The sequence below is a fragment of the Notamacropus eugenii genome, chromosome 2, assembly GCF_028372415.1.
Source record: "Notamacropus eugenii isolate mMacEug1 chromosome 2, mMacEug1.pri_v2, whole genome shotgun sequence".
In the NCBI taxonomy this organism is placed as follows: Eukaryota; Metazoa; Chordata; class Mammalia; order Diprotodontia; family Macropodidae; genus Notamacropus; species Notamacropus eugenii.
The window spans coordinates 458,194,436-458,266,524 of NC_092873.1; the positions used below are offsets into that span (position 1 = coordinate 458,194,436).

Here is a 72,089-nt window from a genome sequence, read left to right on the forward strand (position 1 = left end):
AGGAAGGAAGGAAGGAAGGAAGGAAGGAAGGAAGGAAGGAAGGAAAGAAGGAAGGAAGGAAGAAAAAGAAAGAAAGAAAGAAAGAAAGAAAGAAAGAAAGAAAGAAAGAAAGAAAGGAAAAAGAAAAAGAAAGAAAGAAAGAAAAAGTGTGTGTCCTCAGGAAAGAAGGAAACAGTTATTAAGCACCTACTGTGTGTTAGGCACTGTACTAAACTTTACAAGTATTGTCTCATTTGTACCTCACAACAATCCAGGAAGGTTAAGTGCTATTATAATGCCCACTTTTACAGTTGAAGAAACTGAGGGAGGCAGAAGTTGACTGACTTGCCTACGGTTACACTGCTAGCAAATGTCTGAATCTCAATTTGAACTCAGGTCTTCCTGGTACCAGGTCCAGTGCCCTACCCACCATATCACCTAGCTATTCCTGAGCAGTCAGTACAGTGTCTACCATATATAGTAAGTACTTAATGAATGGGAGAGATGGCATAGAGTAAAATTGAATACATACATATATAAATGTGTGTGTATTTGTGTATGTAGGTTTGTACATATGTGTGTGTATTTTATACATATATATTTATATGTATATATGTGTATGTGTGTGTGTGTGTGTGTGTGTGTGTATTCTGCTTTCAAAATATGTTGTGCTAGGCCTCACTCTCAGGAAAATTGAAATGGTAGTGCTCCTACTTTGGTACCATCCTCCATCCATCCAGTACCTACTCTATATACCGGGCATCTAGATGGTGCAGTTGATAGAGCACCAGTGAAGGAGTCAGGAGGACCTGAGTTCAAATCTCACTTCAGACACTTGACACTCACTAGCTGTGTGGCCTTGGGAAAGTCACTTAACCCCAATTGCCTCATCCTGGGTCATCTCCAGTCATCCTGATGGATATCTGGTCTCTGGATTCAGATGGCTCTGGAGAAGAAGTGAGGCTGGTGACCTGTACAGCCCTCCTTCACTCAAAACAAATTCAAGTGTGAGTCATATCATCATTTCTCTGATGGCATGGTCTTCTTTGGCAATGAAGGACAAACACACACACACACACACACACACACACACACACTATATACCATTTCTTCCAGAGCTATGCTTTAGCTGATTTTCATCCTTAGAAAGCTGATTACTCTAAAGTATTCATGGTTACGTGTTACTCCTTCCAGACTATTTGCTTTAACAAGGTACTTGAAGACCAAAAAACATCTTCAAGATATAATCTAGGGGTATGCTGGAGCCAACTCCTATCTAAATCAATCACTGGAGGTGGTTGTTAAATTTTCAGTGTGAGCATTTATAACTCAGAAATCTCTGAACATTACAAATCAGGGTTTGATTATTGTCTTCTTTGTCTAAACCTAAGGAAGTAATGCATTTTAAACTTAAACACTTGTCATAACCATTCTTTCTAAAAGAGTTAGTTGTCAAACATTTACCAGCACACTGTTGCCTAAAGGTACGAATTTCTAAAAGTAGAGTTTAGATATTTTATAGGGTAATAAAATACATACCTGAGGGGTAAGTAAGAGCTTTTCTGTGAGCCTCAAGGCATACCAACTCCTCTATCTCTTCATATAATTAATCCCATTTAATATTTTAATATTTCAAGAACATGTTTTGACCCATACTTCACCGAAAAATGTTATAATGAAGAGGGCTGTGACAAGGACCTAGTGCAAAATCTTTAGTTAAATAGATCTATTGCAAAATGGACTTCTTAGGTTACCTAGTTCAACACCTCACTTTATAGGTAATAAAATTCAGAGCCAATCAGAGCAAATGACTTATCTAAAGTCACAGAAGTGGCCAGGATTCAAACTTAGGTCATACAATGTCAAGTTCCTCACTCTCCATTTCATCAAGATCTAAAGCTGATCATTCACATATTCTACATCTGATAATAAAAGCTAATATAGCAAAATTACACATAAATAGGTGGAGAATATTGTGAAATTGAACATTTTGTCTTTCACTCGTTTGCATGAAAGTGTTTCTCAGAAAGGAATCATTAAAAGTAAAACCTATTTTTGATGCTATTGAAAGCAACATTCCTATCAATATGAACTAACTCCAAAATTTCAGTATCTAATGTTAACTCATATGAGTTCAGTTTCACAAAATAGATTCAGATTGTGAGGAAAGGGGCTTTCTCTAGAATGTATCTGTCTTGGACAAATACTTTGTTTAACCCCACGTCAATTACAATAGGGTTTCCATGACAAATTGTTGAACATGAAAGTGATCAATCATCTTGTTCAGTTTTGGCTTGTGTTGTCAAGAATATTAAACTATGATTATGATTTTACTATTTGGCAAGAGGATGTTATCCCCTAGGAGATCAAGGATGCCTCTATCTTTATAAAAGAAAAGGAAACAGGCTGTCCTGGAACAATCATGGGGGGTGGCAACAGGGAGACACTTTCTCTTAGTTACTATTGGCAAGATTCTTGCCAGAGTCTTCCTTAATAGACTGATCATTCATCTGGGAGATGGTTATCTACACAAGAGCACATGTGGTTTCAGGAAGAACCAAGGAATGGTCGACAGGGTATTTGCTGCCTGACAAACCTGTTCCAATTCGCATCACTAGGACACAAACTTAGGCATGAAAGTGTTGCTGGGTCAAAAAAGGCATCCCTGTGAAGAAGTCATGTATTGACAGTAGTTAATAATAAGCAGACTATTGAAAGCAACAACATTCATACCAATATTAACGAACATCAAAATTTCGATGCTGACTCATATAACTTTAATTTCACAAAATAGATTCAGATTATGAGGAAACAGAGAATTGATTGCAGGCTTTCTCTAGATTATATTTGTATCTTGGGTAAATACTTTACCTATCCTTATGCCAGTTATAACAATTAGGTTTTCATGACTAATTACATAGAACAAAAACTAGGTAATCCTCTTAATCAGTTTTGGCTAGTATTTGCAAGGAAATTTAAGTATGATAATTAAAGTAAAAAGTATACAATATAATGAAAGAAGTAGTACCCAATGTGTCAGGCCAGAGTTCCACCTTAGGATTTATTACTATAAGCTTTATGAACTCAGGAAACTTTCTTTGTTCTTGGCACCTAAGTTTGCCATTCTGTTTATAGAGTGAAAGTAATATCTGCTCTCTGTTATTGAAACAGACCATTGTATGAGAAAACAAGATACATATGAACTGTTTATTTAATGTATTTATTTTAAATTATATCTACTTTAATAATTATTTATTGTTTGTTTATTTCTTTTATAAGCTCAATATGAGTACCAAAAAAAGCTAATGTGATTTTAGTCTATATTGAGAGACATGCTGTATAGGACTAGAAGAGTGTTCATCCCACTATATTTTGCCTATAGTGAACTTTTGAAAGGACATAAACAAGAGTCACACAGGTATGGTCACATAGGACAGGTATGGAGAGGTTTTGATCTGTATCACTGGAGGGAAATTCCAAATCTATAAGTTCACAGATTCTTTTAAAAGATTTTGAGAATGCTATTCAAAACTGGTCATAGAAAAAAAGTATTGTCTATTTCAAGCATAAATTTCTCACTAATGCTAATGAAAATTGAGTTTCTATTCAAATGTGATAAATGACTCCTTTGTCTTGAAATTTTATTCAAAGAATCTTAGATGAAGACTCTTGAAAATCTTAAATTTAGAATAATAAGCATGCTATTTTGGAGAAAGTGTGAAATTTTGTAGTCCAAGAAGTTGAGTTCAGATTCATGATCTACTACATACTATTGTGAAATTTTGAGTATATATCAAGGCTTCAGTTTCATTAGATTTGGCTAGACTCATTTAGTCCTTGAAGGGTTGTCACCTAAAAAAGAGTTCAGGCTTCTTCTGTTTGGTCTCATAGGATAAAACTAGGAGCAAAGGATAAGAAGTTACAAAAACTCATCTAGGGGGAAAATTCAGGAAATTTACATATAGAAACCAAACATAAGTATTATGATACATAATATAGAAATAACATGTATAAAGGATATCAGATAAATTAAATTCATTATGCATTTTATTAAGTACCAGGTTTTTTTGTTTATTTAAATCAGTTATCAAGTAAACCAGGGACTGTGCCAGGTGCTAAGAATACAAAGACAAAAATAAAATAGTCCCTACCCTCAAGAAACCTATTTTTTTTTTTACTTCCTGAACTTCCATTTCACTTCCTAAAAATTAGAACTGTCTGAAATTGGTCTGGGCTGTCTTAGAAATTAGATGAATTTTTCCCTCATTGGAGGTCATCTTTCTCATTGGAGGTCTTTTAGCAAAACTAGTATGAACAACTATTAAGCATATTGCAAGCAGAGTTCTCTTTCCTCATGGGTTACAACAATGATCACAGAGACACGTTACAACTCTAAAACGTAATTCTTTGTTTCCCCAGGCCTGAATTATTTGACCTATTGTCACCTGAATGGAATTGTTACTACAACTCACATTTATTTTTCCTTTTTTTTAGTTAAAAATCTATTTTCCATCCCTCTCACTCATACCCACAACTGTTAAAACAACAACAACAACAACAACACATTTGTAACAAATATTTATAGTCAAGAAAAAACATGTCTATGTTGGCCATGTCCAAAAATAAATGTCATTCTGTACCTTGAGTCCATCACCTCTGTGTTAGGAGTTGAGTAGCATTCTTCACCATCTGAAGTTGTGGTTGATCATTCCATTGATCTAAATCCTTCAAACATGTATAATTCATATATCTAAAACACTTTAAGATCTGCAAAGCATTTTCCTCCCAATGATATATGGCATTGATAGTACAAATGTTATCACCTCCATCTTGCCAATAAAGAAACTCTGAGATTCCTCCATATGGATATTAATAGCTCAAAGAAGTATTCACACTCCAGTCTTCTTATTCCAAGTTTAATACTCATATTTTTTACAGCTTGTTATAGGATTCTTTACTTTTTCTTTATCATAGCCTACTTAATATCACAACATATTGTAACCCAGATGTTATACTATAGACTTCCTGAAGATAAAAAACCATCCTTCATCTTTATACTCTGAGCACGTACCAGAATGCTTTGCACACAATTGGCATTTAACAAATGTGTGTTGCATTGAATGGATATTCCCTGTCAATGTCAAAGTACACTATGTTCTAATTTCTGTGTTACAATTAAGCATTCACCCTTCTTCATCCCTCACTTCCTGCCTCATGTTCTTTTACATCCTTCTTTTTTTTTTTAACAGCTATTAGGATCAGTATGTGCTTTCTGTTCACTTCAGGGGAAAAGGTAGAAGGCAACGACTTGGACTCCAGTCATAGCTGCTTAGATGGATTCTTCAGTTAACTGCTTCAAGTTTCAGGAAGCTGCTTGGAAGACCTCTGTGCCCTAGTTTATGTATTGCCCCCAGGAGGCTAATGATGTATGAAATTAAGTTAACATTTGTCCTTAAATGCTCTTCTAACCCCTTTCTTCCATTTATAAGCAATAATCACTGGCAATAAAAAAGAAAATAAACAAAATTACCTAAAAGATGACTGACATCTTGTTCCTCTAGATATTCCAGAAGACTGGGGGAAAGGAGTTCAAATTCTTGTTGCCTTAATACTCTCTCACAGCAATGAATCATTTCTTGTTTTCTCTACCAATGACGGATGGCCAGATATTTGCCTTAGGGAATTTTATGGCCCCCATATCTCCTAGTTCATGCATTAGGCAAAGCTTTTAGGGGTTATTCAGCAAGACCAATATGGCTGTTTTTCTAATAATTCCTTCCCTCATCACACACTATGTTTGTCCTTTGTTCTTGAAGTGGACCATGACATCAGGAGATGATGACATGCTTGCAGTTGGCTTTGATTTGAGTGAGGGAAGGCTGTGCAACGTCACCAACCTCACTTTCTCCTCCAGAGTCATCTGGGTCCAGTGGCCAAATATTCATCAGGACAACTGAAGATGACACAGCTCATCACACACTAGATCTTGTCAAAAGCTCTATTTAATTTTATGAATATTAAGTGATCAGTAAATAACCATGTTGGGAGGTGATGACAATGAAAAGACCACTGGAAGGAGTCAGAGGACCTAAGTTCAAGTCCTGACTGATGTTTCCTATCTATGTTACCATAGGCAAGTCACTTCATATCCCTAGACCCAAGTTTTCTCAGTAGTAAAACAAAAGGGGTTGATTAGATGGTACATAGTACCTCTTCTAGCTTCAGTTCTATGATCTTATTTAGTCAGATGCCTGAGCAAAGATGGGATGAGTTGAAGTTCAAGGCGCTGAGGTGAAAAGCCTTAAAGAGATACAGATCTAGATTTGGAAGGGACCTCAAAAGGCAACAAGTCTAATTTTATAGATGAAGAAACTGAGACCCAAGAATGTTAAGTGTTGCCTATGTCCACACAGGTAGCAATCATCAGAAGCAAGATTTCTTGCCACTGTACCATGAGAAAAATGAAATGAGTGAATAAATGAATGGATAAATGTGAACCTATTTACTAATTACTTACTCTGTGCCAAACAGAGCTAAATGCTAGGAATGAAAAGGCAAAAGCAGTTACTGTCCCCAGAAAACTTACATTCTAATGGGGGAAATGACACATAGAAGAGTCATGGATAAGGAAGGGTATTATGGTTTGGAAAGTTACAGGGAGATTGAGTGGAATCTGGCTAGAAGAAGGCTGGGGAGTAAAGTGAAGCCTGACTGGACCTCAGTCTAGAGTGATGACTAAAGAGACCACCAATCAGGCATCAAGGTCATGGACTGGGAGTTCCAGGAAGCTCTTCTTCCAGGGCATGGCTTCTGGCTCCAGTAACAAGGTAGATGATGACAAGATGTCTGGGGAGTGAACTGCAATAATGAAACATACTCCAAATTGTGCTTTTTAGAATTACAAATGGGAGGTGGGTGTGAGGAAAATATTCAGAGGTCAAGTCACTGGCTGGGAAAATGCCCAGAAAAGGGAAAAGAAATAAGACTATAGAAGGTTACTTTCTTGGTGAACAGGCATTTCCTCCCTGCCTTTCTGATGAGGAAGAACAATGCTTACCATCAGGCAAAGACACAGAAATCAAGGCTTCTGTGTCCCAGCCCACTCAATGGGCACAGGCCATGGAAGAGCTCAAAAAGAAATTTGAAAATCAAGTTAGAGAGGTGGAGGAAAAGCTGGGAAGAGAAATGAGAGACATGAAGTCAAAGCATGAACAGCAAATCAGCTCCCTGCTAAAGGAGACCCAAAAAAATGTTGACGAAAATAACACCTTGAAAACTAGCCTAACTCAATTGGCAAAAGAGGTTCAAAAAGCCAATGAGGAGAAGAATGCTTTCAAAAGCAGAATTAGCCAAATGGAAAAGGAGATTCAAAAGCTCACTGAAGAAAATAGTTCTTTCAAAATTAGAATGGAACAGATGGAGGCTAATGACTTTATGAGAAACCAAGAAATCACAAAACAAAACCAAAAGAATGAAAAAATGGAAGATAATGTGAAATATCTCATTGGAAAAACAACTGACCTGGAAAATAGAGCCAGGAGAGACAATTTAAAAATTATGGGCCTACCTGAAAGCCATGATCAGAAAAAGAGCCTAGACATCATCTTTCATGAAATTATCAAGGAAAACTGCCCTGAGATTCTAGAACCAGAGGGCAAAATAAATATTCAAGGAATCCACAGAACACCGCCTGAAAGAGATCCAAAAAGAGAAACTCCTAGGAACATTGTGGCCAAATTCCAGAACTCCCAGGTGAAAGAGAAAATATTGCAAGCAGCTAGAAAGAAACAATTCAAGTATTGTGGAAATACAATCAGGATAACACAAGATCTAGCAGCTTCTACATTAAGGGATCGAAGGGCATGGAATAGGATATTCCAGAAGTCAAAGGAACTAGGACTAAAACCAAGAATCACCTACCCAGCAAAACTGAGTATAATACTTCAGGGGAAAAATTGGTCTTTCAATGAAATAGAGGATTTTCAAGCATTCTTGATGAAAAGACCAGAGCTGAAAAGAAAATTTGACTTCCAAACACAAGAATGAAGAGAACCATGAAAAGGTGAACAGCAAAGAGAAGTCATAAGGGACTTACTAAAGTTGAACTGTTTACATTCCTACATGGAAAGACAATATTTGTAACTCTTGAAACATTTCAGTATCTGGGTACTGGGTGGGATTACACACACACACATGCACACACGCACACACACATAGAGACAGAGTGCACAGAGTGAATTGAAGAGGATGGGATCATATCTTAAAAAAAAAATGAAATCAAGCAGTGAGAGAGAAAGATATTGGGAGGAGAAAGGGAGAATTGAATGGGGCAAATTATCTCTCATAAAAGAGGCAAGCAAAAGACTCATTAGTGGAGGGATAAAGAGGGGAGGTGTGAGAAAAACATGAAGTCTACTCTCATCACATTCCACTAAAGGAAAGAATAAAATGCCTACTCATCTTGGTATGAAAACCTATCTTACAATACAGGAAAGTGGAGGATAAGGGGATAAGCAGAGTGGGGGGGGATGATAGAAGGGAGGGCATGGGGAGGAGAGTGCAATTTGAGGTCAACACTCATGGGGAGGGATAGGATCAAAAGAGAATAGAAGTAATGGGGGACAGGATAGGATGGAGGGAAATATAGTTAGTCCTATACAACACAACTATTATGGAAGTCATTTGCAAAACTACACAGATTTGGCCTATATTGAATTGCTTGCCTTCCAAAGGGAAGGGGTGGAGAGGGAGGGAGCTAAAGAAGTTGGAACTCAAAGTGTTAGGATCAACTGTAATGTTCTTACCACTAGGAAATAAGAAATACAGGTAAAGGGGTATAGAAAGCTATCTGGCCCTACAGGACAAAAGAGAAGACAGAGACAAGGGCAGAGAGGGATGATAGAAGAGAGAGCAGATTGGTCATAGGGGCAATTAGAATGCTTGGAGTTTGGGGGGGGGAGGGGAGAAAAGGGGAAAAATTTGCAAGCCAAAATTTTGTGAAAATGAATGTTAAAAGCTAAATAAAAAGAAAAAAAAAAAGAATTACAAATGGGCATTATTGTATCGCTAATGTGATTATAATCTTTAAAATATTCATAGAAAAGGAAGCTTAAACCTGGTCAGAGGAAGAGTGCTTTTCTACAAATTTACCTTCTGCTATGGCTATACCTTATTTTCTTAGCTGCTTTAAATACTGACATAATTATGGCAACCTTTTAGGGGCCAATGAGTTTCTTACTCAGCCTCAGTTCTCTCATTTGTAAAATGGGTATCATAATAATAATATCTAATTCACGGAGTTGTTGTGAGGTTCAAATGAGATAACCTATGTAAAACATTTTATAAACCTTCAAAAGTTATATAAATGATAGCTATTATAATGCTTTGTTATTTTCATATTATTACTTATTTTTATTATTTTGTCATTATATTATTCTCATTAACTATTCCACTCAGAAAAGATAGAATCAAGAATTTCAGAGTTGGAAAGGACCTAAGTGACTATTTAACCTAACCTGTACTGGACCAAGGATCCCTTCTACATCATAACTGACAAGTGACCATCAAGTTTTTGGTTGAAGAGCTAAGTGAAGAGAAATCTACTGCCTTCCAAAGCAACTCATTCCTAGCTTGTTGGGCTTTATCTATAAGCAAATTTTCCCTGTCATCAAGACTACATTTGCTTTTTTCTAATATCCCTTACTTACTCCTACCTCTGCCACCCGTGGACACTCAGAATTATTCTAATTCCTCATGCACGAGAGCCCTTCAAGTATTTGAAGACATCTATCATGCTCAAATTATGAAATGAACTAATGTTTGTAAAATACCTAACGCAGTGCCTGCAACATAGAAGGTGTTTAATATTTCCTTCTTTGCTTCCTTCCTTCCTTGTTATCTTCCTTCCTTCAGCACACCCTCAGATGGCATGATTTAAAACCCTTCACTTTCCTGGGTTTTTTCCTCTTGAAACTCTCCAGTTTTTCAATGTCCTTTCTAAACTGTGCCACCCAGAACTGAGCACAATAGTCCAGATGTGGTCTGACCAAGGTAGAATTCACTAGCATCATCCCTTCCTTTGTCTTGAATGTGGCATCCCTTATTTCAATTCAACCAACACTAATTAAATACCTACTCTATGCAAATTTTCTTGCCTACCATGTCACACTGTTGATGCCTTTTAAGCTTGTAGTCCCCTAGGACCCCTAGATCTTTTCTGACTGAATGATTGTGAAGCCAAATTTCTTTCATTTTAAACCTGTGAAGTTGATTTGTTTTAACCCAAGTGTAAGACATGACATTTATTCCTATTTAATTTTGTCTCCTTAGATCGGGCCCAGCCTCATAAATCTATGTAATATTCATCACAAAAGAGTTTAAAACTTTGTAGGTGGTTAAGGATATCCCAATTCTAGTGCAAAAGCAAACAATACACAGCATATGTAGGGAGATATTAGCTCACCAAAACAAAATGTCAAATATTCCATGTGAGCATCAACAACCAGCATACGATACAAATTAGGGGTTGACTGATTGTTGGTTAAGAAATGAAAAAATGCACATTTACTGAGAAATATTCATTGTTGTTGGATTGTAAAGTATGTTGAAGCTCGAAAAAAGTAAGAGGACTGACAAATTAGGTGGGGGCCAGATTGAAAAGAAAAGGAAGTAATGGAGAAAATGTTAAATAATCCAGATTAAGCTTCAAAATGTGTCAGGAATGTGTGATTTTTCTTTTCCCAGAAAGAGGGAGTTGTTTAACATTTAGCAGCACAGTCCTGAGGATAAATACTTTTAAGTTGCAATGTCCTCATATGTAATGGAGAGCTCCTCTTTTAAGACATAAGTTAGTTTACAGAATTTTTAACTAGGAGGCAATATGTTATGAAGGAGAATACTGGATTAGATTCAAAATACCCAGCTTTTCTGATAGTCTATCTTCCAAACAACGAGCTGTGTGATCTCCTTTGAACATTAATGTAATTATGGCAATGACGTATTTTTGATTTTCAACTGCTGATTAACTCCACAGGAGGAGCTGAATAATCCTTCTGTGGAAATCCACATTAAGTAAACTCTGTTAGACTTTCTCCTAAAGATTTCAATTTTTTACTTATTTCTCAAGACTGAATTTCTAAATATATCATTTGTCTACAGGGAAACTTTTTTTTAAATTACATTCTGCGTTGGACTATATGACATTTCTAAAATGAATAGTTTCTATTCTAACCTTTCCCCCACAAATATGGAATCTCAGTCTCAGAGAAAGGTTTCAGGGAATGTTATCCTAAGTTTTCAGACATGTTGGGAGGTTCTGAATCTGCTTTGGGTTGAGGTCAAATTGCATTAATATTTTGCAGAAAACTGAAATTTACATCAATGGAACCTCCACTCAATTCCTATTCAGCTGTCTCCTTCTGGTATGGAGATGTCCTTGGGTTCTCAAAGCTCTGCCAGTGGATCAAAAACCCTGGCGGACCCCACCAAACTAGATAATAATATGTGCACTAGCTATCTCATAGGACTGTTGGAAGGATCAAATAGAATATTTCATAGAAACCATTTTAAGTTACAGAAAAATCAAGACACTGTATGAAGAGCTATATAAATGTAAGCGATTATTTTATTAGTACCTGACCGATGGCCTGGACCTAATGAAGTTGGGTTACTACATAAATGAGTTACCTTAGAGATGTCTCAGACCGAACTTTATTTCTGAGCAAAGTCCCTAAGAAGGAAATAGTCCTTTGGTAGGCATATTCTGGTTACCTAATACTTAGCCTATGGCTCAACAGATATAAGGACTGTGTCAAACAAAGTTCTGGCGCCCTCTGGGGAGCAATCAAATAGGTAAGGAACATTTCCCAATCATGCTCTTGATGTAAATCTCAGAGTTGGAAGAGACCTCAAAGACTGTACATTCCAATTCATTCCCAGACAAGTATCCCAAGTCCGATGTATCTGACAAGTTCAGATTTGGGTTGGAAAGCTCCAATGAGAAGGGAGCAAACTGTATCCCCAGGTAATCTATTCCACTTTTGGATAGCCTAAATTATTACAAAGCGTTTGCTTACATGAAACTTAAATTTTTGTGTCCCTCTGTGACTTCCATCATTTGCTCCTAAGTCAGCTCCCTTGTACCAAAGAAAACAAATCTAATCCTTTTTTCCACATGACAGCCCTTGAAATACTTGAAGACAGCTATGATGTCACTTGAGTCTTCCCTTCTCCAGGCTCAACATGCCTAGTTCCTTCTGTTTTCTTTGGCTTTCTTTGTTAGATTCAGTTCAAGCTATGCTTTGGAACTCTAGACCCATGTATACTGACATATCCAAATAGGATCTGTGTAAATCTATCTATGTAAATTATCCATAAAGACCTTTGTGTTTGTTGTTTAAAAGGCAAAATAAGTAGACACATTTTCCCTTTTCTATATAGAAGTATATTTGGCTTCAAGCTTTCATATGCCTTAAACTACAAAAATGACTGACTCCTAGGCAATGGAATAGACAAAAATAGGTAGAGGATTATAGAATTAAAGATCTAGAGTTGAAAAGTAATGTAGAGATCACCTAGCCAAATTCTCTCACTTTACAGATAAAGAAACTGAAGCCCAAAGAGGTGGTCACACACAAGTGGCAGAGCTGGACCTGAGCTCAGGTTCTATGACACCAAGTACAGACAACATATTTTCCTCCTTAATTTTTCTATTTACTTTATACTTCAGCCAAACCAGGCTGTTCTCACCCCTTGAATATACACATTCTGCCTCTACTCCCTTTCTCAAGCTATGTTGTTCATAATTGAATTTTTAACCTGAATTCACAAAGATTTTTTTCAACAATCCCATAATACATATTGCACAAGGTTCTAAGTGGTATTGATATTGGTGGATACTTCTGAGATCAGAGTTGGGAACTGAAGAGTTATTACCAATAGGGAGAATCAGAGAAGTCTTCTAGGGGAAAGGTAGCATTTAAACTAGGCTTAAAAGAGGAGTTAAGGATGTATGGACATGTTTCTGTTTGCTCTTATGTGGCACTATCCAAAATAGAATTTAATGTCTGTCCATATCAAATAGACTGATTTAAAAAGCTTAGCTTTATAAATAAATTCATTTAAATCTCTTCCATCCCCTGTAAAAATTGTTATTTTGAAAATATGCTGTATACTAGTGATAACCATAGAATTGTAGAATTGGAAAGATTATTGAGATAATCTAATCCAAACTTTTCATTTTGTAGATGAGGAAATTGAAGCTAGGTTCATGGTTACATGGGTAACTAGTGGCAGGACTAAGGCAAGAACCCAGGTGTCCCAACACACCACCCATAATGCTTTTTAACACACCAAGCTGATTCCTAGAAGGCAGAGAGGAAGAGACAGGTAACCTAGGAAGAGAAAGTAATCATCCTGAGAGGAGGCAATGTTTTCTTTTGTTTTTCTATGGCACTGCCTGGCATATAGTATGTGAGTGTGTGTCTGTGTCTGTGTATACATACATACATACATACATATATATATATATATATATATATATATATATATATATATATATATATATATATATATAAAATGATGGTTTGTTGAAATAATGTCTTTTGTTGGGACCAAACCATTGTTGTTTCTTGCATAGGCTAGGGGTTGAGTGAAGTATAATAAATTGATCCTCTCCACTTTATCACCAACCACAACAATGGTTTGGTCCCAACAAAAGACATTTGAGTGAACTGAGGAAGCAGCTTTCTATTTTTAATAGGACAGAACCTCCTGGATTCAAAACTACAAATGGTTTCCTCGAATAGACAAAGGACTTGTCAGAGATGGGCTGTTTTGCATCCAAAGTCAACAAAAGACATCATTTTGTGGCACGCTAATTTTGTGGGATGATCATCTTACTCTGCACTGCTCATGATGAGTATTAACAAAATGCTCATCATGAATAACATTGCAAATTATATACCACCATCTGTTATAAAAGATGAAAAAAGTAGGTAGAAAAATTCTATGAGGAACTTGATTAAATCCTAAATGAAATCCATGCATACTTTGATATTTGGTGCCTTTGATATGAAAAAGTAGATTCAGAGCAGAATGGCAAAAAGTATATTTGAAAATATGACTCAAGTTTGAGAAATTAATCCAAAGACTTGAAGAATACCCAGAAAGCTCACGTATATGTATATATACGTACATATACTAGCATATGCACATATGTGTGCCTGCATGTATATATGTTTGCACATATTTATGCATGTATATGTCTGCATATATGTGTGTGTGTATTCTTTTTTTTCCCCAAAAGAGAGTTGGAAGGTGCAGAATCATAGACACTGAACCACATCACAAAAAATGAAATTGACTATAATTTAAGAGAGAGGAAATAATGGGTTTCTGATGTGGTAATCATGTCAACCTCAGCTGTCTGTGTATATAGTCAGACCATCAACTATTTAGAATAAAGGTCAAAAGGGATCCAAAATCCAATGGATTTAGTTGCAGTATCTTTTTGTTTTCTGCTTTTGTTTAATATAAGAATCTTAATAGCCACATGTTTCCGTTCTTCCAATAGAATGCCTAATTCCTTGGTTATTGATTAAAAGAATCCCACAAGAAATGTATAATAAAATATACAAGAAATATATACAAAAAATGGGGTGAATCACTCTACTATCACTACACTGGACTGGGTCTTTTAATGTTTTTTCTTTGTTTTATAGGTTGCCATGACCAAAACATTCAACTCCTAGTAACCAACCTACAGTTGATGATGCTTCTTCATTTTTAAGTAGAATGGTCCTTGGACAGGACACAGCCTTATCCCTGGAGCCTTTCCTCTCACAGTCTTTCCAGCCCAATAAATGTCAGAGCTTATGCTCCACTGGTAGTACCTTTATGATCCAAGGGTCACATCCACACCATGATGAAGTATCAGACCGTGAGGACTTCTCAATCCAGCCAAAACCCTACTTATAGTACCCATCCTCCTCACAATGTTTTGTTTTGTTTTTTGAGAACCCTCAAGAACTTCCTTTCATTGATTTCATTTAGCTTTCTGAACATAACTCTCCACAATATCCAATTTACTAAATGTAAGTATGATAAAATTTTAAAAACTCACCATTCCACTAGTTGTTTTGTTGCTGAGTTCTGACTTGAACAAAAGACAACACTGCATATTCAACAGATCAAGGGAAACCAAAGGGAGAAGAGTCCTCACTCAAAGAAAAATTGAAAGGACCCCAAAATGGTCCTGTGGCTTTATTGAAATGCCCCAACAAATACTGACATATATATGGACTTTAATTCTCCCAAGTAGCTCTAAATAAATACAAAAGTCACCAGGATTGCAATGATTCAGGAAGAAATGAGGAAAATAGTAAAACACAAGCTTTCTCATAGTAATGAGAAATAGCTCAAAAGTTCTCTGAGTCAGAAGCTCAGTGAGTATATACCAACAGCAAACCAACAGCTTGTGTGTTTGCCATAGGTGAGACCTTGCATTCCAGAATAGTTACAACATGAGTACTCTGTGCTAGGTTTTCATCTGGACAGCATATATCTGGAAGGATGACCAGGACGGTGAGGGGATACATTCCACATGATGTTCACTGGAGGAAAAGTCTTTTCTTGGAAATAGAGACTTCAGAGTACATCATATCTCAAGGACTCTACTGAGGAAAAAGGATTTCTTGTGTTCTACTTGGCTGAATGACACTGTGCATCCAGTGCTGGACCAGGGTGCAGGAGGACCCATCTTCTAGCATTCCAATCTGGCCTCAATTTCTTTTTTTATATTTATTTTCAGTGTTCTACAATCACTCCCACATAACTCAGATTTTTTTTTCCCCTCTATCCCCCTCCTTCACTCCTACCTCCTCCCTTCTTCCCTGAGATGGCATACAATTTTATATAGGTTCTATATATACATCCCTATTAAATATATTTTCACCACAGTCATGTTGCATAGAAGTATTAAAATGAATGGGAGAAATCATATAACAAACCAAAATGTAATACAAAAGAAAAAGTTTTGCTACATTCTGCAATTGAATTCCACAGTTCTGTCTCTGGATGTGGAAGGCATTTTGCCTTAAAAGACCATTGGGAATTATTTAAGTCCTTGCATTACAATGAAGTTCTAAGTCTACCAGAAAAAAAATCCTTGCACACTGTGGTTGTTGCTGTGTACAAAGTTATCCTGGTTCTTCTCTTTTCACTCAGCATCAGATCATGTAAGTGTTTGCAGGCCTCTCTGAAGTCTTCCTGTTCATCATTTCTTATAGAATAATAGTATTCCATTACATTCATATACCATAATTTATTCAGCCATTCCTCAATAGCCACCACAAAGAGTGCTGCTATAATATTTTTGTAATCCTTTCCCATTTTTATGATCTCTTGGGGATACAGTCCTAGAAGTGATATTGCTGGGTCAAAGGGTATGCACATTTCTGTAGCCCTTTGGGCATAGTTTCAAATTGCTCTGCAGAATGTTTGGATCAGCTCACAGCTCCACCAATAATGGATTAGTATTACAACTCTCACGTATCTTATCCAACATTTATCATCTTCCCATTTTGTCATGTTAGCCAATCTGATAGGTATTATATGGTATCCCAGAGTTGTTTTGATTTGCACCTCCCTGATCAATAGTAATTTAGAGTGTTTTTTTATATGACTATAGATATCTTTAATTTCTTCCTCTGAAATGTGCCTGTTCATATCATTTGAGTATTTATCAATTGGGGAATGACATGTATTCTTGTACATTTGACTCAGTTCTCTATATATTTTAGAAATGAGGCCTTTATCACAGACAGTAATTGCAAAAATTCTTTCCCAGTTTTCTGCTTCCCTCCTAATCTTGGTTGCACTGGGTTTGGTTGTGCAAAAACTTTTCAGTTTAATGTAATCAAAATTTCCATTTTGCACTTCATAATGCTTTCTATCTCTTGTTTAGTCAAAATTCTTCCCTTCTCCATAAATCTGATAAATACACTATTCCTTGCTCCACTAATTTGTTTATAGTATCAATGTTTATACCTAGATCATGTACCCATTTGGACTCTATTCTTGTATATGGTGTCAGGTATTGGTCTATGCCTAGTTTCCACCACACTGTTATCCAGTTTTCCCAGCAATTTGTGTTGAACAGTGAGTTCTCATCCCAGAAGCCGGGGTTCTTATACTTATCAAACAGTAGATTGCTATATTCATTGACCACTGTGTCTTGAGTACCTACCCTATTTCACTGACCTACCCCTCTATTTCTTAGCCATTACCAAGTGGTTTTGATAATTGCTGCTTTATAATACAATTTGACACCTGGTGGAGCTAAGCCACTTTCCCTAGCATTTCTTTTCATTAGGTCAATTGATATTCTGGACCTTTTTTTCTTCCAGATGAATTTTGATATTATTTTTTTCAGTTAGAGAAAATAAGAATCTGACTGTTTGATTGTTATGGCACTAAATAAGGAAATTAATTTAGGTAGAATTGTCATTTTTATTATATTGACTCGGCCTACCCATGAGCAATTGATTTTTCTCCACTTACTTAGATCTGACTTTATTTGTGTGAAAAGTATCTTGTAATTGTGTTCATGTAGTCCCTGTATTTGTTTTGGCAGGTAGACTCCTAAATATTTTATAATATCTACCGTAGCTTTAAATGAGATTTCTCTTTCTATCTCTTGCTGTTGGGCTTTGTTACTAATATATAGAAACACAGAAGATTTGTGTGGGTTTGTTTTATAACCTGCGACTTTGCCAAGGTTGTTTATTATTTCAAGTAGTTTTTTACTTGAATCTCTAAGTATATCATCATATCACCTGCAAAGAGTGATAATTTAGTTTTTTCTTTGCCTGTTCTAATTCCTACAATTTCTTTTTCTTCTCTTATTGCTACAGCTAACATTTCTAGTACCATATTGAATAATACTGGTGATAATGGACATCCTTGTTTCATTCTTGATCTTATTGAAAATGCATCTAGCTTATCTCCATTGCATATAACGCTTACTGAAAGTTTTAGGTAGATACTGCTTATTATTTTATGGAATGTTCTCCAGTGTTTTTTAATAGGAATGGGTGTTGCATTTTGTCAAAAGCTTTTGCTGCATCTATTGAGATATTCATATGGTTTCTGTTAGGTTTGTTGCTGATATGATCAATAATGCTAATAGTTTTCCTAATATTGAACCAGCCCTGCATTCCTGGTATGAATCTGTCAGGCCTAGAGGCCTGTTTGGGCTACCCGAGTCTTTCTTACCTCACCTCCCGAGGTCTTCAGCTGGCCAAGCCGGATGCACATATGAGAGAAAGGACGTTCCAGAGTCGAACAAGGGTTGAGCTTTATTTCAGGGTCTAGTTACAAGTGCAGGGGGGTCTTCCTTAGGAGGAAGAGGGGGAGATTTCCTAAGGAGGCTAAGCTTAAGGGATTGGAAGTAGAAGTACAAGCGGGGAGAGAGGGGGAGGGGAGAGAGGAAAGAAAAGAAGCGGAGCCTACTGTCCTCTTGACTCCTCACATGCTAAGAGAGCTTTCAGGCTTCCTCAATCCTACTTAACCTTCAGCCGCACAGTTTGCATCTAAATACCATGCTGTTAGATAACAATAGTGTGCCCAGATCCGGGACGACCTCGAGGGCAGGGAGACTCCACCCATCACGTATCTCCCGGGGAGAGGCGGAAATACCCGAGCTAGCCGAGCTAGCTCAGTCTGACCTTCTCGAATCCCCGCTGTTCATGGAGGGCCTCGTAAGACTCTAAGATTTAGAAGTCCCACTTTTACCCGCCCGAGACCGTCCACACGGAATTGAGCTTCCAATCCCAACATGAATCCTACATGATCATAATGTATTATTCTCATGATAAGTTACTGTATTCTTTTGCTAAAATCTTATTTAAAATTTTCACATCTATATTCATTAGAGAAATTGGTCTATAATTTTCTTTCTCTGTTTTGGCTCTTCCTGGTTTGGGTATCAAAACCATATTTGTATCATAAAAAGAATTTAGGAGAACTCCTTCTTCCCCAACTTTCTCAAAGAGTCTATATAATACTGGAATTAGCTGTTCTTTATATGTTTGATAGAATTCACTTATAAATCCATCTGACCCTGGAGATTTTTTCCTGGGGAGTTCACTAATGGCTTGTCCAATTTCTTTTTCTGAGATGGGGTTATTTAAGTATTCAACTTCATCTTCTGTTAATCTCAGCAATTTATATTTTTTAAAATAGTCATCCATCTCATTTAGATTGTCGAATATATGGGTACAAAGTTGGGCAAAGAAATTTCTAATTATTGTTTTAATTTCCTCTTCATTGGAGGTGAGTTCACGCCTTTCATTTTTGATATTGGTAATTTGGTTTTCTTTTTTCTTTTTTTTAATAAATTGACCAAGGGTTTATCAATTTTATTGGGTTTTTCATAAAACCAACTCTTAATTTTATTTATTAGTTCAATAATGTTCTTATTTCAATTTTATTAACCTCTCCTTTGGTTTTCAGTATTTCTAATCTGGCATTTGCTTGGAGATTTTCAATTTGTTATTTTTCAAGTTTTTCAGCTGCATGCCCAATTTGTTGATCTCCTCTTTCTCTATTTTACTCATGTAGGCATTCAAACATATAAATCTTCCCCTAAGAACTACTTTCGCAGAATCCCATAAGATTTGGTAGGTTGTCTCATTATTGTCATTCTCTTGAATGAAGTTGCTGATTATTTCCATGATTTGTTGTTTAACCATTTCTTCTTTAGGATTAGATTATTTAGTTTCCAATTAATTTTTTGTCTATCTTTCCATGGCCTTTTATTACATATAATTTTTATTGCATTTGAATTTATTGCATTTGAGAAAGATGTGTTGACTATCTCTGCCTTTCTGCACTGGATTGTGAGGTTTTTATGTCAATTTTTGTATATGTGTCATGTACTGCTGAGAAAAAGGTATATTCCTTTCTATCTCCATTCAGTTTTCTCCAGAGATCTATCATATCTATCTTATCCAGAGTTTTATTCACCTCCTTAACCTCTTTCTTGTTTATTTTAAGGTTAGATATATCAAGTTCAGAGAGGGGGAGCTTGAAGTCCCCCACTAGTATAGTTTTGCTTTCTGTTCTTCCTGTAATTCCCTTAACTTCTCTAAGAATTTGGATGCTATACCACTTGGAGCACGTATGTTTAGTAACGATATTGCTTCATTGTCTGTGGTGCCTTTTAGCAGGATAGTTTCCTTTCTTATCTCTTTTGATTACATCTATTTCTGCTTTTGCTTTGTCTGAGATTAGGATTGCTACTTCTGCTTTTCTTACATCAGCTGAAGCACAATATATTCTGTTCCAACCTTTTACCTTTGCCCTGTGTATATCCCCCCATTTCAAATGTGTTTCTTGTAAACAACATATCATTGGATTATGATTTTTAATCCATTCTGATATCTGTCTCCATTTTATGGGAAAGTTCATCCCATTCACAATTCACTTTCATAGTTATGATTACTATCTGTGTCTTTCTCTCCATTCTCTTTCCCATCGTTTGTGCTTTTAGTTCTCCCTTCTCCTGTCCCCTCCACAATAGAGTTTTAATTTTTGACCACTACCTCCCACAGTCTTCCCTTCCTTCTTTCAGCACCCCCTCTTTTACTCCCCTTTGCCCTTACTGCTTCTTTCCTCCTTTTTAACCTCCCCTCCCCTTTCTTTCCCCCTCCCCCTCCTACTGCCTATAGAGCTAGTTAGATTTATATACTTAATTTTGTTGTTCCCTCCTTGAATCAAATCAGATGAGAGTACCTCTCAAACAATATTCATCTCCCTCCCCTCTTTCCCTCTACTATAATATAATTTTGTACTTCTTCCTGTGCTGTAATTTACCATTTTCTGATTACTGCTTTTCACATCTCCTGATACAACCCCTTCTCATGCTTAAATCAGATTTTTTTTATCATCATATCATTTACTTTATAAATTTCCCTCTATCTATGTATATCCCTTTTATATGTCATAATAGCTGCACAGTTCTCAAGATTAACAAATATCATCCTCCCTCATAGGGAGGTAGACAGTTTGCCCAAATTGAGTAACAAGTTTTCCCTGTTTACCTTTTTATGTCTCTCTTGGATCTGTGTTTGAAGATCAAATTTTCTATTGAGTTCTAGTCTTTCTGTCAGGAAGGTCTGGAAATTGCTTATTTCATTGAATGTCCACCTTCTTGCCTGAAATGTTATGCTGAACTTTGCTGGGTAATTGATCCTTTGTTGTAGTCCCAGCTCCTTTGCCTTATGGAATATCATATTCCAATTCTTTTGATCTTTTAATGTAGAAGCTGCAAGGTCCTATGTGATCCTGACTGTAGCTCCTCAGTGTTTGAATGGCTTCTTTCTGGCTGCCTGTAGTATTTTCTCCTTCACTTGACAGTTCTGGAATTTGGCAACGATATTTCTTGGTGTTTTTAATTTGGGATCCCTTTCTGGAGGTGAACAGTGGATTCTTTTGATGACTGTTTTGCCCTCTAGATCTAGCACTTCTGGGCAGTTTTCCTTGATGGTTTCTTGGAAGATATTGTGCAGGCTCTTTTTATCATCATCGCTTTCTGGTAGGCCAATAGTTCTTAAATTTTCTCTCCTGGATCTATTTTCCAGGTCAGTTGTTTTTCCAATTAGATATTTTACATATTCTTCTATCTTTTCATTCTTTAGATTTTGTTTGACTGATTCTTGATGTCTCATAGAGTCATTAGCTTTTACTTGCTCAATTCTAATTTTTGTCAAATTGTTTTCTTCACTTAACTTTTGCATCTCCTTTTCCATTTCTCCAATTATTCCTTTTAAAGAATTATTTTCCCCAGTTAGTTCTTGTATTTCTTTTTCCATTTGTCCAATTTTCCCAGTTAGGTTTTGTATTCCATTTTCCATTTGTCCAATTTTCCCAGTTAGGTACTTCCTTTTCCATTTGTTCAATTTTACTTTTTAAAGAGCTATTCTCTTCTTCCTTTGCTTTTTACTCATAATGGTGAGGCTTTGTGTGTGTGGCCTCCGGTTCTTTTAGCTAGAAGCTAAAGAACCTGGTGCTGAGCTGGTTGGTGTGAGAAAGTAAAGGCTGGGTGAATTCTGTTTGTGTTTCCCCAGATCAGCCCTGCAGTTAGCTTGTTAAGTGTGGGAGACGGGTGGTCTGGTCATGGGAGATCTCTTTAGCTGAGCCAGCACACAGGCAAGCTCAGGTGTTGGTGATCCCAGCCTGACCTAGTATCTTCCCATTTCCCCTGGAGCACTGAGGCACACCTGGGGACCTGATGTTGGTGGTTGTGAGGCTCCACCCCACTGGGGCTCCAGATCTCTTCCCAGTTCACTGAGTTGGGGCTGTCTGGGACAGCTTGGGTCCTCCACCACAGTAAGAGGAATACTCAGCGATTTTCCTAGCCTCACATGCTATGAGACTGTTCGTCCCTTCTTCTGATCCCACTGATCCAAGATTTTCTGCAGAAATATTTTATGGTTCTTTCAAGGTTAATAAGGGGAGGGGGAGAAAGCATTTACTGATCACTCTGCTATTTTGGCTCCTGGAAGTTCAAGTAAGTGACTTACAGAAGTTTAATCTGCTGGCTGATAGTCTCAGAAGCAGCTGCTGCTGATACCTGGGGCTCAGCGGCTCTTACTCACTCAGATCTGCTGTACTCCTGCCCTGGATTGCCACTCTGCTTTGCTGCTGCTGCCTCCACTTCTCACGATGTTAAAGCTATTCAGTTTGACTTGGCAGATACAGATGAGTGAAACTTGCTCCTTTCATACTGTTGTACCATACTTCTCCAGATCCCAGATCACTGGTTAATCAGAAATATGATCCTTTAACATCAGGTTAAAGGCACCTGAACTTTTGCAATGAGAGAGAAAGCAAGGAAAGGAAATGAGGTACTTAGTTAGTGGCCTGGGATGGGAAATACAAGTGAAGAAATCATTTCGCAATTACTCATTTGCTGACATAAGTATGATGTTACATGGTAGAAGTGATGGATGGCATGCCTACTGAAGTGTCAAGAGACTATAACCTATATTAGATGTGCATGTGATTATTTTTGTCCCTAAAGACAGCCCTCTTTCAATTGTGGGTCGATAGCATCCAACCGCCTTCTGAAAACCGCTGTATTGCTCCCAAAGAACTGTTTGCTAAAGTTTCTGAATCAAGATAAAAAATATCTAGGTGACAAGATCAGTTAGTTCATTTGTGTAAAGCACTTTGGTTTTTTGAAGAGGAACCCCTAGGACAGAGGCTTATTTTAAGGGTTATATGGCTAAGTTCAGTTATTTTCTTTTACCTCTGACTTTGTTCAGAGATCTTGTGTGCCTATATTTCATTATATGATATCATTCAATGTGTTTTACATGTTGCAATTTATAAGCTGAGTAGGATATGTTTTCCATGGGTGTAGTTTGATATTTTATTGACAAGAAGATCTTCCCTCCCTCTACCACATGAAAGACTAGATTCTAGGGAGTGTTCTGTGTGGGGAAAGAATTACCTTGCAAAAGAAATATTACTATGAAAGGGCTTATTACAAAAATGAAAGACAGGGATACTAGTAATTCTTTTGTCCCCATTCTCTCCCCTCTTCTCTTCCCATCATGTTTCCATCAGCTCCTTTCAATTGCAGTTATAGGACTGAAGAAAGAGATTAGCCCTCCCAGGTCAACCTCTCCACCACGTTAACATTAGAATTACTAATGCTGGGTCAGACACATGGTTCACCCAGCCAAGGATTAACAAAGATACTAAGAATGTTCTATAGGAGAGGATAGCTGTCTTCCCTGAAGGGAAAGTTAAAAGTAACCACAGTAGCTGGGAGAGTAGGGGTGCAGTCATATTGTGCAAGGTATTCAGGTTGGAAAGTTACTCAATGTGAGTGACACGAACTCCTTGAGGAAGTTACTATAAGGAAGAGGTAATGAAGCATTGACCAAGTGTCTATGACTTATGAGCAGGTCAGAATTATATGGACATAGGCCACCCCTGCAGAAGAGAGATATTGTATGGGTACAACACAAATCCTTCACTGACACCAACAGAATAAGAAATTTGATTAGAAATCAGTTAATTAACTCTTATCTATTGTCTGTTATGTGTGAGACACTGTACCAAGTGTTAAGGATAGCAAGAAAAGATACTAATAACATAACAATAATAACCAAAAAATAATAATAGCCCCAAGGAGTTCACAGTCTACTGAGTGAGACAACATGCAAATAGCCTTGTACAAACAAGACATTTACAGGATAAATTGGGGTATAGTCTCAGAAGAAAAGAACATATTAGGATTAGGGAGGCCTGGAAAAAGACTTACAGCAGAAGACAAGACTTTAGCTGAGACTTCAGGGAAGCTAGGAGGCTGAGATGAGGAGGGAGATTTACAGACATTTAGGACTGCTAGTTAAAATGTTCAGTTGTCAAATAGATTGTCATATAAGAGCAACAAGGAGGTTGGTGTCACTGGTTCACAGAATATATTGAGGTAAGTGAGAAATAAAAAACTGGAAAAGTAGAAAGGGGCATCAGTTTCTGTTATGATGGAGAATCTGGGGGCATTCAGACCTGGAGAACTGCATGTAGATATGGTATTCTGTAATAGTACTCAATTTAAATGCATTCAGCAGGGTAGTTGTAAATATGGAGGGGCAAGTCTATAGAGCTGCCCAGGAAAAAGAATGGGACAGGTTTCTAGTGTATTGGAGTGGGAAGTAGAGAAATGAGATCAAACCACATGAAGTAATGGGGCAGGGGAGAGGGGAGAAACAGACAGACAGAGACAGAGAGACAAAGACATTCAATTCATTTAATGCCTGTGACAGTCCTGCCACCACAGTCACAGATATAACTTGCCTTCTCTTGGTCAGCATTGATGGCTTTGCCATGCCTGTTGATTGATTAACTGACTGATTTACTTTTGGTTACTGAATTGTTTTGAAGAATAGCCAAGAAAATTAAATATAGAAAAAAACAGTAGTTATTGTTAGGAAGAAAAATAGCAGGGAGACCAGAGAGTTGAGGAAGCTGGCAGTGCAGTGAAGTGGCCTGGAGTCAGGAAGACCTGAGTTCAAATTCAACCTCAAATACTTACTATGTGATCCTAGGTAAGTCACTTAACTTGTGTGATTCAGTTTCCTCAACTGTACAATGGCACCTATCTCACAGGGTTGTATGTAAGGATCAAAAGATACTATTCATAAGAAAAGCACTTAATGCTTTCAAGTGCTTCCTTAAAAAAAAAACTGGCACATATTGAGTGCCATATAAATGCTCATTCTCTTCCCCTTCTCCCTTGTTGAGAGCCAATGGTGGACTTTCATACGTTACATCTGTGGGCTTATCTGGTATACAGAAAGAAGCTTACTAACATTCTTTTTAAATATCATACTTGGCTACAGTACTCAAGTAGTATAGAGCCTTGAAAATGGACAGAGTAATTATGTAAAAGGATCATTTATGTTAACACCATGCTTCCTGTCACCCACTGCCTGATGTTTATGTTAAGGTCAATTTGGACATATTATAGACAAAAAATTCTAGCAGTAATTGCACTAGATGAATATAGGGTACCTGTGACAATAAAAATATCCTCCAGGTGTATTTCTTAAGCAAATCAAAGAACAGGGAAGAGACATGGAAAGGCATCCTTTTTTGGTTTTTCCTCTTTGCCTGGGAAGCAGTAGTGGTGGTAAACTCAAGTAGAAATGGTAGCCACTAATCCTTACAAAAGAATCCTTACAGGAAGCATATTAACTTAGAAAATCATTATCTATGTTCCAGTAGGGGTGGAGAATCTGCAGTTTTGAGGCCACATATGACCCTCTAGGTCTTCAAGTGAGGCCCTTTGAATCTAACTTCACAGAACAATTAAGTTTGGATTCAGTCAAACAGTGGCACTTGAAGACTTAGAGGGCCACATGTGACCTGTAGGTTCCTGTAGGTTCTAGGGTTCCCACCCTTGTTCTATTGTATTTCTATTTATTTTGCTAAATATCTTTTCAGTAACATTTTAATCTGGTTGAGTCACTGTTTGACACTTCCACTCTAAGAATTTCCTTCCAAAAGAAATAGTGAGCTTAAATTTTTTAAACTTGAATTTGGACACATTTGTAGTTTTTAAAAACATTGTTGATTTCTTGTTAAATCATACTAAACCAGCAGTCTGTCACAAATTTGACCTTGTTTTATCTAAATGTTAAACACATTTCCTTCGAGATATTACAGACAAGTTTCACTACAGAATGAACAATCTGAAAATACAAAATTATATTGAGTTGGTAACTTGAAAGAAGTGTCTTCAAGGCACCAGCAATCATCTTCCTAGTAACTTGGGGAAAATTAATATAAGTTCAAAAATAAAATGGAATAGTAAAATTCAACAGAACTCTCAAGAAGAGTTTCAAAATTCATCTTTGTTTTCCTTTAATATCAAGGATCCTTCCTGTAAGTTTTAGGGCTGAATGAAAGAAATAAAGTTCATAATTTTTATAGATTATTGACATACATTAGAGATACATGTTTATACACTTTATACATAAATATATTCTGCATCATTATAAAGTACACAAATATATGTACATTCACATATCCATACATCTACATAAACACACAAATACCAGTCAAAAAAGTATGATTACAGCTGCTACAGTCACAATTTCTGAGATTTCACTGCAATTCTCTGACCTCCCCCCACCCCAATCTTGTAAAACAGTAAAGTGAACCACATAAAACTAGCCATAATGATGCTTTCATGCTCCTGAGTCATCTCATGATCCCTTTCAGCAATGAAGTACTTTTCCATTTTTGCTACATAAAATGTTTCACTATCTTGCCAATGAATTTTGGAAACTTTGGGAGTTTTTTTTTACACCCCCCTCCCTCCCAAGAACTTACCTATCTTCTTATAAAAGTCAAAACTTAATTAACTGTGGTTTTCCTTTGGAAAGACTTCAAATTTTGAGTTCTGATTTGGTAAGAAATCTACTCTTCCCTTCAAGGAATCTTTTCTTTACTATTTTTCATTTTTCTGGTTTTTACTAATATAATAATAGTTCCTATCACAAAAGTAATTCCTGGCCCCTAAATAGGTATTTTTACATGAATTATATGAATTTATTTATTTTTAGTTTTCACCATTCATTTCCATAAATTTTAAATTTTCTCTGCCTCCCACCCCTCCCTCTTCCCCAAGACAGTGTGCAATCTGATACAGGCTCTACATATACATTCTTACTAAACACATTTTTGCATTAGTCATGTTGTATAGAAGAATTAGAATGAATAAGTGGAACCATGAGAAAGAAAAAACCAACCAAAAAAAGATCAAATAGTATGCTTCAATCTGCATTCAGACTCCATATTTCTTTCTCTGGATGTGGATGGTATTTTCCATCATGAGTCTTTTGGAATTGTTTCAGGTCCTTGCATTGCTGAGAAGAGCCAAGTCTAGCAAAGTCAAACATCAAACACTATGGTGGCTATTGTGTCCACTGTTCCCTTGGTTCTGCTCACTCTGCATCAGTTCCTATAAGTCCAGGTTTTTCTGAAGTCCGCCTGTTCATCATTTCTTATAGGAGAAGAGTATTCCATTACATTCATATATGACAACCTGTTCAACCATTCCCCAATTGATGGGCTGCCCCTCGATTTCCAGTTCTTGACCACCATAAAAAGAGTTGCTAGAAATATTTTTATACATGTGGGTCCTTTTCCCATTTTTATGGTCTCTTTGGGATACAATCCTAGAAGTGGTATTTCTAGGTCAAAAAGGGTACGCACATTTTTGTAGCCCTTTGGGCATAGTTCTGAAATGCCCTCCAGAGTGATTGGATCAGCTCACAACTCCACCAACAATGAATTAATGTTTCAATTTTCCCACATCTTCTCCCACATTTATCATCTCCCTGTTTTGTCACATTAGCCAAACTGATAGGTGTGATGTGGTGCCTCAGAGTTGTTTTGATTTGCATTTCTCTAAACGATAGTGACTTAGAACATTTTTTTCATATGACTATAGATAGCTTTAATTTCTTCCTCTGAAAACTACCTGTTCATATCCTTCGACCATTTATCAATTGGGGAATGACTTATATTCTTATAAATTTGATTCAGTTCTCTATATATTTTAGAAATGAGGCCTTTATCAGAAATACAGGTTATAAAAATTCTTTCCCTGTTTTCTGCTTCCCTTCTAATCTTGGTTGCATTGGCTTTGTTTGTGCAAAATCTTTTCAATTTAATGTAATCAAAATTATCATTTTACATTTCATAATGTTCTCTATCTCTTGTTTGGTCATAAATTCCTCCATTTTCCATAAATCTGACAGATAAGCTATTCCTTGCTCTCCTGATTTGCTTATAGTGTCAGTCTTTATACCTAAATTGTGTTCCCATTTGGACTTTATTTTGGCATGCAGTGTAAGATGCTGGTCTGTGCCCAGTTTCTGCCACACTATTTTCCAGTTTTCCCAGAAGATTTTGTCAAATAGGGGCCTTTAGGTTTATCAAACAGTAGATTACTAGTCATTGACGACTGTGTTTTGTATATCTAACCCATTCCATTGGTCTACCTCTCTATTTCTTGATTAATACCAACTAGTTGTGATGATTGCTGCTCTATAATACAATTTCAGATCTGGTATGGGTAGGCTACCTTCCCTAGCAAATCTTTTCATTAATTCCCCTGATATTCTGGACTTTTTGTTCTTCCAGATGAATTTTGTTATTATTTTTTTAAGTTCTAGAAAATAATTTTCTGGTAGTTTGATTGGTATGGCACTAAATAAATAAATTAATTTAGGTAGAATTGTCATTTTTATTACATGAGCTCAGCCTACCCACGAGCAACTGATGCTTTTCCAATTGTTTAGATCTGACTTTATCTACATGAAAAGTGTTTTGTAATTATGTTCATATAGTTCCTGGGTTTGTTTTGGTATAAAAAGATATTTTTATTAAAAGGTTTTTGAGTAGCAACAAAAGGGGGGGGGGGAGAGCAGGGACAAAGAGAGTATGGTTAAGTGCCACTAGATTTACATGCTTTGAGGTCAGTACTGTGTCTTATTCATCTTTGAGTAAATTCATTTTCCTGTAATTTGACTTTAACGCACTATTTAAGGAGCTACTGCTACCTAACAAAGTATTTAGCTTCTTGGGTCACCTGAAAATTCTATTGGAATTTAATTCTTAAGAGATCCCATATACAAAAGAATTCCTTGAAAATTTTCAGTAGAGATAACATACCATGGCTATGTCTCAAGTCTTTGGCACTATGTGTGATCAAGATAAGACCTGAAGGTTTCAGGTCCAAAGGTGTTGTATATGTGTGTGAAAAACCTGCCATGCAAAACTAAGTATTTTCCAGTATTAAATGAGATGTTGGCCTCTGGACTAATTGACTAGTATTACACTCTGCCAAAAGAGCTTTCCTACTTCATAGGAAGTTAGATCTAGATTATACTAGATTATTTATTATATTTCCATCAGCAGTTATTACACTGGATTTCCATCATGACCTGGGGTTCAAATTCTATCTTGGGCCTCTAGTAAAAAGCCAAATAATTACAGCTCTCTCTCTCTCTCTCTCTCTCTCTCTCTCTCTCTCTCTCTCTCTCTCTCTCTCTCTCTCTCTTTCTCTCCCTTTCTGTCTCTCTCTCTCTCTGTGTCTCTCTTTCTCTCCCTTTCTGTCTCTCTCTCTCTCTGTCTCTCTCTTTGCACTTCTTTAATCTCATATAGTCATAATACATGCACATATGTGTAGCAAAAGACAGGGGAGGACAGAGAAATGGAGGGAAGAGGAGGAGAGGAGAGGAGAGGAGAGAAGAGGAGAAAAGACTGCAGGAACTGTGATTTCATTGGTACAAGGAATTCTTCCATGAAGAAATTCCCTCTACCAATGCTGATCAGCACTTCTCTTCTATAGTCTGATAGTCTTCTGGACCTAGAACACTGAGAAGTTGGCCAGACTTGGCCAGAATCACATAGCATGAAGCCCTACATAATAAAGTTTACTGATGATATATGACAGGAACTTATCCATTACTTTTATTGTCACCCGCAATTAACTAGAATGATTTATGTTTCATTTATATAAATATTTACAAATTGTTACAAGTGGGAAAAGTTTGATTTCTTTGCACAGCACATACACATATACATGTGTGTACATATATATATATATATGATATACATACTTCTTTCTGAAAGTATTCTGGTTTAAAATATTATAACACTGTGAAAATGAACCCTGCTTGAGTGCTTGTGCTTGGACCCCACTTCCAAGAGCACATTTCTCCCTAGTCTCAAAACACTGACAGTTCTCCCCAGCTCATGGACACTATGACTAGCAATAAGTCATGAGTGGGTCACAGTAAGGCAAACTATCTTTCCCTATTACAAAAACAAGCTGACGTCTGCAGAATTTTCCTTGTAAAAACAGGACTATCTGGTACCAGCAGAATTCTCCAGTACTGATTCCCACGGTTATCCTGTACAATCCATGGGTCAACCTATAGATAACTCTCAAAGCTATCTTGCTACAGACAGACCAAAAACACACCCCTTAGGAACGACCACCACCCCTTTTCCAATAGTGAATGAGTTCTGTAACCAAGGTATATTATCACCCAATTAGCCTATTTGCCAGATAATCCACTATTTTTCCTATAAAAGCTTCGGCATCATTCCTGTTAAGCTGCAAGTTCCCTAAGGAGCTCTGCTAGCCAACATGACTTCAAGAATGCTCGAGTCCCTGAATTCATTCCAGACGACCCTGTCCTGTACTTTGGTCCTTGATGGGTCCCAGAACTTCTCATCCCGCATCACTACCATCCAAATCCATTAACCGGCTGCCAAAAATAGAGTACATAATGTAGGCGATACATTTATATGCTACATCTTTGGCAGATGGCCTTTTGCAGAAAGATGGATTACAGACAGGTAGGGTCTCACATACTAGGCAATTCCCGAGGGAAAGGGCAACCTCCCCCACCCAGCTCTAAACTGTCTCCTCGCAGGGAGTCCCCAGCAACCCTCCAGGCTGCGGTCCCGGGCTGCGGGCTGCGGTCCCGGGCGGCGGGCTGCGGTCCCAGGCACTTGGACAGCTCTCCAGAACATCTGCAGGCGGACATGCGAGACTACGCCCGAATAAGCTTTAGAGTCCCCTCGGGAGCCCCTTCACTCCACGGTCACAGCGCTCTGGGTCGCCCGCCGATGGCTGTGCGTAGCTTTTCCCGGTTCCCGCTGGCAGAGGCCAGGTTTGCCTCCAGGAGGCAAAGAGAAAAGTCATTTGGGGAGGGGGGAAGGCAGTCTCGAAGTCCGGGGCGATGGGGAGTGGATTACTGTGGTTTTGAAGTGAGGAGTGGAACGTGCAAACACCCCCACCGCCCCCCACCCACCTACCTATGAGGGAGCTAAGGGAGATGCTTTCGCAACTGGCGGAAGCCGAGTCATCGCATCACGTGGGGAGCCAGGGTTGCCTTAAAACCGAGACGCAGTCGGCACCCCACTAGTTCCAGAGCAAGAGCCAGAGCAGGAGTAACTGAAAGAGAGAGGACTTTCCCCGCTGGCCATCGCTCCGCCCTCTGCCCTGACGATGAAAAGGATCCTGCGCTTGCTAGCCTTCGCGTCTGTAGCGCTGACTCTCAGTCACTCAGGTGAGTGCCCGAGATGCTCCCTGGGCATCCCGGGGAGCAGGGTGAGTACAGGTTGCCGCTGTCCCTCCCCCGTTCTCGGGTCCCTGAAGCTTTGGGGCTGGAACGCATCGTACGTCTCATTGATTTGTACCTGCCAGGTAGCCAAAATGTTACCATGTAACGAAGTGTCTCAGCTGTTTGACTAGGTCCCATGAATAGGGGCAGGGCATTTTCCTTTTTAAAGAGTTCCAGCTTACCGGACCCAACCAAATTCGCTTGAGTCCCGTTAAGATGCTAATGAGCAGAGGAAAAAAAGGAAAGAATTTATATGTAAGAACTGAGGAATGAATTTCCCTCTCTCCTCCCCCCGCACCCGTCGCCAGAGTGGATGTTATTATAGATACAGATATTGATCTAAGAATAACTTAGCTGTTCTCTGTTTAAAGTGGCGCAAATTGCCATTTTCCCTTCAACTACCTCTGTATGTTTGTAATTGTGAGATTCACCTGTAATATGCTGTAGGGAATAAGGTAAAGATGAGGCTGTTGAAAGTATTGTTCATTTATTCATCCTCTTTTCATTTTAGCAAACCCTTGCTGTTCACATCCATGTCAAAACCGAGGTGTGTGTATGACCACAGGAATCGATCGATACCAGTGTGACTGTACCAGGACAGGATTCTATGGAGAAAATTGTACAACTCGTAAGTTATCCTCTTAAGTTTCATATTTTGGAAATCATTCATAGAGACAGGAACCTAAAATATTCAATTGTCCCTTTTTTTCCCCACTGTCACAGCTACATTTCTGACAAAGCTAAAACTGATGCTGAAACCCACTCCAGACACAGTTCACTACATTCTCACCCACTTCAAGGCAGTGTGGAATATAATCAACAATATCCCTTTTTTGCGGAACTTTGTGATGAGATATGTGTTGACATGTAAGTAATCTAGCTTTTCTTTAAGAACTCAGACAACCACAAAGAAAACTGAAATATTATGGATTAGTAAATAAAGTTTCCAAAAATATACTTCCTAATTTTAAAAGCAAAAATGACTGGAACCCATAAGTCAGTTGAGCAGTGAATGGTTTTATTCTCATTTGTTTTGTAAAAAGTACAGCTTCCTTTATTTTAAACCCTATATTAAAAGGTACATTTTAACATTTGCTACTAGAAGTAGTGATTCAAACTTTTGACCTAAAATTGTCACAGGTTTTAACATTTTGTGATAGTTTTCTTTTTCTGAATTAGATTAATACTGCTATTTCTGTAGATAAAACAAAAAAAGCCATGTGTTTTAAAATACTGCTTGTAGAAATGTCTAAGACATAGTTTCTCTTTAAATTTCAGCAAGATCACATCTGATTGAAAGCCCACCAACGTATAATGTTCACTATGGTTACAAAAGTTGGGAAGCCTTTTCTAACCTCTCTTACTACACTAGAGCTCTTCCCCCAGTGGCAGATGACTGCCCAACTCCAATGGGTGTGAAAGGTAAGACAAGACCCTCTGAGTCCATGAATTTGCTATCATGAATTTAGAGATTTTTATTTGAGCTAGACAATTAGACTTTGGAATACTATGAAGAGATTAGTCAATTCACAATTAGTCAATTAGTATTCTTACTAAAATGTAGGTTGATAACAGATTATCATTTGGCATAAACCATTCCATCCTATTAAGTTTCAGTGTAACTGAAAAATAACAAGTTTTGGAAAATTCCACTTTTGTGAATATTCCATTTAACTCTTCTTAGTTGGAATTCTTGTCTGATTTTAATGGGACTGATTAAAAGAATGAATGCAGTTTGAAAATTATGCTATAATCTTCTATCCAAAGTTTAATCTCCAAAAAGAAAATGGTATCATAGGAAACATAACTTAAGTCTGCTTCCTCAAAAATGTGGGATTATATAAACTAAGTTTCTTCATTTTATAGGTAAAAAACAGCTTCCTGAATCCAAAGTGGTTGTGGAAAAATTTCTTCTGAGAAGGAAGTTTATTCCTGATCCCCAAGGCACAAATATGATGTTTGCATTTTTCGCCCAACATTTCACTCACCAGTTCTTTAAGACAGACCATCACAGAGGCCCAGGCTTCACAAAAGCACTAGGACATGGGGTAAGTTCAGAGGACAAAGAGTTAAAATAACAGCAAATCACAGTAATTTGATGAAAAAAAAAATGTGATCTCAGTTTCAAGGGCGTATAAAGTTTATATAAACTGTGTTTCATGCATGTGGCCATTATCATAATTGCTCCATCTCTCCCTTTGATGTCCATCTTTGTGGAATTTTTCTATTTTTCACACTTTGGGGCACAGTCATGCAATCACCATCTACAACATGCCCAAAAAAGGGTTTTCAGCTTTTGCTTAGAAAAGCTCACTTTAGGGGGATACACCTTTTTCCATCCCCCACCAAAGCAGCCCTTTCCATTTTTGGCTAGCTTTGATTGTTAGGTTTCATTTGGGATTTTTCTTTATATCAATCCTAAATTTGCCACTCTGTAACTTTTACTGGTGGCTTCTACATCTGCCCATAGCACTCACTTCCTCTGGCTTATCCTTGAAGACTTTGTATCTTCAATTTAAAATATCTGTCCTTCCCAAAACTTGCCTTCAAGTGCATTCAGTACCCCAATTCTTATCCTTTAAAATAGCTATTCTATTTGAAATGTGGATACAGCTATAAATGACCTCATTAAGAAGTTCTCTTTGACAGTATTAGTAGAGTCATTCTAAAAGTTTGTCATTGGCATTTTTCTTTTACTTATTTAACAGATTCTATGTAATTATGAAATAATAAGTTCATAAATCTTTGAGAAATAAAAACTACTAAGCACATTTGACCTAAGTTTCTGCTATCACTAGTGAAACATTTTTACTTGTATCATTATAGAAGGTAGTTATTAAAAATGAATTTCTTATGAGAAAAGTGATCATTGAATTTTTAAAATACACATTTTCTAATGGGTAATAATTTAAATGGCTATATAACAACTTTAACAATCATGAAAATATATTAATAACACTCCCAATACTGACATATTATAAGCAAGAAGCAATCCCTTAAGCAGCAACAAATTTAATTTTACCCCTAATTATTCTTGTAGGTTGATTTACATCATATTTATGGAGAAAATTTGGAAAGACAACATAAACTACGACTTTTCAAGGATGGAAAATTGAAATATCAGGTATGTTTTGGTTAGAGAATAAAATTTAGATATTAATAATCAGAGTTATATTAGCACTATTATATCATTAATCTTTTAAAATGATACTTCCTAGTAGCCTTAATAATTTTCCCTGTATAAATTATATATATGCATATATATGTATACACACATATAAAATCTTAAACTTTAAATACTCATTTTCTTCCTAACCTTTTGCTCTTTGTTTCTTTCTTCCTTTTAGGTAATTGATGGAGAAGTATATCCACCCTTAGTGAAAGATACACAGGTAGAAATGATTTACCCACCTCATGTCCCTGAGCATCTGAGATTTGCTGTTGGGCAAGAAGTATTTGGCCTGGTTCCAGGTTTGATGATGTATGCTACAATATGGCTTCGGGAGCATAACCGAGTGTGTGACATCCTTAAACAGGAGCATCCTGAATGGCATGATGAACAGTTGTTTCAGACTAGCAGGCTGATTCTGATTGGTAAGTCATATTTTTGCATTATAGCATCTTAGATGAGTAATGATTGATATCAGCTTCATTACCTGTAAAGAAAAGCTTTGTTATATTCAGCTTATTTTGAAAAATTAAGGGGTAGGCTACAAGAGATTATTATGTTCCATATGAATTCAAATGGAATAGACACACTGAGAATTTTTCTCTTATGATAATACATTCTTCTCATTCATGAAATATTTTTCTCAATCCAGACATGATTTTGCTGGTATAGGAAAGAACCAAATGAGAAAGTTCCTCCTATCAATGTGTCTTCTACATTGGAAGGAACTTCTACCAATGAGCCGCTCTTCAACTTTTGCCTGTATTATAGAGAGTCACCTCAGACACTGAGATGTTAAGTGATTTTGCCCAGGATCATATTGTCAGTTTGTGTCAGAGGCTGTAACTGAACCCAGATCTTCTATAGCCAGCTACCTAACCCCTCTATTTCATTGTCTCTCACTGCATTAAATAAAAGAGTCGATTTTATTTTGCTCAGTAAAAGGGGATAAGGCATTTCAAATGGAGGAGATGGGAAAAAACATTATGAAAACCATCCTAAAACTTTCTCCTAAGATTAAGGATCTTTGATATTTTCTGAGAGAGAGACAGAGACACTTACTCTTAGTATTTTGACTTCATCCTTTTGGTTTAATTTTGTTTTATGTAAATAGGTGAGACTATTAAGATTGTGATTGAAGATTATGTCCAACACTTGAGTGGTTATCACTTCAAACTGAAGTTTGACCCAGAACTGCTATTCAGTGAGCGCTTCCAGTACCAAAACCGAATTGCTGCTGAGTTTAACACCCTCTATCACTGGCATCCTCTGCTCCCCGACACCTTCCAAATCAAGGACAAAGAATACAGTTATCAGCAGTTCCTCTACAACAACTCTATATTAGTGGAACATGGAATTTCCCATATGGTGGAATCATTCTCCAGGCAAATTGCTGGCCGGGTAAGGAACTAATTCAAAACTTTTGTATATTTCAAGATCCCTAATGCACATATAGCTTTATTCTTACATCCCATTATTTAGGGGACAACAATAAGTAATTACATTTGCTATGTGATTACTCTGCTTTTCCTAAAATCAGAGGAAAAGTTCTAAAAGAGTTTAGTCTCAAAAAAGGCTAAAATGAACTGAAAATCACAACTACCTAAATTTGCATACCTTAGCAAAGATTTCAGTTTTTAAAAAGAACATTTTAATCTCACTACACATTACCAATTTAAACACTGATTTCATTTCTATAAGTATAAAACATCTAAATTCATTCTTAGCTGCCCCTGTAAGATTAAAGCAAAACTCCTACTGAAATTTTCCTGTTTTTTTTCTGAGAAAAAGAAAATAACACAACTTTTATTCAAGGACTGTGCATAATGAATATTCTCAAAACAAAACTGTATTGTAATTTACTTAATATTTTAATTTATATTGTTACTTTTTTTCAACAGGTTGCTGGAGGCAAGAATGTTCCATCTGCAGTGATGAAAGTTGCCATGGCTTCAATTGATCAGAGCAGACAAATGAAATACCAATCTCTTAATGAATACCGAAAACGCTTCATGCTCAAGCCCTTTAGTTCATTTGAAGAACTGACAGGTAAAAAGAAAGTGGTGGAATGTTAAGTGACAAAAATTGTGGAGACAGACATATAAAATGTTAGTCTGTGAGGCTTTCCATGTGTTGAATCAGTCTTTTTCATCATTACAGGAGAGAAAGAAATGGCTGCTGAGCTAAAAGCTCTCTATGGTGATATTGACGCTATGGAGTTGTATCCTGCTCTTCTAGTAGAAAAACCTCGCCCAGGTGCCATCTTTGGAGAGACCATGGTAGAACTTGGAGCACCCTTCTCACTCAAAGGACTCATGGGTAACCCAATCTGTTCCCCTGAGTACTGGAAGCCTAGTACTTTTGGTGGAGACAGAGGTTTTGAAATTATCAATACAGCCTCAATCCAGTCACTAATCTGCAATAATGTAAAGGGGTGCCCCTTCACAGCATTCAATGTTCAAGACTCCCAACTCACCAAGACAGCAACTATTAATGCCAGCTCATCAAACTCTGGATTAGATGACATCAATCCCGCAGTAATGCTAAAAGAACGTTCAGCTGAACTATAGACACCTACTGAATATATTTATTTATTTAAGTAAAGTATTTCTTTAAGTTATCTATTTATGAGTATCTGTCTGAAGCTCCCCATGTTACTTGATATCTTCTGTAACAGAAGGTAGTAAGTACTCCGCTGTTGGAGAAATAATTCATATAAGTGGGAGCTTTATTTGTGTTGATGTTTTAAAGACAACTATTCCCTTCTTAAGTTTGAGCAACTTTTTTGTTGCTTTTGATAAATTAGATTGTGTTACAACAAGAAAAAATGTAAAGTATTTATTTGGTCATTGTTATTGCTATTATAATATTGAAAAGCTCTGTGAGTAATGACACTACCTTCTTAAAAGATCATATGTATGTAGCACCTTACTCTTTGAAACTAGAAGTACTGTAATGTGTTTTCAAAGTATAAATTTGCATCACATGGAAGCATTACAAAATGTAATGAACTGAAAATATTTAGGCAACCAAATCATAGGCTCATGGATGTAGAGCAGGGAGGGACCTCAGGATTCATCTAATTCAGTTCCCTCATTTTATGGAGGAGGAAACTGAGGCCTCAGGTCAGTCACACACTGAGTAACAGAGCCAGGGTTTGAATTCAGATCCTATAACTCTAAGGTTAGCATGTTTTCTAGTGCACCATGCCACTAGACTACCACAAAGATAACTGAATTGGAAACTTTTGAAATTTCTTGGCTAACATAACTCATATTTCTTCATAGTGTAAATCAAGGTGCAATCTCAGGTATCTGAAGGTGCATAATGAAATTTTGAATTGTTTTCACTACATTATACTGCCAATAGTCATTTAAAAATATCAGATGAATCTATTTGAAACTATGGTAGTAGCTTCCTTTGGAAATATCAGAATGGTAAGGCCAACCAGAGAATCATTTCTGAAGTCACTGGTAGAGCAACTTGCCTTAAAATAGCATCTTTTATCTAAAAATACTCCAATCATTTTTATATTACTACCAGAAAAAAAAGGTACACCAGCAATACATGGGAAAATTTCCTATAGTTTGTTTTAGAGTAAGTTCCTGCAAGACAGGGATATTATTTCTTCTAATGGTTGTATATAATAGGCAGCACAGCATCATGTGCTTCAGAGTGGTCCAGAGATATTTTTTCAAGGATGCAGTTACAAAACTGGATTTAGGTAGAAAACTGAGAATCTTATTGTTACATTTTTACAAAAACTTTGTTTTCTCAGATTGGCTTATAGTAGTAGTCAGGAGTCCATGTTCCATACAGGTCAGCCTTCTTAAGAGAAATATATTTGATATTCACAAATTCATTATATCTTCTTAATTACTTCCATATCTTTTTGACTTACATATCAGCAGGGACAACTTTCAATGTCCCTACCATCTGCCATGTTTGCTTCTTCTTTGTTCAGTTTTTCATTGAACAAAGATTTTATTGAGTGCCTGCTATTTGCAAGATGTAGGGCTTGTGTAATCTTCCTTCCTGTTGCCATATTGCTAAAGTAACTTTCCTCTCGTGTCTTCCTCATCTAATTTTACATTCCCAGTGTCTTGTTTGGTCTAAATTTTCTCTTTATTCTTTCACTCCTTCTTTTCTTCTTTCTTTTCCTTCTTTATGCTTTTATCTTCAGGAATTTACTTCAGTAAAGTCAGAAACAATTCCCATGGCAGATTGCTTCTCAGCTTAGCTTGAGATGGTGAGAGCTGGGAGGGGGGAATCAGAACTGGGTCATATGGTGGAAGGAGAATTTTAAAGCAATAAAATGTCCTAGCAATACTATAAGTATAAGGACACAGAATTGTCTTTATGCCAAACCTTTACACCAGGACCAGTGATAACTGGGAAAAGGCCAGTAAATCAAAGGAAAAGAACTATATAAGAAGAGACAATCAAAGTAACCAACTCAGACTGTATTTTCAAAGTACTGAATTCACCTCTAGTGAAATGTCTCCCTTCTGTCTACATTTCACTAGTAGGTAATACTGTATTTTACTTATGTAATGTTAATGTTTGTTTCAGTTAAAAGTTATTTTCTGTTAAAATTTATGGATTCTTTAAAAATTGCTAAAGTATGATTTTAATTGCATTTAGTTTTATTTTTAAATTTCATTCTTAAATGTGATTTTAATGCTTTTTTCGGTCCAGAATTTCTTTTTTGAGAATACATATCTGAAAAAAATGATTCAATTTACATACATGTTTTCAGGAAAGATCATCTGTTATGTAAATGAGGTTCACCTTGATTAGGGTAGCTAAGATTGGAGTATATAACTGACTAAAGGAAAGAAACAGTAGCAGTTAAGCACCACAAAAACAAGATCTACACCTCTTTCAGTAAATGCTGTAATGTGTAATTGTGAATGCTTAGTGCTAATATTTTTCAAAACAAATTCTGGTAACAGCTAGAATTAGTGTTTGTGATAATAAGTAAAACAATATTCTTTATGTCTTTGGGGAACTGGGAAAGTAGGGAACAACTTTCACAGAAGGGGAAAAACTCAGGGGTTTTATAAGGGTTTTGTTTAGGATTATTTTTTTTGGGTTTTGTTGATGTTTTAAACTAGAAATAGGCAAATTTAGCAATGACTTGTAGAATTGCCTTTTTCAAGAAACTTGACTGTTAAACTGTTTTTATACCAACTTCCTGACTGGAGTTGGTACTTTGGAGATATGCATCAATTGTTTCTGTGAATTAAAAAAATGTATATTTAAATTAACTTATTTGAAAAAAACTTTGAAATGTGTCTTTATTTTTATATTATTTAAAAAATTTTAAATGTGTTTCATAAATTAAAAAAAAATCATAAATACCTCTTTGTATCTCTGATGTTATTTAACACAGACTGGAGAAAACATCCTATTGTAAGTAGGATTAACACCTTTTACAACATGAAAAATCTCATGCTACACTAAAAAATAATTCAATCTCTGCAGTGCTAGTTACCTGTGAAATAATTGGACAGCTCTTGGTCACATATAGACTTGATCATTTCATTAGTCTCATACTCTTTGTTCATACTCAGAAAGGACCTTGTAGAATCCTTTCTGAACTAAATATTATACTGACATAGGAGCAGCTCCTCAGAACTATCTTCCTCTTTACCCTCGCCATTTTCCAAGTAGCTAAGTCAATTCAATTTGATTTGACTTATCTTGATTTGCTTCAGATGAAAAGACAAAAATGAAGATACTCTCTGCCCTTGAATACCTCACCTTCTCCTGAAAGAACCAAGGAAAGATTACAGAAAGATAGGCACCTAAAATAATGTGTTGAAACTGAGCTCATCTTTTTCCTAGCCCATTCACTTCTCCCAAATGAGCATCCTTTCCCAGTTGCCTTATTACTGTCAAGGCTACCAACATGTTTTCCATATTTTTCTTTTATACATACTCAAATGAATCTGTCTTTTTGATTGGAAAGTTCCTTTCAATGCTGATTGCAAATCATCCTTACTTGGCCATCTTGAGAGACTTTTGTACCTGTCCTCACATAAATTCACCATGTACATCTAATATGATGGAAGTCTTCTCTGTTCCACTTGACTTAAGAGGATGTTACTTTGGCTGTCTATGTATGATCCTTCACCTTTGTCATGTAACTGCCTTTCCTATTTTAGCCCTCATCCAGTCTATTCCACCAATTTGTACTCAATTTGTACATCCCAGAGGGGTGACTACCCAGGTTTTTAGGAGTATCCCTATATATGGCTACTCCTGCTAATGCAACACATAGGCCCCCATCAATGTGCTTCTAATATAGCATGCTGGTAGGCTTAATCAGCTTAATAAAGGTGTTTTATTAAGATGGCATAATAATATATTAAAAATGATGCAAACATTCCTACCAAAAGCCTGGGACTCACCCTTTCGCAAATACACACAGTATCCATGGGAAGCGTGGGCTCAAACTTAAAGTGTTTTGTCAGAGAAATACACCTGGAGGATATACATGTGAAAAAGGGTGGCCCACTACTTCTGGTACTGATATACCTGGAAGTCCTTTTTTTCATAAAGGTACTCACATACCTCCCTGTAGGCACAACATCTCTATTGGATGGACTTCTAAATTGGACTCCCATGTTGGACTCTGTTATTAAGTCCACAGGCATCATTGTTCCCTGTTCACAGAAGTCACACTCTTTGAAGCTGCTTTATCATTTAAATGATTATCTCTCTGTATACCTATCTGTGTCCCAAAGTGTGTCTCTGTTCTCAACCATATGCATTATGTCCCGTTGGTCCAAGAGCCCTAAGGACATAGTGGATGGAGTGGGGAAGGAGAGAAAAGAGCAACCCCTCACACATTCACACACACACACACACACACACACACACACACACACACACACACACACACACATCTAGTAATTCCTGTTCAAGACCTGATTGATTCTTCTGCCACTTCTGGGCTACCATATTGGAACCTTAAATTCTTATACTTATCATATTAAAAAAAAATCATTGTTTTTAAAAATAGCCTAAAGAAGGCAACTAATTATCTCAGCAAACACTTTTTTCTTCCTTAACTTAAGGCATTTATACCTGATAAAGGAATATGGGCATTGACAAATATTATTTATACATTAAAACTTCATCATATAACACTACATTGTTATGGAGTTCTAGGAAAATTCTTTGGCACCTACTCTGCACTATGTGATTATATTCTGGTACTGTTGATTGATTGATGTTATGGTTGCATTAATCTGAAGTGAGAGGAAAAACTTACATTTTCTTATATTTACTTAATGGCATCTTTGTCTGCCCATTGCCCTTGGAGACTATTATTTTCCTGGTCTTAACGAAATGCAGTAAAACCAGTAGAATGCTGGTGTTTGAAAGGGGGAGGTAGTCTTTGTTTTCTTGTAAAGATTGGAATCACCTCAAGGAGTCTTGCAATTATCAGAAAACAATAGACTCTGCTTTCCTCTTTTCCAACTCTGGGCCCAACTTTCAATTACTGATCAATCAACAAGCATTTACTAAGTATCTTTATATGTCAGGCGGTGGAGACACACAAAAAAATGAAATAATTGCTACTCACAAGGAGCTTAAATTCCAGTGGAGATATATGAAAATATATAGAATAAATATAAATGGAATAAACACAAGATAATAAGAAAGAGCGGGCACTAACAGTTGAGGATTAGGAAAAATTTCATGTAGAAGTTGGTGCTAGATCTGTATCTTAAAGAAGGAAAAATAGTCAATGAGATGGTGATGAGAAAGTACATTCTAGGCAAGTGGGACAGGCACTGCAAAGGCATAGACGGTGAGATGGAGTGCTCTGTGTAAGCAATACAGAGAAGGTCAGCTTAACCAAGCTGTATAAATACAGAGAAGCAACATCCAATGAAGCTGGAAAGACAGACTAGGGCCAAGATGTCAAGGGCTTCAAAAACTAAACAGACGTGTTTGTATTTTATTTTAGAGTTTGCTGAGTAGGGGGAGAACAGTCACTTTGGCAGCTTTATGGAAGAGAGATAGACGTGGCAGGAGAAGTAAATCAGGAAAACAAATTAGGTTGTTGAAATAATCTAGGCAAGAGGTTATGAGAGCTTGAACTATGGTGGCAGTTTTATGAGTAGAGAGAAGTGATCAAATGTGAAAAATGTTTTGAAGGTAGAAATAGCCAGTCTTGGCAACTGACCAGATATATAGAGAAAGTGAGAGGGAAGGGTCAAGTGTGATAAAGAGGTGATGAGTGTAACAGCTAATCTAAGGGTACCCCTGATAGAAATACGAAAGTTTGGAATCAGGATGGGGTTGGGAAAGAAAAGGGAATGAATTCTGTTCCGGACATGTTGAGTTTGAGACTTCTCTGGGACATCCATTGGAAATGTCTGACAGGCAGTTGGTGAAGTGGGACTAAATCTCAGATTGGATACCTAAATCTATATGTCTTCAGTATAGAGATGATCACTGAACCTATGGAAACTGAGAGTCTCTAAAAACAGAAAGTAAAAGGGCCCAGGCCAGAGGTTTGAGCAATATTCCCAGTGAGGAGGTATGACATGGCTGATGAATCATGAAAGGAGACTAAGAACAAGTTGAAGGAGAACCAAGAGAGAACAGTGAAGTAAAATTCCAAAAAGGAGGAAGTGCACCAGAGAAGAGTTTATTCAACAATTGTCAAATATAGCAGAGAGATCTAGAATGACGAAAAGACAATTAGCTTTGGCAATTAGGAAATCATTTGCCCTTATAAAAATCACATTATCAATCACATACTATATTCAGATACTAAGCTAGATGCTAGGAATACATTCAGAGGTCAATTTTGAACTCACAAAGACAAGTCTTTCTGATTCTAAGCACAGTAATCTAACCACTGTGCCACCTAACTACCAGTTTCCTCATCTGAGCTGGCGCACCACTCTAGTAACTTTGCCAAGAAAACCCCAAATGGGATCACAAGGAGTTGAATACACTGAAATGACTGAACAATAACAGCAACAAATTAAATACCAAATTAGAAATACTGAAAACCAAAGGGGAGATAAATAAAATCGAAATTAAGAAAACTACTGAACTAATAAATACAACTAAGAGCTAGTTTTATAAAAAATAAAATAAAATAGTTAAGCCTTTAATTTGATTTAAAAAAAAGAAAAAATAAAATCATATTACCAGTATCAAAAATGAAAAGGATGAATTCACCACCAATGAAGAGAAAATTAGCAGCAAGAGATGGAAAGAGAAATTCCATTTAAAGTTACTGTAGACATTATAAAATATTTGAGAGTCTACCTGCCAAGACAAACCCAGGAACTATATGCATACAATTACAACATTTTTCACACAAAAAAAGTCAGATCTAAATAATTGGAAAAATATCAGTTGCTCATAGATGGGCTGAGTTCACACAATAAAAATGACAATTCTACCTAAATTAATTTATTTATTCAGTGCCATGTCATTCAAACTACCAAAAATGATTTTCTAGAGCTAGAAAACATAATAACAAAATTCATCTGGAAGAATAAAAGGCCCAGAATATCAAGGGAATTAATGAAAAGAACTGCTAGGGAAGGTGACTTAGCCATGCCCGAAATTGAATTGTATTATAAAGCAGCAATCATCAAAACTACTTGATACTGGCTAATAAACAGAGGGATAGATCAATGGAATAGATTAGGTATACAAGACACAGTAGTCAATGACAATAGTAATCCACTATTTGATAAACCCAAAGACTCCAGCTTCTACAACAACTGCTGAGAAAACTGGAAAAAAGCATGGCAGAAACTGAGCATAGACCAACATTTTACACTGTATACCAAAATAAAGTCCAAATGGGTACACAATTTAGATATAAAGGCTGATAGTATAAGCAAACTAAGAGAGCAAGGAACAGTTTACCTGTCAAATTTATGGAGAGTGGAGGACTTTATGAACAAACAAAAACTAGAGAACATTATGAAATGCAAAATGGATAATTTTGATTACATTAAATTGAAAAGGTTTTGTACAAAGTCGATGCATCTAAGATTAAAAGGCAAGTAGAAAAGAATTTTTCCAACCACTGTCTCTGATAAAGGTTTCATTTCTAAAATGTATAGAGAACTGAGTCAAATTTATAAGAATACAAGTCATTCCCCAGTTGATAAATGGTCAAAGAATATGAACAGGCAGTTTTCAGAGGAAGAAATTAAAGCTATCTCTAGTCCTATGAAAAATGCTCTAAATCACTATTGATTAGAGAAACGTAAATGAAAACAACTCTGAGGTACCATATCAGACCTATCAGATTGCCTGACATTACAAAACAGGAAAATAATAAATGCTGGAGAAGATGTGGGAAAATTGAAATATTAATGTATTGTTTTTGGAGTTGTGAACTGATCCAACCACTTGGGAGAGCAATTTGGAACTATATCCAAAGGGTTATAAAAATGTGCCTACCCTTTGACCCAGAAATATCACTGGTAAAGTTATATCCCAAAGAGATCATACAACTGGGAAAAGGGCCTGCATCTACAAAAATATTCATAACAGCTCTTTTTGTGGTGGTCAAGAGCTAGAAATTGAGGGGAGGCCCATTAGTTGGGGAATAGCTGAACAAGTTGTAGTATGTGAATAATATAGTGAATAAAAGAATACTACTGTGTTATAAGAAATGATGAACAGGTGGACTTTAGAAAAACCTGGAGGCTTGTATGAACTGAGGCTGAATGAAATCAGCAGAACCAGGAGAACATCGTTCGCAGTAACAGTTGCAATGTGTGATTTGTTGGACTAATCAGACTAACTTTGATAGACTTTTCTGTTCTTAGCAATGCAAGGATCCAAGACAACTCCAAAGAACTCATGATGGAAAATGCTGTCCACATCCAGAAAAAGAACTATGGAGTCTGAATGTAGATTGTAGTATATTATTTGTTCTCTCTCTTTTTCCTTTTTTTGTTTGTTTCTTCTTTCTCTTGGTTTCTCCTATAGGTTCTAATTGTTCTTTACAGCATTACTAATGTGAAAATGTTTCATTATGAATGTATCTGTAGAGCCTATATCAAATTACATTTCATCTTGGGGTGAAGGGAGGGAGAAATGGGGAGAAAATTTGGAACTCAAAATCTTATGGAAGTGAATATTGAAAACTAAAGATAAATTAATTAATTTTAAAAAACGACAAAATGTTGAGGTGTGCTATTGAGTTGGGATATAAATCAGAGTGAACCTAGTTCTCTCAGTACACTAAATTGTAAAACTAAATACTTAATTTTGGGACCCACTTGAATGGAGTTTATTTTTATAATTTGCTTAGTTTATAGTCAATCCTTCGTCATTCAAAACAAAGTCAAGTGCAAGTCATGTCATTATTTCTCTGATGGCATGGTCTTCTTCAGCAACAAAGGAGGAACACACACACACATAGTTTATAGTAGAGTTGTTCAGAAAATAGCTGTTCTTCAAACTTCATAGCAATAGAAAGTAATTTTGTTAAGAGCAGGGAACGTTTAGTTTTGCTTCTGTATACTCGATCCCTACCACAGTATTTAGCCCATAGTAGATACTTAATCAAAGTTTATTGACTGCTTGGTTGATTGATTGATACTAAACAGGCATATTTCTTATATGTTCAAATACAAGGAACAAGAATAATTGCCTTCCCTCCTCCCTCTCCTAGTGTCCTTACCCCTACATAATTCCAAATAATCATTCCAAATAGTTATAGACCATTAAATTAAAACAAGATGTAATGATTCCAAACCCAACATTCTCTCAGCTGTACCATAGTGACATGCAGAGCACTAAAAGACTGATGGAAAGGGGAGAAAAGCTCTTGAGGAACACAACCTGAGAGGAACCTGCTCATTAACTGATTCATTACATGCCTAAGTGAAACTAAAGGTCTGGGCTGTATCTCGTGCCTCAGCATACCCAAATTAGGTGTAGACCATTCCAACTGACAATCACTTGCCCTATCATGCAAGTTCTGATTTTGGCAATTCCTGATGTAAAAGCAGTGAAATATTCCCCCCCACCCACTCCCCTCCAGTCATTACTCAGAATTTGAATACTATGACAACACATTCAGAAAACACTGGGCGTGGAGCAATTTTACATACTTTACATGCTCTAGAAAGAGGCTTTACATTTAAACAGTACCATGGGAGCAGCATAGCAATAAGACCAGAGGGCAGGGATTCTTCCCCTTATAGCAGAGGCAAGATGAGGATGATGCAAATGACAAGAATTTTCCATTCCATCATCTGCATACCAGGTATTAATGTAAATTTCATGTAGTATGAGAACCAGGCACTTTTTTTTAGACTTTATATGGTAATAAAATTTACCCTTGTGTGCTGAGTGGATCCTGAAATATCTTCAAGATTATCTAAGCTTCAGACAGTTTGTAATTATTACCCCCCTCAAAACCCAATTCATCTTTTATCTTCATTATTATTAGTAGTACTACAATTATTATCTTTTTATCCCATTGATAGGGTTCAGATAGAAACAGTCCCAGGACAAGTTGCTATTCAGATATGGTTCTTTTAGATAGAATCTTCTGTGTACCATTGCACAAGTAGATAAAACAAACAGTAGATTATTGTTTGGTTATTATTATCTCATTCTAATTTTTTTCAATGGATTCCAGATTTTTTTAAATGGTCCTAAGACAAATTACTATCTTACTCTTATTTTATTATAGTTAATGTACTATGGATTAATGCACAGGTGAATAAAATAATTGCATTTTATAAAAACATTAAATGGTAAGCATGACCTCCTTATGCTTGCTAAAATGTTCCTAAGTACAATTTCAGGAGCATATCATGTTGATAATATGGAACTCATTCTGCTCACATATTACTTTGTTTTTCTCTGCTGTCTCTCTATATTGAGAACTTTTTATTCTATGTAGTTTAAAGAGTATGAGTTATTTTATATGGTGATTTCCATCAACAATGTCATTCTTAAGCTTTTATGTATCGGTATCAAGTCTAGGTGATTGTGAGCAACAGTTCAATAAATTGTAATTGTCATTTTGACTATTTATCTGCATCCAGAAAAAGAACTGATAAATGGAAATATGTATAGTATGGATTCACATATATATTCATATATATATGTGTCTAATGGTAGTTATCTCTAGGGCAGGGGGGAGGGAAAAAAAGAAAGTTACATGATAACTTCATTATATATTTAAAAGAAACACAAATTGAACATAATAGATTTACATTTTCATATGCAATCCTTTTTTATATTCTATTTTGTTATGGAAAAGCTTGTTTTTTCTTAAGTTCAGAATTTTAATTTTTTAAAACAACAGTATGAAATAGGTGCTATTATTATTATACTCATTTTATAGTCGAGGAAATTGAGATAAAAATTAAGTGACTTGCCCCAAATTATACAAAGTACTTGTACAAACTAAGGACTGAAGTTTCCACTTTTTCAGAATCAGTTTGAAAGAAAGGATTTTATTAGTTGGTTGGCTTACCTAGCAGAATTTTCAACCACATGAATGAAATAAATCTTTAAATTCATGATCCCTAAAGTTTCTACCATAGATATTCATGAAAAATTACATTTTCTTGACTAAACTGCTAAAATGGAAGAAGAAAGTAGAGACTGACTTCCTTTAAAATGTTCAGATCCTAGAAGTACTTCACCAAGATGGAAATGAGATACAACATTCTCTGTCAATTTCTTTGAAAAGAGAAATCTGCAAACACTTGGAAGCACTTGACAATTATTTTGAAAGTTCTTTCTATATTAAGGGCATTAAAGTTGGATCATGTATTATGGTATGAACTGTTTTGAAGATGTTTACCTAACCAAAGATGAACTCATTCATCTTAGGATAGAAAACTTGTTACTATTAGAATTTACTCAAAAAAAAAAATTTACTTGAACTCTGCTGTTCTTTAACAGATGCCTATACTTCCCTTGTAAATAAAGTTATGGAAGCTTTAATTCCATTTGCAGTAAATTATCTTTGTTATTTGAGATTTATAGCCATCATAACAAAAAATTGAAATAAACTAGACATCTAATATGACATGCAAGTTGCCTTTGCAAGGACCACCTTGCAATTTGATGTTCACATTCAAGCTAAGCACCAACTGCTTTCATATTGTGTCTTTTTAAAAAAATTAAAATTAAATAAAATTTTTAAATTAACTTTTTAACTATATTTTAAATGTATTATCTTGCAACTGAATTAACTAGTAAAGAAGCACATATGATATAACAAATTTTGTATTTTGATAATTGTATAGCAATATAATTATTTCCTTTATAATTTTATACATTTTATCTTATTAATTGAAAATCATTATTCTTAAAGGGAGTCTGTAGGTTTCATCAGATTGCCAAATGGGTCCATGACACAAAAAAACACTAATAACTCATGTGTCAATGAGCTCCTTCTTGGTATGTATTGTAGCCTGATCACACCTTCCATGTGCTTCACTAGGTGTTGTGAGGATCAATTGAATATAGCAACTACTCTTCCTAACCTATGTGACAAGTATAGTGAGTGAAGACAAGCAGCCCAGGAGAGGGTACCAAGAAAAGTGATGTCTTCATGAGAAAGCTAGGTTTCTGAAAGCAACAGAAAATGGAAAGAATATAAGAGGGAGAAAAATAGGATGAAAGGAAGCTTGCTAACTATAGAGAAGGCACAGTTTAAAGAAGGAATAGATTAGAGTAGAAACTGGGAAGACCTAGGGGCAAACTGGATAGGTGTGGAATGTGGGCATAGGTAGCAAGGGAAGATGAGGACACAGACAGGCAGCCGACTGCCCTAGAAAAGATGGTCTGATTGTGGGAGCTTTCATGGGGAAGGAAGGGGAAATGAATAGCCTATGATCTCGTCCCTAGGCCCTGTATTTGATCTACTTTCTCTGTTAATTTCTAAAGGAGCATAAACTATCAAGGTACTTATCATAAAGTACTTGAAGACAACAATTCCCAGGCAACCATGGGAATTAAGGATCTCCCCTCTAAAGTTGATAGATGGTAGCAAAGCCATAACTACCCTACCCTAATTACAACTCTGTATAAGAGTGACCAATTCATGCAGGTTAAAGTGGAACGAATGCAATACTTTTAATTCATAGGATTTTAACCTATGTGGATTGATGTCTGAGGAGTCATATACTTCTGCTTTTATAACAGATCATTTACACTTCAGTTCTAAGTCACCAAGGCTTGTTCATTCTACCTCCACAATATCTCTTGTATTCATCCCCTTATTTCCATGTACATGACTCACCACCTAATTTCTTGACCTTTTGATCTCTTGTATGGATTACTCCAGGGATGGGGAACCTGCAGCCTCAATGACACATGTGGCCCTCTAGGTCCTCAAGTGTGGCCCTTTGACTGAATCCAAACTTCACAGAACAGGTCCCCTTAATAAAAGGATTTGTTCTGTAAAACTTGAACTCAGTCAAAAGGCCACACCTAGAAGACTACATGTGCCCTGGAGGCTGCAGGATCCCCACCCCTGAACTACTCTAATAGCTTCCTAATTGGATTCCTAGCTTCTAGTCTCTCCCTTCTCCCACTGATCCTCCACTTAGCAACCAAATTAATCTTAAATTGAAAGGTTTGCCCCATTACCTCTAGGATTATATACAACTACTCAAATTGCCATCACAATCTGAATCCAGTTTACCTCTCCAAATTTACTGCATATCACTCCTCTTCCTTCAAAGTTCAACTCATCTACTGTCTCCTACCCAAAGCCTTTCCTGATTTTCTTCATCTGCCAGCACCTCCTCACTTCCCAATCTCTTTGTATTGTTATCCATTTTATGTGGATATATATTTGGATATGTGTGTGTGCATAATATATGCACATACATACGTATATGTGTGTGTGTGGATTTATATTTGTGTATGTACCTGTTGCCTTCCCTAACTAGCCTATAAATTCCTTAAGGGTTGGAACTATACTTGATTTTGGTCTTTGTATACTCGGTGCCTTCTCAGTGCCTACAGTACCTGGCACATAATAGGCACTTAACAAATGCTTGTTTTGGGTTTTTTTTTGATTGATTGAATGAAAATTATGTTGTTCAAATCAGCGATATACTGTATATGTCATCACTTTCTCAATTTTGCTTTACTCCCTGGATCATTCACTCAATTAAGCAGGAGTGTGATCTTTCCTTTCCACACTGACTAGCTTAGACACTAGATGTTGTTTTCTAATCCTACTAATCAATTACGGAAATACCATTCAGTCATTTATAATTAAAGTGCAATTTCTAATTTGCACACTCAGGAGTGATACGTAGAGTCAAGTTTTATGACTCATGAATGTGATGGGGATTCCACTTCCCTGCAGCAAAATACTATTTCATAAGCTTAATCACCATCTTTTTTTATGGAGTTCAAATATCATTTTAAAAAAACTATTTCATAACTTATATGTAAACCATGTAAATAACCTTTCAGGGCTTAAGCGGTGGTCATTACAGTAGTCTCTCTCTGTCCAGTTATTTAACATAACCACACATTTAGCCTTAAGCTTTGACTATTCCTTCATCAATCAGTCTTTTGTTAATTTGTGGAGACTTTCCACTATATCTTTAAAAAAGAAGATACCATTGAGAGGCCAGATTGTTTTGTTTACTTTCTCTAGTATTTCTCAGCAACGGATTTCCTTCATTTCCTAAATCCCTTTTGTGCTTTTCAATCAGGTCTTTCCAGGATAACAATCCCTACATTTTCTGGTGATGTGGCTCAGTTACCAATTATACCTGTGTGCTTGTTTCCAAAATATTGCTCGTTGTGACTTGCAGGTCTCTCAGAGGTTCATTACACTAAATTATACTTTAAAACACAACATTTGCCTTTCCTGTAGGCATGAGTTTACAGTGCCCTGCCCTTCCAACCCATTTAATAGAGTTTGGGAGGGCTGGGTAGCAAGGCATATATTTATTTTCTTAGGATCACTGCTACAGCTGTAGAACTATTAGCTAGCTAGTTCTAATACTCCCCAAGAGGCATTTTATTATACATAGGCAGGTAGATAGATACAGATAGATGAATATATAGATAGATAAATAAACAGAGAAATGAATATGTAGATGGATAAGCAAGTGGATAATGGATAAATAGATGAATAAAGACATCATTTGCTCTAAAAAAAAATTTCTTTCAAGTCATAGGAGAAGTTGTAACCTGCCGCCTGAAATGATATGATGCCTAGAAACAGACTGAAAACTAAACAGTGACTGTAAACACAAGTGATATTATTAATTTCATCAGCAAAAGTACACCTTAAACTAAGAACATGCACCTGTGTTCCTTTTTGTACTTGCTGTCCTGCTCCCGCTAGGGGACTCTAGGACTACCTAGTGCCAGTTCAAAGGAGGGATACCTAGAAAAGAAAAACCACATAAAATCACCATTGGACAGGTCACATCAGTTGCCTTTTGAAAGAACCAATCAAACTGAAAGATTGTCTAGACTAATAGGCATTTTCAGTTTTTTTCTTGTGTGATGGGTCCCACTCGCAATCTGAAGTCTATGAACCTCTTCTCAAAATTGTATTTTTCAATTCATAAAAATAAAAAAAACATAAGACTATGAAGTAAATCAATTAAAATGTATTTACCAAAATGGGGGAGGGCTTCACATATCCAAGGTTAATTAGCAGAAAAAGCACTAGATTCAAAAGTCACAACATCTGATTCTGTCACTCAGTAGCCAGGTGACTTTAAACAAATTTCACCTTCCTGAGGCACAGTTTCCTCATACATAAACTGAACAGGACTACCTTACAAGGTTATCATGGAGTTCTCATGATGGACTTTAAACAAATTTCACCTTCCTGAGGCACAGTTTCCTCATACATAAACTGAACAGGACTACCTTACAAGGTTATCATGGAGTTCTCATGATGGAATGTGTTGAATCATCATAAGTGATCACCATCTTCATCATGGTCCCAAAAAACTGGGAACTTTTTCTAAAACCTTATATTAAACTAGTGTTGTGCAATGCTTTTGTGTATACTTGTTCTTGATCCTGGAATTTCCTTTGCAGAAGCACACATGGTTTTTGTTTAAAAGTCTATTCAAAGTGATACTTCTTCAAATGCAACACTCCCAACAGTTAATCTACATTATTTATTGAATACCCATGGTGTGCAGAATTCTTCCCCCAACTTCAATACTGGGTAGAATTATATTTGTCCTCAACAACAGAGAGGACTAGTGTGGTGATTTGACCATTGGAGCCCCAAGTCAATGGACTCCATTACTCCTTGACTGCTCTTCCCATATGAGTAGTGCCTACTTTTCCCTGCAATGAATTCCTGGAAATTGCACCATAAGCAAAGTGAATTTTTCCAAAAAAATAATGCTATAATCAGGAGAATGCCTTACCGATGAAGGAGACAACATCAAACAAATCATAACCATGACCAACAATTTGTCATTGCAAATGAAGCTGCAAAAACTTCACAGGAAAGATGACAGCAAGAACTGACTTCATAAATAAGTCCTAGAGAGTTGCCTGAGGCACATATATGTAAAATGACTTGCCCAGAGTTAACATGGCTGGTAAGTGATCAGAGGTAGAAATTGAATCTACGTCTTCTTGACTCCATGCCCAGTGTTCTACCAATATATCAAAACAACTGTAAGGCTATAGTTATTATAAATGGCTCAAAAATGGGAATAAATATAACATAATATATAGCACATAGATAATATAAATATAATATATACATGTATTTTTATTATACAAGGATTTCTCTTCGTATGTTTCTTATTTGTTGTTCACCTAATGGGGATAATAATAGTACCTATATCTCAGGGCTGTTTTGAGGATCAAATGAGATAATATTTGTAAAATGTTTCGCATAGTGTTTGGCACATATTAGGTGCTTAATAAATGCTTCCTTTCTTTTTTCATTCATCCTTCTTCATTCCTTCCTTCCTTCCTTTCCTCCACATCTGGAACGTTCATCTTTCTACATAAGAAATTTTCCAATATTTCTCTACCCCTTCTTGTTAGCATTTTCTACTTTATTAAATTACTTTATACTTACTTTGTATTCTTAGTAGAAGACTTGAGGACAAAAAAAAATATTTTGCTTTGGCCTTTGAGTCTCCACTGTTTTGTACATAGTAAGCTTTAATAAATACTGATTCACTTCATTGAACTGAATAAGAAAGGAAAGATTAGAAATAAAGCCTAGATACGAATTAAATAACATTGAATGAGTAAAGGGATGAAATAGAATCAGGGATGCAGAGCTTCAGAAGGTTTCATTCTGAAGTTTTCAATGGATTTTCTGATTTATAGCTCAAAATATTTTCTTTGCAATTCAATAAGACGAACAAAGAACTAATATGCCAGTATCTGGAATATGTGATCCATCTCATAGTAATTTTTAAAAATAACTTAAAAGTTTTTTCTTGTCTTCTAGATTCTGCTCCTCCTTGAGCCTGGAGGGAGAGGTGTATGTCTCACAAAGTATATGTAATTAGTCAAGACTGAATACAAACCCACACCTTTCTCTTGTCTCTTTTTTCTCCTCATATGAGATATTCATAGAGGGTTCATAGAATAGTGAATAAAGTGCAAGGTTTAGACCCAGAAAAACCTGAATTCAAATCCGACTTCTGACACTTACTGACTAAGTGACTCAGGTCAAGTCACTTATCCTTGCTGGGCCCCAAACAACTCCCCAGGATTTTTTTATGAAGCCATATATTAGATTGAGGTGTCGAGGTGTTTTTCTACACTATAAAAGCACAGATCTTTTGTGCATACTGTCATCAACTTCTGTTAACCAATAGGTAAAAACAAATCAATGATGACTGTTTCCATTTAATTCATGTTCTTTGTAGTAGGCTTATTTTCTGGACTAATTATTTCTGTTAATATGTATTGTTTTTGTTTTGTTCTCTTTTCTTGCTAATTTCATAGTAAAAGGCATTTTTGCATAAGGGCATCTTGTTTCCATTTCAAAAAATAACATTTCCTTTTTCAGGTGTATCACTAAATTCTCTGAGACTTAATTTTTTCTGCCTTTTAAAGGTCAATAATAATACTATCATGGCCCTATTAATATTTAATAGATGTTATAAAAAAGGGTCATCATACAAGAGTTCTACAAGAAGTTTCCAAAGTTTGTTCTGCTGTGAAGTCTCAGGCACACCTCATCCAAACCCATTACATACATGTCCTTGAAGATAATTAAAGCAGATTCCATAAGTTTTACTGGTAGCTTGAAATTGTAATTTTGACACTATAAATTCTTAAATATGTTTTGTACACACTAAAGTATAATACTTTAAATTTGTCTCTTCCATTAACAATTATTCTAGGGTCAGGATAAGTTCTTCACCTCCTTCACCACCTACTCCTGACTGTTACATCTCTGTGTCCCACAGAAGTTCAGTGTCATTATGTTGTACCCTGGTTTCCCAGAGTCCTCATTGTATAATGCCACCCAGGCTTACCCTTCCAATAAGCAGATCAGTATAAGAATCATGGGAGTAACAGTACTCCCCAGACCACCTGTCATGCTTCCAACAAGCCCTCATAGCCACCATCTGAAACAACAAATCCTGTGGGAAAAGGGCTAACTATCCCCATCAACTGCCAGCTAACTGCTTCTCACAGGGAAAGCAAGCAGATCTGCCTAGCTAAAGTAGTGGCGCATCTTGAGAAAGAGAAAAAAATAATACTGTGTGAGACAAGTCAAACCATCACCTCCACCATCATGATCACTATCTCCCTTCAAACCTTGATGAAAATAGCCTTTGAAATAGCAATGCTTCCACTACATACCCATTGCATTCTGGGAGGCAACCCCTGTGCAGATTCAGTTTGGCACTTCACCAACCTTAAAGTGCTATATAAATATTGGTGTTATTATTGTTTTTGCTTTCATCGTTGCCATTTGATGATGCCAAGGACTTCGATGGCAAGAGCTTTCTTTCCTGGGTCTTTAGCAGCCATTGGTTATAGCACCAACAATCTGGATTCAAATATACACATCAAATCATGTCTTTTGAAACATAATACAACCCTCTCCCTCTGGAAACTCTTGATTCCTTTGTCTTTTGTGACACTGTTCCTTTCCAGTTCTCCTCTTACCTGTTTGGATGATCCATCTTAGTCTCCTTTGCTTGGTCAATCATCTGTGTTCTGCCACCTAAGCTTGTCCACCAAGATTCGATACTGAACCCTCTACTCCTCTCACTAGGCTCACTCTTAATTATTTTATGAATTCACTTGGGTTGAGATATCTATATGTTGATAATTTATAAATCTATGCATATAGATATAATTTCTCTCCTGAATTTCAGACAGATTGCATCATTCCCAGGAATACTGCAGTCTCTTAAATGAGACCCATGATTATTTAAAAGAGTCTAATCTAACTATGTAAACTGGAAAAATCAAATGAATCCAGTATCACTACTGCTTACTGATCATTTCCACCTGGATGTCCTACAGGGAGCATAAACTCAACATGTCTAAAACAGAATTCAGTATCTTCCCTCTAAAGCTTGCCTAACCTCCAGACTTCCTTATTTCTGTCAAAGGTACCACCATCGTTGTAGTCACCATGGTTCTGAACTTTCATTCCTTTCTCCCTCATCTTATATATATAATCAATTCCCAAATCAATAAACATTTATTAGACATTAACTATGTCCTAAGCACTGGGATAAAAAGCTATTTGATTGTACATTTACAACTCCTTTCATATTTATCACTTTCTCTCTATACATAGTGACACTTTTCTAATAAAAAATCTCATCACCTCTTGCCTAGAATTTGTAATACCCTCCAGGTATTCATGTTGCCAGTTATTCTCTTCTATCTATCCTCCACAAAACTGTCAAGGGAATCCTCCTCAGATACAGTTTCTTATCATCAGTAAAACCTGCATGTACTCACATGCACATGCACACGTGTGCACACACACACATACACACAAACACACATACATCAATGCCATCACAAATGTGGACAATTGTTTTCAAATCATAGAATCCATGGAACAGTGTAATGATTACTGGGGAGAGTTGCCATTGCTTTTTCAAAATGATGAAAACATGAATTTGAGGTTGTGTCATTGAGTCATATGTTCAATTATTGGTCAAATTCCACATTTTTCCAGAATTGTAAAGGACATAACAAAGAAATGTATATTTTAAAATTGTAAAGAATGTAACAAAGAAATGCATACTTTAAAAATGTGGGGCAATCACCTGGCAACTGTGAAGGATAATATACTCCATTAAGGTACATTTGATGTGGAGAGAATGAACTGAAAATCTCTATCACATTGGGCTGACCCCTTGGCATGGACTTTTGGAAGGGTATGCTCATGAATCACCCAAGGTGGGCAATCATGGACTGGTTATGATCTGTCTTTTTGGAAGAATTCCTCAATTAATAGGATAAATTTCAAAATAAAACATCAACAGAAGAAAAATCCCAGCTTTTGATGTGTTTAGAAGAGGTCTGAACCAGCTCCTCAGTGGTTCTGTTTTTGTTTACCAAAGGAACCCTATAGCCCTCCTTCAGTATTTCTGTGTAGTCCTAAAACGGTCTCCCAGACCTAGATGATCTAAAAATGTAATCATATGATTATATATTTAGAGGTAAAGGAGTCCATAGATGCCATCCAATCTAAAACCTTCATTTTACAAATGAAAACACTGTGTCCTAAATAAGTTAAGTGACTTGCCCAAGTTCATACAGGAAGTATCTGAAACAGGATTTTAACCTAGGTAGGGCAATTAAGGGTAACTCAAGTTCTCTTCCAAAAATTGAGATTAATATGAAAATAGTTATCAAAAATTGGGGAATTTCTGGATTCGGAAATTTTCTGATCTCATTTTAAGATAACTGTCACATTTATATGAACTGACCAGGAACACCAAATGTTTCTCAAAATAGCTTTGTTATTTGGTCTGAGAGTTCTGGATAGCATAAATGAAAAGTCAAACAGAGTCCACATTCTTGGCTCTAGTTCTTACAAGCCAAGATGGCATTAATCAACAGTGGGCATTTTCCATCCACATGGGCATGACTTCAGGATAAGGGAACTCTTTTCCTAGATCATCTGATGTGTCAAACACAGAACAAAGCCTTATATGAAAGCGATACTAAGAGGACGCAGTAATCCCTGTAAATGGATGAAATATGAGATCAGATGAAGACCTTATGGTACAATTAAGGAGAGAAACATCAATCAAGGTAATCATCACCACTGCAAAGTACTAAGACATCAACTATTTCAAAGGTCCAGGATATCCGAGCTGGAAGTAGGGTTCTGATTGCTTCTTTTTTCTAGTATTTTATGCCTTTTTAAGTAATCTTTCCAGGTAGATCTTTAAGAATTGTAGTTCAGTGAGAAAGGTGTTCAGTTTGGAGTTATAGAATCTGGGTTCAAATCCAGACTCTACCACTTGCTACCCATGTGGCATTGGTAAAGTAACAATCTTTCTTGTCTTCAGTTTCCTTACTAGTAAATCAAATAGGGTTAGCACTTATCATCTTTAAAGTCCCTTTCAGATCTCATTATAGCATCCTAAGAAAAGATCAAATTGTGGCCGAGTTCTGAAGTTTTACAGAACACTAGAAAAATTCATTCATATATAATATACATACATACATATATATGTACACATATGTATATTTTTGAAGGCTCTTCACAGTTTCATATTATCATAATGGGGCAAGTTGATAGGTTTTTTGAGTAAGAAAAAATGGTGATTCATTGTCATTTTATAATAGCTTAGTCATCAGTCAATCCTGTCTTTAAATGATGTGGGTAGGGTTTAATTAGCCCAAAGGGAAAGGACAGATTGTGTTTACTGTGTACCTCTGGGAAGGGTTGAAAAGCTTTCATTCTTCCTTTGAAAATGTCTCTTATAGGGGGCTGGAGTCAAGATGGCAGAGAAAAGGCAGGGACTCTCCTGAACTCTCCCCAAAACCCCTCCAAATACCTATAAATAATGTCATTTAAAAAATCCTGGTGCAGGAGAACCAACAAAAGGATGGGGTTAAATAATTTTCATCCAAAGACAACTTAGAAGATCAGCAGGAAAGGTCTGTTACACTGGGCGACAATGGAGCACAGTCCAGCATAGGCCTCCAGGCCCAGCAAAGCAAGAACAGCCCTTAAGAGCCATTGACTCAGTCACAGCAGCAGCTGCTGCTTCTGGAGCTCTCAATCCATAGACCAGAACAGGGGTGAACAACTGATTAGAAGGGTATTATATGGGTCTCTTTGCTAGCACTGGGGTAGGACTCTGTGGCTTTACCCGTACTCAGATCTGAGTCACAGTCCTGAGTGGTATCCCCAAAGCAAGGAGGAGAACTAACATGCTAGAGCTTGCAGCCCCAGTGCAGCAGGGGCCCTTGTCACAGTTCTAGGGTAGAAAAGAATACCTGTGGTCATTCACAGACCAGAACACAGGACAGGAGGATAATAAACATAGCTCTCCTTAGATCATACCACCTTGGAAGAACTGAAAACTTACAGGTCCCTAGAATTATTTCTGAAAACAGCTGCACAGCTGTAACCCTTGAAATTTGGGACAGTTCACCCTCCATCCTAGAAGCAGAGTGCCACATTATTTTTTTCATTTTTAATGTTTTTTTAATTATTTTTAGTTTTCAACATTCATTTCCACAAGATTTTGCATTCCAAATTTTCTCCCCATCCCTTCCCCTCAGTTTTGCTGAGTAGGTGATTCTTGGTTTTAATCCTAGTTCCTTTGACTTCTGGAATATAATATTCCAAGCCCTTTGATCACGTAATATAGAAGCTGCTAGATCTTGTGTTATCCTGATTGCATTTCCACACTACTTGAATTGTTTCTTTCTAGCTGCTTACAATATTTTCTCCTTGACCTGGGAACTCTGGAATTTGGCTACAATGTTCCTAAGAGTTTCTCTTTTCAAATCTCTTTCAGGAGGTGATTGGTGGATTCTTTCAATATTTATTTTGCCCTCTGGTTCTGGACTATCAGGGCAGTTTTCCTTTATAATTTCATGAAAGATGATGTCTAGTTTCTTTTTTTGATCATGGCTTTCGGGTAGCCCCATAATTTTGAAATTGTCTCTCCTGGATCTATTTTTCAGATCAGTTGTTTTTCCAGTGAGATATTTCACATTCTCTTCAATGTTTTCATTCTTTTGGATTGGTTTTGTAATTTCTTGGTTTCTCATAAAGTCATTAGCTTCCACCTGCTCCATTCTAATTTCTAAAGAACTATTTTCTTCCATGAACTTTTGAGCCTCCTTTTCCATTGGCTAATTCTGCTTTCTAAAGCGTTGTTCTCTTCATTGGCTTTTTGAATCTCTTTTGCCAATTGAGTTAGGCTGTTTTTAAAGGTGTTATTTTCTTCAGCATGTTTTGGAACTCCTTTAGCAAGTTGCTGACTGGTTTTTTGCGTTTTTCTTCCATTGCTCTCATTTCTCTTCCCAATTTTTCCTCCATCTTTCTTACTTGATTTTCAAAATCCTTTTTGAGCTCTTCCATGGCCTGAGACCACAGCATATTTATTTTGGAGGTTTTGGATGCAGAAGCCTTAATTTTTAGGTCTTCCTCTAATGGTATGTGTTATTCCTCATCCAAAAGGGTGGAAGAAAATACCTGTTCACCAAGAAGGTAGCTTTCTTATAGTCTTATTTTTTTCCTTTTTTGGGGCATTTTCCCAGCCAGTTACTCAACTTTTGAGTCCTTTGTCAAGAGGAGGGTGTACTCTGGAGGCCTGTAAGTTCTCAGTTCCTCCAAGGTGGAACAATCAAGGGAGAGAAGTTTACTCCTTTCCTGGCCTGCACTCTGATCTAGGAGCAACCACAAGCACTCTGTTCTGCCCAGGATCTGCCTGCAGGGTTCTCTCTCCAGAGCCTCCACCAACTCCACTGCCAGCACTCTTCCTCAACCCAGGAGAGCCACTCAGGGTTGAGATACAGATCAGCAGCTCAATTCCCCCAGGGTCTTTAGGCAGAAGGCTCCAAAAAATGGATGCTGCCACTGCAGGGGCTACTGCTGATGGGTCCAGATCACGTTTCTTTCTCACCCAAGTGAAAGAGCTTTCTCACTGACCTTTGAAGCTGTCTTTGGCATTTGTGGGTTGAGCAATCTGGGAATGGCTGAGGCTTGTGGCACCCTGAAGCCCGTTCCAGGTCCTGCCTCTGCCATGCCACATGGCCCCATGCTGGTCTGCACTCTGCTCCATGTCTGGTGTGATAGACCTTTCCTGCTGGCCTTCCAGGCTGTATTGAACTGGAAACCTCTTTCACTCTGTCATTTTGTGGCTTCTGCTGCTCTAGAATTTGTTTAGCATCATTTGTACAGGTATTTTATGGGCCATGGTAGGGGAGCTTTTACAGGTCTGTGTTTCTACTCTGCCATCTTGCTCCACTCCTTTCAGAGCACCACTTTAACAAAGAGTTAAAAGTCAAGAAATTGACTGGGAAAATGAACAAAGAGTAGAAAAAAATTCTGACCATAGAACGTTACTATGGTGACAAGGAAGATCAAAGCACACACTCAGAAGGAGAGAATAAATCAGAGCTCCTACACTGAAAGCCTCAAGAAAAATATAAACTGGACAGGCCACAGAAGAGCTCAAAAAGGATTTTGAAAATCAAGTGAGAGAGGAAAAATTAGGAAGAGAAATGAAAGTGATGCAAGAAAATCATGAAAAGTGAGTTAGCACCTTGGTCAAGGAGACTCTCCACAAAAAGACTGAAGAAAATAGCACCTTAAAAAACAGACTAGGCCAAATTGTAAAAGAGGTACAAAAAACCAATGAGGAGAAAAGCACTTTAAAAAGCAGAATTGGCCAAATGGAAGAGGCACAAATATTCATGAAAGAGAAAAATTCCTTAAAATGTAGACATGGCAAAATGGAAAAGAAAATACAAAAGCTGGCTAAAAAAATAATTCTTTAAAAATTAGAATTGAGGAAATGAAAGCTAATGACTTTATGAGATGTCATAAAACAACAAAAACAAAACAAAAAGAATGAATAAATAGAAGACAATGTGAAATATCTCATTGGAAAAACAACTCACCTGGAAAGTAGATCCAGGAGAGATGATTTGAAAATTACTGGACTACCTGAGAGCCATGATCAAATAAAAAAGCCTAGACATCATCTTTCAAGAAATTATCAAAGAAAACTGCCCTGAAATTCTAGAACCAGAGGGTAAAGTGAAAATTGAAAGAATCTACCAATCACCTCCTGAAAGAGATCTCCAAATGAAAACTTCTAGGAATATTATAATCAAATTCCCGAGCTACTAGAGTCAAGGAAATAATATTACAAGTATTCAGAAAGAAACAATTAAGACATGGAACCACAGTCAGGATAACACAAGATTTAGCAACTTCTACATTAAAGGAGCAGGTTTAACATATGATATTCTGGAGGGCAAAGGAGCTAGGATTACAACCAATAATCACCTACTCAGCAAAAGTGAGCATAATCCTTCAGAGAAAAAAAATAGACATTGAATTAAATAGAGAACTTTCAAGCATTCATGATGAAAAGATCAAAGCTGAATAGAAAATTTGACTTGCAAATACAAGACTCCCCCAAGGACTCCACTATGATGGTTCTGTTGTCCAACCACCCTTCAGGACTTGGAAGCAGGCTCATTAGAGCCACATTTGAAAGTTCAGGGTCAGGGGACATACCCCCAAGAGTACTTTACTTGGACATTTCTCTTTGGGATTGAGGAAGGAAGAGCTGGTTGTACTCAGAAACATGAAAAGGAAATCATAAGGGATTTAATAATTTTAAATTATTAAAGGTTAAATTTTTTACATTCCAACATAGGAAGATGATATTTGTAACTCATAAAGACTTTCTCATTATTAGGGTAGTTAGAGTATATATATATAGGCAGAAGGCATAGGTGTGAATTGAATATGAAGGGGTGATATCTAAAAAATAAACTTAAGGGGTGAGAAATGTACATGGAAAAAGAGAAAGGGAAATGTAGAATTGGGTAAAATATCTCACATAAAAAAGTCAAGAAAAAACTTTTACAGTGGAGAGGATGGGAGGGTGAGTGAACCTTACTCTCATCAAAATTGGCCCCAAAAGGGAATAACAAACACACTCAGTTGTGTACAGAAATCTTTCTTACCATACAGAAAAGTGGGAGAGGAAGAGGACAAAGAAAGGCGGAAGGGTGATAGAAGGGATGGCAGATTGGAGGAGGGGGTAGTCGGAAGCAAAACACTTTTGAGAAGAGACAGGGTGAGAGGAGAGAGAGTAGACTAAATGGGGGAAATAAGAGGGAGGGGAATACAATTAGCAATAGAAACAGTGAAACAATTTTAAAACAAGCTGCTCTGATAAACACCTCATTTTTTCAAATATACGAAGAATAGAGTCAAATTTATAAAAATGAGCCATTTCCCCATTGATAGATGATCAAAAGATTGAACAATTCTCAGATGAAATAATTGAAGTCATCAGAAATCAGATTACAATTCTTATACCCTAATGCAGAGAATCTCACCTCCCCACTATCCCACCTCTCCATTGTCTGGGAGGCGGGTTTACAATCTAAGTGCAAAAAACTAGACAAATCCCGGGAAATTTTCACCTATCCCAGCACAATTTACCTCATTTAATACCTAACTTAACTGCTGATGTGGCTTTAGAAAGGAGAGGAGGGGGAGAAGGGGTAACTGGTAGCGTTGATGTGGCAACAGTACAACAAACAAAGGGGAGATTTGAGTAACTTCCAAGTTTTGGCTACAGCCCACAGCACTTTCACAAAGAAGGGGGGGGTGGTGGCAACTGACCGCCTACAGGCCCTGGATACCTGAAACTCAGGTATTCAGGAAGAGAGGCCTTGTGGAAAAGAAATTATTTAGAAAATATAATATTCCCCATATTTTTATTATGAAAAGTCTTCACAATCTCCTCATCTCACTCATAGGTCTATGTCAAAGACATTCAAGAAAAAGGAGAAAGGACCTATTTGTACAAAAATATTTGTAGCAGCTCTCTTTACTATTTTTTTCCAATTATATGTAAAGATAGTTTCCAACACTGACCTTTATAAGATTTTGAGTTCCAAATTTTTTTCTCCCTCCCTCCCCTCCTGCCTTCCCAGGATGACAAGCAATCTGATACAGGCTATACATGTACAATCATATTAATCATATTTCCACATTAGTCATGTTGTAAAAGAAGAATCAGAACAAAAGGGAAAAATGAAAAAGAAAATAGTATGCTTTGATCTGCATTCAGACTTCATAGTTCTTTCCCTGGATATGGATAACATTTTCCATCAGGAATCTTTTGGAATTGTCTTAGATCATTGCGTTCTCGAGCTGTCTATCAAGTTGATCATTGCACAGTGTTGCTGTTCCTGTGTACCATGTTCTTCTGGTTCTGCTCACTTCACTCAGCATTAGTTCATTCAAGTCATTATAGGTTTTTCTGAAATTTGCCTGCTCATAATTTCTTATAACATAATATTAATCTGTTACATTCATATAGCACGACTTGTTCAGTCATTCATTATCCAACTGATAGGCATCGCCTCCATTTCTAACACTTTGCCACTACAAAAAGAGTTGCTATAAATATCTGCGTTTGAGTTAGATTTGAACTCAGGAAAATGAGTCTTCCTGACTCCAGATCTGGTACTGTATTCTGAGGGCAAGCAAAGTAGGATCTTTGAGCTGTTTTTGTTTATCCCAAGAAGTATTCCCTCTGAATAATGTGATTAAGAAAGATCTTTCCCACACATTGTTGGGCCTGGGAAGATTTGTAGGAAGGTCCACACCTTTTGTTAATGAGGCACTGGTTCTCAAGGGATGTGATGCCCTCTGGCTCTAAAAAGTGTATAAAAACTCTGAGAAACAGGGATTTTATTTTGGGGCTTATTGAATGGAAGTGTTTGTTTGGCCAGATGGGGACTCTGGGAAGCCCCTAAAGAGCACCCGCCACCTCCCTGACTTTGAAAACCCAGATGTCAGGGCTTCCCTCTCTGGTAACTATGGTCAGACAGTTGGACCTGTCTGTTGATTTGTGATATATGGATTGATTATGGTCAGACAGAGGAAGCCATGTCTATTGATCTTTGATTTCTCCACATTTTCTCTGAAGTTCAGGGTACTAACTCCCCTGAACTAGGTGAATAATATATATGCTTGATTAAAGGAATGATATATGTGTTTTATTAAAGTGATCATTAACCCCTCAAAAGCTGCCTTTCCTTTTATGAATGAAGATGTAAAAACCTGTGATAGCAGGCCCCATTGTGTATGTTGGGGTGCTTACTGATACATTATGGAGACAAGGATGGGGTCTGAATAAATGAAAAGCAAAGTATGGGGGTTGGAATAATTGTCTGTTGTTTCCCAGTTGTGGAGCTGTGGTGACTCTGATTCTATGGAGCCCTAGGAGGTGGCAGTGGCCAGAGTGGATTAGTTCAGCTCCAGACTGTGCTAGGGGAGTGAAGGCCCTGAAAGTGCTTTGTATTCAGAAACCAGACCAAAACACTGAGAATTTGGAATGGAGCCCTGGAACCTGAGTGGAAAACTGTCTTTGTACTGACCCAGCAGAAGGGGAGAACAGCCTGTGTGCTAATCTTAGTGAGGTGAAAGGAATGGGAACAGAGAGCTGTCAGTGAGCAAACCCAGGCTGGAGCTGGGAGAGATTGACTCCTGCTGGAGGATAAGAACCCAGGAGCTTGGAATTCAACCCTGGGGTAAGATTGGGACTGTGCAGCAAGGTACTGACTCTGCTTTTTTGCAGCATTCTCCTGGGACAATTTGGGACCCAAGAGGTAGAGTTGCCTATGATGGATGGGGGGAAGTGAAGTGCCCTCTACTCCCCCCCCCCCCCCCCCACGCCAAGGACTCCACTCTGATGGTTTTATTATCCAGCCACCCCTCAGGACTAGAAAGCAGGCTCATTAGAGCCTACGCCTGAGAGTGGGGTGGGAGGGGGCCCAGGAGGAGAGAACACGCCCCGAAGAGGACTTTGCTTGGGCATTTGTCTTTGGGACTGAGGAAGGAGGAGCTGACTCCTCTCTCCTCAAAAAATGATGTTATGTTGTGCATATACCTTTGTGTTTGTTTAAAGCCATTTGGCCACCCTGATACTGAGTTGCTATGTTATGTATTCTACAAATGTGAATTATGTTGTTTTTACTTAAGAAATGTTAATGTCTATCTGTTCCAGGATCCATGACCATTTAGATTGTAAGGCCAAGAATCCTGGAAGGGTGAAATATAAGGTCAAGCAAAGTAGGATCTTTTTGCTGTTTTTGTTTATCCCAAGAAGTATAATGCCTCTGAATAATGTGATTAAGGAGAATCTTTCCTGCTCATTTACGGACCTAGGAAGACTTGTAGGAAGGTCCATACCTTTCGTTAATGAGTCACTGGTTCTCAAGGGATATGATGCCCTCTGACTCTAAAAAAGTGTATAAAGATTCTGAGGTGTGACTTTATTTTGGGGCTTATTGTCTGGAATTGTTTGTTTGGCCAGATGGGGACTCTGGGAAGCCACTAAGGAGCGCCCCCTAGTTTTGAAAACTCCAGTTGTCAGTGTCTCCTTCTCTGGTAACTATGGTCAGACATTTGGACCTGTCTGTTGATTTCTAATGTGTGTATTTTGTTTGTTTGTTTTATGGATTATAATCTCCCTTTTTAAATTATTTTAGTTATTTTCAGTTTTCTACAATCACTTCCATATATCTTATATTTTTCCCCTCCTCTCCCTCTTTCCCCCCTCCTTCCCCAACATGCAATCTTATATAGGTTCTACACATACATTCCTATTAAATACATTTTCACCTTAGTCATGTTGCATAGAAGAATTAAAATGAATGGGAGAAACCATAAAACAAAACAAAACAAAACAAAACATTACACAAGAGAAAATGGTCTGTTTCATTCTGCTACCCAATTCCATAGTTCTTTCTCTGGATGTGGAAGGTGTTTTGCCTCAAAAGTCCATTGGGAATTTTTTAGGTCCTTGCATTGCAATGAAGGACTAAGTCTACTAGAAAAATTCCTCGCACACTGTGGTTGTTGCTGTGTACAAAGTTCTCCTGGGAGAATCAATTCATATAAGTCCTTCCAGGCTTCTCCGAAGTCTTCCTGCTCATCTTGTCTTATAGCACAATAGTATTCCATTACACTCATATACCACAACTTTTTCAGCCATTCCCCAATTGATGGGCATCCCCTTGATTTCCAGTTTTTGGTCACCACAAAGAAAGCTGCTATAAATATTTTTGTACATGTGGGGCCCTTTCCCATTTTTATGATCTCTTTGGGATACAGTCCTAGAAGCACTATTGTTGGGTCGAAGGGTATGCACATTTTTATAGCCCTTTGGGAATAGTTTCAAATTGTTCTCCAGAATGGTTGGATCAGTTCACAGCTCCACCACAGTTCCAACTCTCTTACATCTTCTCCAACATTTATCATCTTCTATTTTGCCATGGTAGCCAATTTGATAGGTATAATGTGGTACCTCAGAGTTGTTTTGATTTGCATCTCTCTAATCAATAGTGATTTAGAGCATTTTTTCATATGACTATAGACAACTTAATTTCTTCTTCTGAAAACTGCCTGTTCGTATCCTTTGACCATTTATCAATTGGGGAACGACTTGTATTCTTGTAAATTTGACTCATTTCTCTATATATTTTAGAAATGAGGCCTTAATCACAGACCCTAGTTGTAAAATGTGATATATGTATTGATTATGGTCAGAAAGAGGAAGCCATGTCTGTTGATCTTTGATTTCTCTGTATTTTCTCTGAAGTTCAGGGTGCTGACTCCTCTGAGCTAGGTGAATGATATATGTGCTTGATTAAAGGAATGACATATGTGCTTGATTAAAGTGATTGTTAGCCCCTCATTGCCTTTCCTTTTATGAATGCAGATCTAAGAACCTGTGATAGCAGGCCCCCCCCCCCCCCCCGTGTATGTTGGGGTGCTTGCTGCTATATCTATCTATTGCCTCACATTGTTACCCCATGCAATCGACAGCATGAAGTTACAGACAGGAAATTAGACAAGACAAAATCAATAGTTCATTTGGTACATAACCACAAACCCTGTCTATTTAAAAACAGAAAATCATTGATATCAGTTAGTCAGTCATATTTAATTCATTTAAGAAATATATATTTACAGAGGTAGTAGAGTAAGAACAATTGACACAAATGTTTTCCCTCAGATATTCATGACAACACTTCCAAAAGATTCCAGGGGAAAGCCGGCACGAATTTCAAGAATACATGTAATAACTCATGGCTTCTAGCAGTCCTTTTTCCCTGTAGGTATGGTGTAGACTTATAGAGCCTTGAATCTGTATCCAGTCTGTCCTTAGCTCCTAGTGCAGATACTTTATTAGCTGTTCTAGCAATTCTGCTAAAATGACAATTGGGAAGCCCCAAATCCTCTGGACCCTCAAACCTCATAGGCTTCTTCCAAGTAATATGTGCATGGGATAAAGTGGAGGGGATAAAAGCCTAGGCCATACTTAAATCATTCTCCTCTCCCAATAAGAAATTTCTTCTCAGGGATTTGCTTGGAGTGCTCTCCTCTGGATCACCACTTAGTCCAAAATTCTCAATTCAGAATTGACTTAATATTTTATAAATGATTCACAAGGAATAACCAGTCAATCTGAATATACTTCCTATACAACGTCACTATTTGATCAAACATCTTTGATGAATGTGTTTGATGAGATGTGTTCCCACCTGTTTAGGGTAGCAAGCCAAAACAGTATAACCCCTTACTTTAAGTGGGATGAGATTAACTTTATCAATGTACTCTATAGATTTCCAATCTTACACAAACATATTTCTGCTTCCTTCAATGTAAAACCCAGGTTGTATGATATGACATCTGCTTCTCTTTGGCTGTTGGGAAGACACTTTCAACATACCATAACTCAGCTACTAGACTCAACAAATAACAGGGATAAAGGCATATTAAGAGGATTATGCATGTCTGGTTTGAAATCTTACGAGGCTGTCTTTGCACAACATTTTGACGTAATACTGAACTCGAAAATTAAATAACGGTCAAGGAGTTGTTTTTTTTTATGTCAATTACTTTGCATTTCATAAGCCCTTACCAGTTTAAAATGCATTTTAAGTCACTTAACCACTTCCTTAGTAGTATGACTATATGCTTCCTTTACAGTAACTTTTTATCCGGAAAGAGGCATCATTTATCATGTGGCCATCAGCGTTATTATTTAATGTTTCTTGACATGCCATTTCATAGTCATGACATGAAAACAAACCAAAGGACAAAATCAATACCATATAAGAAAAAAAGAATAATGATGAAAAGACAACATTCCACTCAATCACATTAACTACAATCTGACTTTTTCAAATTCCAGATGTGTTTGACTTTAGACCCAGAGCTCTCTCTGTACCATCTACTGCATCCATGCAAAAACCCTTTCACGCCTATGCAAGTTGCTTTTGGGAGGTGCCAGAAAGCCTCAACTCAGCTTTCTGCATTTATCTTTGAGCGCTGATGCAGCTGTATCTACTATTGTATCAAGAAAAGAAAAGTAGTAGATTGATGCCTGATGACTTAATTCTTACTCTTTCCTCAATGTGCTCATTTGTAAAGAGGAATTAATCATAGCACCTACCTCACAAAGTTTCTGTGACAATCAAATGAGATTATGTGTGTGTATAAGACTTTATAAACTTTAATATGACCATATAAATGCTAACAATTATATTACCATTATTTACTTTGTAGATGATTTATTTTCACTTGTGCTTCCTGTGCTTCCTCTCAATAGAGTATAAACTCCTTGTGGGTAGAGACTGCTTTGCTTTTATTGCTATGTTCCCAGTTCCTTATATAATACCTGCCACCTAGTGAGTACTTAGCAAATGTTTGTTATATGAATGAATTAATAACATTGCTATGACTGAATCATCCCCGGGGATATTGCAGAGCCTCCTCAACGAAATCTATATTTTTAAACCTGCTGTCCTTTTCAAAGATTCCGTGGAAAGATATGGACAAGAATTCCACAGGGCGAGTAGGCAAGGATAGCTTGTGACCCACATCATCGCAAAGAGTATCTACATCAAGCAGATCATGATTCCATTGGAAGCATTGAAATGCAAGACGTTATTTGGCACAATGCACATTATATCAAAAACCTATAACTACTGCATCTTCAAAGATTAATTACCATGAAATAACAAAACTACAACTATGCAAAAGTAGTCCACATTCAGTGATAATACAATAGCTCACATTTATGTACAACCTTGTGAGAAAAACTCATCTGTTCAGTAATTCATATGTGTGTGCATACACACAAACATGTATGCGTGCACGTGCCTGTGTATGTATAAATATATTGTGTATATATGTGGGTATATATTGTGCACACATATGAAAGCATAAGTATTTGCATTTACATATATTTGTATACATATGTGTACATACACATAAAGTATATGAAAATATGTGTCTATATACTATATTTCAGGTATTATACTTGGTGCTAAGGATACAAATACATATTATGGAGCAACCTTTGTTCACAAGAAGTATACACACATATATATTTTTGTTTTTGTTGCTCAGTCATTTCAATTGTGTCCAACTTTTTGTGACTCTATTTGAGGTTTTCTTGGCAAAGATGTTAGAGAGGTTTGCCATTTCCTTCTCCAGCTTATTTTACAGATGAGGAAATTAAGGCAAACAGGGTTAAACGACTTGCCTAGGGTCACACAACTAGTAAGTGTATGAGGCCAGATTTGAACTCAAGAAGATGAGACTTTCTGATTTCAGGCCACCCAGATGTTCCACATGTACATATACATATATGTATACATACACACATATATGTATATGTATAGGTACCAATACATATAGATTGAGGGAACTGAGGGGTCTCAAACCAGTCAGTGAGTTAGGGGAGTATCCACCCCAAGCATATGAAGACTTCCCCTGGTAGAATGGTCAGATGAGAACAATTTGTTCCAATGACTATGGAAGTGACTGAAGTAGATGCTGTAGAGCATTTAGAGTTTGGTTAAATATCAAAGACACCAAGGTCATCTAGTAGATGACCATCCCACACCATTGTCAGTCATCTTGACTCTGGCTTGCCACTGGACTCCAATGACTATGGAAAAGAGAGTGAGGGTGACAACTTTGGACCACTCTGTCTCACAAATTCAATTCATGTGTGAATCAAAAGACATCAGCCATACCATTTTACCATTTTTTCCTACCTCATAGTTCATGCAAGTGCCTGTCAGGTCTGGTTACACTCAGAGCAGTCACACCCTGCACAGAGGCAGGCCAAACCATAGAATCATCTCACTGGGCTGAAGCAGCAGTGGAATTCAGCAGCCCCCTCAGAGTCGGAGCAGCCTTTTAAAGACAGCACTGCTCACCTGCTGGTATAAGGAAGGAACTAGAAAAGGTTCCCTAAAAATTGTCTGCTTTGCCCAACCCTGGCCTGCTTGCCATGGAAGGCAGGGATCCCACCCTGAGGTCAAAATACACAAAATGTACAAACACTTTTGTGAAGATGATTCCACTCATCATTGATATATGGAATGTGCAAACACACTTATGGACAGCGTGAAATCCAGTAGGCCTGAAAGATGAACAACTCTTGTTGCTAGAGAACTCTGCAGATATTGCATCCAAATAGTAGCCCCGAAGAAAAGAAGACTTGCAAATGAAGACCAAATTACTGAAGTAAGAGCTGGATGTATGTTTTTCTGGAATGGCTACAGTGATGGGTCATGAAGCTAGCATAGGTTTTGCCATCAAAATTAATCCAAACAACAATCTTGTATACCTCCAAAAATGAGAGAACAGGCTCGTGACCATGCACTGGCCAGTTGTAGGAATGTGCTTCACCACAGTCATCTGTATGTACGTTCCCACCATGAGTACCCCTGATGGGGTCAAAGAAAGTTTTATGAAGACCTGAAGACCCTCATCATCAATGTCCCAAAAGAGGACGAGTGACTTTCATGTCAGAGTAGGCACAGACTATCAGACAAGGCACAGAGTCCTTGGGAGGAATGGAGCTGGAAATAGCAATAGTGACTTACTACTGAAGACTTGTGTGTCTCATGACCTACTTATCACCAACACTGTCTTCCATTTACCTAAATGAAATAAAACTTCGTGG

At 37.0% G+C, this 72,089-nt stretch overlaps 1 protein-coding gene across 1 annotated transcript; it reads left to right on the forward strand.

Moving 5' to 3' along the window:
- The first annotated feature begins 31,493 nt into the window (after window positions 1-31,493).
- PTGS2 (prostaglandin-endoperoxide synthase 2) lies at window positions 31,494-37,557 on the forward strand. The gene is made up of 10 exons (XM_072648364.1): window positions 31,494-31,649; window positions 32,215-32,331; window positions 32,427-32,570; window positions 32,982-33,125; window positions 33,570-33,751; window positions 34,744-34,827; window positions 35,051-35,297; window positions 35,987-36,273; window positions 36,774-36,921; window positions 37,033-37,557. The coding sequence occupies exons 1-10, from the start codon at window positions 31,589-31,591 to the stop codon at window positions 37,440-37,442; spliced, it is 1,824 nt and encodes a 607-aa protein (XP_072504465.1). The 5' UTR covers window positions 31,494-31,588; the 3' UTR covers window positions 37,443-37,557.
- The last annotated feature ends 34,532 nt before the right edge of the window (window positions 37,558-72,089 follow it).

Excerpts from the sequence above, each read along its gene's own strand:
- PTGS2 (XM_072648364.1), top strand. The coding sequence starts at position 31,589 with ATGAAAAGGATCCTGCGCTTGCTAGCCTTCGCGTCTGTAGCGCTGACT. Across the intron at positions 33,752-34,743 it reads CAAAAGCACTAGGACATGGG|GTTGATTTACATCATATTTA; the intron begins GTAAGTTCAGAG and ends TTATTCTTGTAG. Across the intron at positions 36,922-37,032 it reads TTCATTTGAAGAACTGACAG|GAGAGAAAGAAATGGCTGCT; the intron begins GTAAAAAGAAAG and ends TCATCATTACAG.